This window comes from Plecotus auritus (assembly GCF_963455305.1).
Source record: "Plecotus auritus genome assembly, chromosome: 1".
Taxonomy (NCBI): Eukaryota; Metazoa; Chordata; class Mammalia; order Chiroptera; family Vespertilionidae; genus Plecotus; species Plecotus auritus.
In genome coordinates this window covers 71916485-71987060 of record NC_137770.1, presented here as the reverse complement: position 1 = coordinate 71987060, position 70576 = coordinate 71916485, and the positions used below count along the sequence as shown (strand labels likewise).

The 70576-nt window shown below is 47.1% G+C and overlaps 2 protein-coding genes and 1 pseudogene across 6 annotated transcripts in view; 1 reads left to right on the top strand and 2 right to left on the bottom strand.

Annotated features, from left to right (window-relative positions):
- Positions 1-8326, bottom strand: part of RPAP1 (RNA polymerase II associated protein 1) — a 21776-nt gene extending 13450 nt beyond the window's left edge. For 2 of the 4 annotated variants that reach the window (XM_080666545.1, XM_080666543.1), the window contains exons 1-7: positions 8274-8326; positions 7270-7514; positions 6810-6958; positions 6442-6531; positions 5881-6001; positions 5107-5328; positions 295-474 (exon numbers count right to left, since the gene is read on the bottom strand). In XM_080666545.1, coding sequence (XP_080522671.1) covers positions 295-474; positions 5107-5328; positions 5881-6001; positions 6442-6531; positions 6810-6958; positions 7270-7450 — 943 coding nt within the window. In that variant the 5' untranslated portion in view covers positions 7451-7514; positions 8274-8326. Of the gene's footprint in view, positions 1-294; positions 475-5106; positions 5329-5880; positions 6002-6441; positions 6532-6809; positions 6959-7269; positions 7515-7993 lie in introns of all 4 variants that reach the window. The other 2 variants (XM_080666546.1, XM_080666544.1) reach the window with 2 other exon arrangements.
- Positions 8327-17599: 9273 nt separating this feature from the next.
- On the top strand, positions 17600-34683 carry TYRO3 (TYRO3 protein tyrosine kinase). The gene is made up of 19 exons (XM_080642431.1): positions 17600-17978; positions 19865-20048; positions 20255-20355; positions 21107-21277; positions 22785-22871; positions 23593-23708; positions 25675-25852; positions 26503-26648; positions 27154-27298; positions 27640-27769; positions 27850-27950; positions 28234-28329; positions 28667-28747; positions 29199-29291; positions 29658-29779; positions 30199-30308; positions 30476-30635; positions 30854-30990; positions 33252-34683. Exons 1-19 carry the CDS (start codon positions 17882-17884, stop codon positions 33640-33642), a joined length of 2646 nt encoding a protein of 881 aa, XP_080498557.1. The 5' UTR covers positions 17600-17881; the 3' UTR covers positions 33643-34683.
- A 17932-nt stretch (positions 34684-52615) lies between these two features.
- LOC308247724 (large ribosomal subunit protein eL15-like) lies at positions 52616-53231 on the bottom strand (annotated as a pseudogene). The gene has a single exon. The product of its transcript is annotated as a large ribosomal subunit protein eL15-like (transcript).
- Between the last annotated feature and the right edge of the window lie 17345 nt (positions 53232-70576).

The window sequence follows — 70576 nt, the reverse complement described above, 5'->3', positions numbered from 1 at the left end:
GGGCAGCTATTGCAAAGGCAGGAAGAAGATGCTCTGCTGGGGGAGGGGGCCATTTAGCCATCACACATTGCTGCCTTTTACCAGGGAAGGGGAAAAAGGAGAAGTAACAGGACAGGAAAACAGGAAGCATGTGCAGAAAGAATATACATGTCCATAAATGAAGACAGATTTCAAGGCAATAATGAAGATTCACATTAGAATTTCAAGGACAGAGGCAATTCTCTTTTCTCATCTGACAGAAGGAATTCTTTCCTCTCCTTTTATTCCCCAAAAGATGTCCCCCCTCCTCCAAACCTGGGGTTCCTGGCTCCAGCTCATCTTCCTGCCTAGGCTCACTGGCAGAAGTTGGCATAATGGGCTCCTCTCCAGTGACCTCTACAGAGGGTCCTCCTGCCCTCTGCTCCTTGATGGCCTTTTCTTCCGCTTGCTCATGGGTATGGCTTCGAGATCTCAAGAAAGCAACCAAGCTGGGATCTAGAGGAGAGGAGGTGGAAAGAGGTGATGAAGGCAGATCTTCCCTAACCTCCTCTAGACCTAAAACCTGAATACTGCCTATAGGTGCCAAGACCAAGCCACTTCCCAGCCCTGGACTGAGGGCCCTGGGCTCTGGTGGGGCCTCAATGACCCATAACTATCCCTGGGACCTTCCTGCCCACTTCTGCCTTCACCCTTCACAGTCCACTGGCCCATGTTTATGCCCATCCCTGTGCTTGGCTCCAGGTCATAGGCCCAAAGTGGCTGTGGAATAAATGAATGTCACCAAGGGTGAAAATTAAGGCATTTAGGGAAAAAATTTCTCTCACTTGTAGCTAATTTATTTATGCACAAATATTCACTAAAAACCTAATATACGCTATGCTCTATATAGGTGTTAGATATAGTTTTACTGATGAATTGATTTCAGAGAAAGGGAGAGGGAGAGATAAAACATCAATGATGAGTAAAAACCAAGATGGCGGCATAGGTAAGCACCTAAACTGCTGCCTCGCACAACAATTTCAAAACTACAACTAAAAGACAAAACGGACATCATCCAGAACCACAGGAAAGCTGGCTGAGTGGAAATTCTACAACTAGAAGGAAAGAGAAAAGCTCACGGAGAATCAGAGGAGCTGCAAAGGGCTAAGGTACGGAGATGCGCGCACAGAGAGGAAGGGCGGCTAAGTGCCTGGCTGGCTTTCTCTGGCGGGAGGGGGAAAGATGCCCCCAACTGCACTGAACCCCAGTTCCAGGTGAAACCCTGTGGACCCAGACTCATACAGGGGGAGTCTGGACTGTCAGATAGAGAGAAAGGCACATGAACACTCGGAGACTCCAGGGAGCCGTGGTGAGCAGGGGTTTGGAAGTGTGCGCATGCGAGTGCGCACAGAGAACACTGACTGCGGAGGTTGCCTCAGGCTTTCCCTAGCGGAAGGGAGTTGGAAGCTCCTGACTACAATGAACCCCAGTTCCGACTGCACTGAACCCCAGTTCCGGGCGAGCCCCTGGGGACCCACACTCTTACAAGGGGAATCTGGACTGTGAGGCGGAAACTCAGGGGAGCCGCGGAAGGCAGAGGTCTGGAGGCGCGCGCAGAAGGGCGGGGCTGACGGGAAGCCAAGACTGTCTGCTCCGCCCTGAAACTCCGCCACAACCAAGCTGAGCACAAAGTCTTTTGCAATTTTGCAAGTCTGGTCCTATAAGGCTGTCTCCAGCACCGAACTTCTCCCAGCATAGACACAGCTGATCCTCACATCCAACTGGCCTGGAGGTCAATTCCTCCCAGTGACACCAACAACAATCAAGACTTAACTACAACAAGGCTGTACACACAGTCCACAAAGAGGTGCACCAAGAGTGTCCACCTCAGGTTAACTGGGGAGGCCGACCCACTGGGCCATATAGGACACCTAGCACACAAAGCTACCCTACCAACTCAGGGAAGCAGTGAAAATGCGGCGACAAAGAAACAGATCACAAATGAAAGAAATGGAGGAAAGCAAACGACTGGATATAGAATTCAAAACCACGGTTATAAGGTTTTTCGAGAATTTCCTAGAAAAGGCCAATAAATTTAGCGAGACCCTCGAATATATGAAAAAGGACCAACTAGAAATTAAACATACACTGACTGAAATAAAAAATATTATACAGAGAACCAACAGCAGACTAGAGGAAAGCAAGAATCAAGTCAAAGATTTGAAGTACAAAGAAGCAAACAACACTCAACTGGAAAAGCAAAGAGAAAAAAGAATCCAAAAAGTTGAAGATAGTGTAAGAAGCCTCTGGGACAACTTCAAGTGTACCAACATCAGAATTATGGGGGTGCCAGAGAAGAGAGAGCAAGATACTGAAAACCTATTGGAAGAAATAATGACTGAAAACTTCCCCCACCTGGTGAAAGAAATAGACTTACAAGTCCAGGAAGCGCAGAGAACCCCAAACAAAAGGAATCCAAAGAGGACCACACCAAGACACATCATAATTAAGACAAAGAGAGAATATTAAAAGTAGCAAGAGAGAAACAGTTAATTACCTACAAGGGAGCACCCATATGATTGTCAGCTGATTTCTCAACAGAAACTATGCAGACCAGATGGGAGTGGCAAGAAATATTCAAAGTGATAAATAGCAAGAACCTACAACCAAGATTACTCTACCCAGCAAAGCTATCATTCAGAATTGAAGGTCAGATAAAGAGCTTCACAGATAAGAAAAAGCTAAAGGAGTTCATCAACACCAAACCAGTATTATATGAAATGCTGAAAGTTATTCTTTAAGAAGAGGAAGAATAAAAAGGTAAAGATAAAAATTATGAACAAATACATATCTATCAACAAGTGAATCTAAAAATCAAGTGAATAAAAAAATCTGATTAAAAGAATAAACTGGTGAATATAATAGAATCAGGGGCATCGAAAGGGAGTGGACTGACAATTCTCAGGGGAAAGGGGTATGAGGAGTGCAAGAAGAGACTGGACAAAAATCGTACACCTATGGATGAGGACAGTGGGGTGGGAACCGGGTGGAGGGGAGCTATGGAAAGGAAAAGGAGAAACAATTGTAATAATCTGAACAATAAAGATTTATTAAATAAAAAAAAAAATCAATGATGAGACAGGCCAGTGTGGTTCAGTGGTTGAGTGTCGACCTATGAACCAGGAGGTCATGGTTTGATTCCAGACAGGGCACATGCCCAGGTTGTGGGCTCAATCCCCAGTGGGGGTGGGGGTGGGGTGCAGGAAGCAGCCAATCAATGATTCTCATCATTGGTATTTCCATATCTCCCTCTTCCTTCCTCTCTGAAATCAATAAAAATATATTTTAAAAAAAGAAACATCAAGAGAAACCAAGATGGCGGCATAGGTGAACGCCTAAACTGCTGCCTCGCACAACAATTTCAAAACTACAACGAAAAGACAAAACGGACACATCCAAAACAACAGGAAGGCTGGCTGAGTGGAAATTCTACAATTAGAAGGAAAGAGAAAAGCACACCCAGACTCAGAGGAGCCGCAGGAGGCAGAGGTACTGAGACGTGCGCGCGGAGAGGACTGGCAACTGAGTACGCGGCTGGCTTTCTCAGGCGGAGGGAGACAAAAGCTCCCGACTGCATTGAACTCCAGTTCCCGGCGAGACTCTGGGGATCTAGACTCATTCGGGGAGAAACTGGACTGTCTGGCAGTGGGCGGAACTCGACGGCACCTTTCTCTCAGAGGTTCTTGCAGCGATTACCAGGGGACACTGAGACACAGGGGCCTATTAGGGCAGGGCTGACAGGAAACCAATGCTGTCTGCTCCGCCTTGAGACTCCGCCCCATCCAAACTGAGCACAGAGGCTTTTACAATTCTTGTCTCATAAGGGTGTCTCCAGCACAGAAGTTCTCTCACTGTAGACACAGCTGATCCTCACAGCCAACTGGCCTGGAGGTCAATTCCTCCCAGTGATACCAACAACAATCAAGGCTTAACTACAAGACTGTGCACACAGCCCACAAGGGGTGCACCAAGAGTGTCCACCTCAGGTAACTGGGGAGGCTGAGCCACTGGACCCTATAGGACACCTAGCACACAAAGCCACTCTATCAACTCAGGGAAGCAACCAAAATGTGGAGATAAAGAAACAGATCACAAATGAAAGAAATGGATGAAAGCAAACGACTGGATATAGAGTTCAAAACCCCGGTTATAAGGTTTTTCAAGAATTTTCTAGAAAAGGCCGATAAATTTATTTATTTATTTATTTATTTTAATATATTTTATTGATTTTTTTACAGAGAGGAAGGGAGAGGGAGAGAGAGTTAGAAACATCGATCAGCTGCCTCCTGCACACCTCCTACTGGGGATGTGCCCGCAACCAAGGTACGTGCCCTTAACCGGAATCAAACCTGGGACCCTTCAGTCTGCAGGCCGACGCTCTATCCACTAAGCCAAACCGGTTTCGGCAAGGCCGATAAATTTAGCGAGACCCTAGAGGATATGAAAAAGGACCAACTAGAAATTAAGCATACACTGACTGAAATAAAAAATATTATACAGAGATCTAACAGCAGACTAGAGGATCGCAAGAATCAAGTCAAAGATTTAAAATACAAAGAAGCAAACAACACTCAACCGGAAAAGCAAAAAATAAAAAGAATCCAAAAATATGAAGATAGTGTAAGGAGCCTCTGGGACAACTTCAAGCATACCAACATCCGAATTATGGAGGTGCCGGAAGAAGAGAGAGAGCAAGATACTGAAACCCTATTTGAAGAAATAATGACCAAAAACTTCCCCCATCTGGTGAAAGAAATAGACTTACAAGTCCAGGAAGCGCAGCGAACCCCGAACAAAAGGAATCCAAAGAGGACCACACCACATCATAATTAAAATGCCAAGAGCAAAAGACAAAGAGAGAATATTAAAAGCAGCAAGAGAAAAACAGTTAGTTACCTACAAGGGAGCACCCATACGACTGTCATCTGATTTCTCAACAGAAACTATACCACCTACCTCACAGGAACAGTTTGAGGACAGAATGATGTAAAGTACTCAGCATAATGCCTGGCAATCACAGTAAGCTTTCCTCAATAAGTAGCAGTCCCTTCCTAGTCCAGTCTTGGCAGGAAAGCCAGGTACCCATACCAAGCTGAGCGAGCAACCTCTGCTGTTCCTGCAGGATCTCCTCAGGAGCCATAGCTTGCAGTCTTGCTATGTTCTCTTCATGGATGGTCTGGGCTTCCTGCTCAGCTTCCTGGTCCCTGAGCCCCTTTCCTGTAACCAGATGTGGTCCCTGGAAGTTCTGGCTGCCACATGGAAGCTGGTGATCTTGCTCCCTGGGTGTGAGTGACTCACAGGTCACAGCACCTGGAAGAAGTGTATGGTCAGTTTCATTGCCTCATCATTGCCTCGTACCAATTGCGTTTTTTGGCCCTCTTCTCCAATCCCATTAGGCCTGGAGAGAGATGGAGGCCCCAGAGCTTTCCTAGGCACAGAGCAGAGATCCCTACCTCCACCTCATACTTATTCTTCCCCTTGGACTTATATGAGAAGATTTCCCTTAGAAACATCCTACTTTCTGACCATGTTCTTAGATGTTCAGGCTGCATGTCAAGGGCATGCCCCCAGCTCTTCCACTAGTAATTTGCATTATTAAAGGAATCTTGGCTTCTATCTTCATTTTGTAGTCTTTGCCATTTCTATCCTCTTCCTTGGCCTGCTCTCTCCCTGCACCTAAGTCCCAGATGTGGACCTAAGCCACCCATATTCAATACTCTAAATGAGGATATAGGACAGCTTCCTCTTTAAATGGCTCAAATGCAATTCATATTTGAAGCAGGGAACATGTATATCCAAAGATCACTCTATTATCCTGTGTCACAAAAAAGCCAGGCTCATGCCTCTTCAACCCCAGCTCACCCGCTAGTTGGTCCTGGGTAGACACAACTCCTCTCACTGGTGGGGTGCTGGCTTCAGATCCTCTCCTTGCTGCAATTTCCTGGGCAAAGATGCTTCTCTTACCAGATGTTGCTGGCTTCCTCTATGGGGCAAAAAGAAAACTCAGGTGACTGATATCCCTTACTCCATTCTCTTCTCAACCTCTTTATACTAGTCACTGGGACAAAGAGATAAAAGCAAATTGCTTAATCTCCAACGGTCACATCCCTAGTCCTCAGAAAAAGCAGGCCACTATAGGAGTACAGGTCTTGAAGCCTGACAGACTTGGGTTGGATTTCCGACTCTTCTATCTATTGGATATATGGTGTTGAACACGTCATTTATCTTTTGAAAAAATGGGGATAATGTTACTTACATCGTTATTATGAGGATTAAATAAAGGAATGCATATAAAATACTTAGTATGGTGCCACTTTAACAACAGAATTGCTTATCATTATTAAGTTTCCCAATCTGCAGAAGATGTGCTAGGAAGTTCACTTGACTGTACCCTAAGTACCATCTAAGGTTACCCCTGTCTACCTGTCTCTCCTGTGAGCGATGGAATACAGGGGGGAATGCGACACCACTGGGCACAGGCAGATTCACAGCCACTGAACTTGTATCTCGTTCCTGCGCAACAGAGGACAAAGAAGTGATGACAGAGACTTCCCCAGGCTGGAGCCTATGCTAGTAGCCCCAGTTCTGTATAACTAGAATCTCACTCTATGAAGTGATAAACCCACCTTGCTTTTTAGGGCGCAGTGATCCTAAACCAGACCCCCACCTCACTGCAGGGGAATAAAGTCCCATCTTTCTAAATCACCCTTTACTCATAAGGCTCACCACCCCCATCCAATATCCTCTGTACCCCAGGATGCCTTGTCCCACTCAGTCAGGGTGAGACATACAATAATCTTAGTCAAGACAGCAGTGATGTGCTGATCATGCCTGTTCAGCCTCTCTTCAGGGTCCACATGGTCAGCCAGGGGATGGCCAGGGCTGGGCTTGGCTCTTTTCGGAGGAGCAGGAACCAAAGCTGGGGGCAAATCTGGGAGATCTGAGGGAAAAAAAACCCCAAACAAACAGATATGCGGATACTCATACCTTCCCAGGTAGAGTCTGAAGGCTAGGGGAAAGCCAAAGAAAGAAAGTCAGCTACTGGGGAGCCCTGGCTCAAGCTGTGTCACCTTGGGCAAGATCTCTAACCTCTTTGAGCTTCAGTTTCTTCCTATGGAAAATGGAGTTGCAGCCACAGAGGCTATGCAATGCATGAAATAATAATGGGTAGAATCCAGCCATAACAGGAAGGGGAAGGAGACCCTGATGTTGTAACCTCTCCTCCTCAGCCTCACACACACAGCCACTCACCGTCCAGCATCACCACATCCCGCTGATCCTGCAGCTGAGGCTGGTCCAGGTTAGCATTGGCACCTCTCCTACTTTCATTCTTCACCAACTGTACTGCTGGGGCTGCACCAGCTGCAAGAAACTGACTCTGGAATCGCAGCAGGTCCACCTCCGACTCCCCTGGCTTTGGTCTGGACAGCATCTTGACACTCCAGCTGCCTCCCCAGTGCAACTGCTTCCGTGTGGGGACTCCCTCTCATTCACCCCTAAAAGCAATAAAGATGGGTCCTCTTTAACTGAATCCTGGTTCTCTTTATTGTGCATCAAAGAAGACCTTTTCCTTGGATTCATGTCAACTCATTCCTCCTCATTCGTGCCTTGCCATTCCTTTCCTATTTATCCTTCGTTGATATCATCAGCCTAGCAACAATATTTACTGGTAACAGGTTGTTTACAATCTGTGGATGACAAAAAGTCTCAGTTACAACCTGAGGGGAACTAAGGAAAATGCACCAGGAGCCAGGCAGATAAATGTCATACCAGGGAGTGGGGGAGTGGCGACTCCATCAGATTGGAGCAAACATGCCCGGACTAAACGTACTGAATTAGTAAAACACTTTAAGCTGTAAAACACTTTGATCTGTATTTTCAGATACTAGCAAAGAACGATCAGAAAGTGAAATTAAGAAAACAATTCCACTTACAATAGCATAAAAATAACAAAATACTTAAGAGTAAACATTACCAAGACACTTGTACACTGCGGGGCCCCACAACGCCCCGTAGGGCTGTGCGGTCGCGCGTGCTCTTGGACCACCCGCGTCAGCAAAGAGAAATCACCGAGTCTCAGCCTGGCTGCCGGGGATGTAGGGCCGCGCCCGGGATCGCCACACCCGAAGTGGCCGCGGCCGCTCCTGAGCAGCCCAGACGCACTCGGGCGGGCTCTGACAAAGGAACTAAATACTCTGCACCAGAGCCCTCCGCCGAGATCCCCTGAAGTCCGACTCTCCAGCCCAGCCACCTACTCGTTCCTGGGCTCCCTGGGCGCCGCCATCTTGACCAGCAGGCTTCCGCCGCCGCCAGATTTGAGCTTCCGCTCCCAGCGAGGCCCCGCCTCTCCAGCCTGGCTCCGCCTGCTCAGGGGTTTGGCGGCTCGGAGTTTGGAACCAGTGAGCGGTACGGCACTCCGCTTGCCTTGTATCCACGACGTGAGTTCTATGTTGACAGAACACATCCTTCGGATGTACATCACGCACAGGCCCTTCTCCACATACAACACCCACGACAGAGGCAAGGGGTTTCTCACCAGCGCGGATAACCGCACCCTATATGCCAGCACGCAGCTGCGGTGAGAAGAGAGCAGAAAGCAGCCCCAATGCCTGCAAGGCGATTTCCTCACTGAGCATTCTGCCTTTGTGCATGCCAGTGCCCCTTACTGGAAATCTTGTTTTCCCTTTCACCCTATCCCAAAGTCTTTCTTCTTCTTTTCTTTAAATTGATTTTAAGAGAAAGGAAGGGAGAAAGAGAGAGAGAGAAACATAGATGTGAGAGTGAAACATCCATCGCCTACCTCCTGCACACCCCCACTGGGGATCAAGCCTGCAACCCTGGCATGTGCCCTTACCCAGAATTGAATGGGCAACTTTTAGGTGCACAGGATGATGCTCAACCAACTGAGCTACAATGGCCAGGGCCTTTCTCTTCTTCTTCTTCTTTTTTTTAAAATTAAATCTTTATTGTTGAAAGTATTACATATGTCCCTCCCCCCCCCTTGACCCCTTCTAGCCTGTCCTCACCCCCAGCCCCAGGCCTTCACCACCCTATTGTCTGTGCCCATGGGTTATGCATATATGCATACAAGTTTTTTGGTTGATCTCTTCCCCCCCCACCCACCCACCATCCCCTGCCTTCCCTCTGAGATTCCGCAGTCTGTTCTGTGCTTCTATGTCTCTGGATCTATTTCCTTTCTCTTCTTTTAAGGCCTAGCTGGAGTCAACTCTAAAACCTTGGCCAACCTGGTTAATCACTGAACTTTTCTTGGAACATTCCACCTGTACCACTTCTGTGACATGTTGGGAAGCGCTACTAAATATCAACTATAACTAGCATGTGTCTTGTTCCCTTGAATAGACTGTGAGTTCCTTGGGGGCATCAGGCCTTCTTTTTCTAAAATATATTTTATTGATTTTAGAGAGGAAGGGAGAGGGAGAGAGAGATAGAAACATCAATGATGAGAGAGAATCATTGATTAGCTGCCTCCTGCATGCCCCCTACTGGGGATCGAGCCCACAACCCAGGCATGTGCCCTTGGCCAGAATCGAACCTGGGACCCTTCAGTCCGCAGGCTGACGCTCTATCCATTGAGCCAAACCAGCTAGGGCAGGCCTTCTTTTCCATAATACTCAACACCCAGCATATTGCCATGCACTTAGGACCTTAGTAAGTCATTGTTTGATTGAAGACCATCTTAGGGCAGCCAATAATTTGTCCAGTGGTTTTCAGACTTCAGCAGGCACCAGTCACCTGGAGGGCTTGTTAAAACAGATTGCTGGGCCTCATCCTTAAAAGTTTCTGATTTAGTAGGTCTGGAATAGGATCCAGGAATTTGCATTTCCAACAAGTTTCCAGGTATTCTATAGAACTAGGTTTACCGGTTAATAATGCAGATTGTTTTCAATAGATGGAGTTACACATATGTTGATATATATGTGATTTGATATGTATGCTATTTTGTTGTATTGACAAGAAGCTTCAAAACTTCATATGTCAAATTTTCTGAAGGTGTTATCATAGATATTTTTATGCTTAAAAATGTCAAATTTTGTGCCAAAAAAAGAGCATTTGCGGGAAGTTTTAATTCATTATTTTATTTTGAAATAAAGTGCTGCTAAACGTTATCGTATACTTTGGGAAGCTTTTGGTGAACATGCTCCATCTCAAGATACTTGTGAATGCTGGTTTAAACGCTTTAAAAGTGATGGTTTCTATGTGAAAGACAAAGAACGTCCAGGTCAACCGAAAAAGTTTGAAGACCAACAATTACAAGCATTATTGGATGAAGATGCGTGTCAAACTCAAAAACAACTTGCAGAAAGATTAAATGATGCTCAGCAAACAATTTCCAATTGTTTACAAGCAATGGGAAAGATTTTAAAGGAAGGAAAATGGGCGCCACATCAACTGAACGAAAGACAAATGGAAAACCGAAAAGTCATCAGTAAAATGTTGCTTTAACGGCATGAAAGAAAGTCTTTTTTGCATCGAATTGTGACTGGCGATGAAAAGTGGATTTATTTTGAGAATCCCAAACACACAAAATCGTGGGTTGATCCAGGTCAACCATCAACATCAACTGCAAGGCCAAATTGCTTCGGAAAGAAGACAATGCTCTGCGTTTGGTGGGATCAGGAAGGTGTGGTGTATTATGAGCTTCTAAAACCAGGTGAAACCGTTAATACTGATCACTACCGTCAACAAATAATCAATTTGAACCATGCTTTGATCGTAATACGATCAGAATGGGCCATATGACATGGTAAAGTAATTTTGCTTCATGATGACGCACCATCACACACTTCAGAACCAGTTAAGGAAGTATTAACCCACCCGCCATATTCACCAGACCTTGCTCCTTCAGATTACCACTTGTTCTGATCGATGGCACACGCACTTTCTGAGCATCACTACAAAACATACAAAGAAGTGAAAATTTGGTCTCTGAATGGTTTGCCTCAAAACAAGAAAAGTTCTGCCCTGACTGGTTTGGCTCAGTGGATAGACCGTTGGCCTGTGGACTGAAAGATCCCAGGTTCGATTCTGGTCAAGGGCATGTACTTTGGTTGCGGGCACATCCCCAGTAGGTGTGCAGGAGGTAGCTGATTGATGTTTCTCTCTCATCGATGTTTCTTTTTTTTTTTTTTTAATATTTTATTGATTTTTACAGAGAGGAAGGGAGAGGGATAGAGAGCTAGAAACATCGATGAGAGAGAAACATCAATCAGCTGCCTCCTGCACACCTCCTACTGGGGATGTGCCCGCAACCAAGGTACATGCCCTTGACCGGAATCGAACCTGGGACCCTTCAGTCCGCAGGCCGACGCTCTATCCACTGAGCCAAACCGGTTTTAGCTCTCATCGATGTTTCTGACTCTCTATTCCTCTCCCTTCCTCTCTGTAAAAAAATCAATAAAAATATATTTTAAAAAAACACAAGAAAAGTTCTATTGGGACAGTATCTACAAATTACCTGAAAGATGGGAGAAATGTGTAGCTAGTGATGGACATCATTTTGAATAAAGCACTTTTTTAAAAAAAATATATTTTATTGATATTTTACAGAGAGGAAGGGAGAGGGATAGAGAGCTAGAAACATCGATCAGCTGCCTCCTGCACACCTCCCACTGGGGATGTGCCCGCAACCAAGGTACATGCCCTTGACCGGAATCGAACCCGGGACCCCTCAGTCCGCAGGCCGACGCTCTATCCACTGAGCCAAACCGGTTTTGGCTTGAATAAAGCACTTTTGATGTTTCTCTTGAAATTATCGTGTTTTCTTTGATTACAAAATCCGCACTATTAACCAGCACACCTAGTAGCTTAAATCATCCCACTCAGGAAGATAGATAGCAGAAACCCAATTAATGCCATTTGCCAACCACACTCAAGGACAGATGAACTTAAAGGAATACAAAGCAGCCCAGCTTAAGTTCATTTCTCCACCTGGCCCCTCTCCTGTTACCCTAGGCCAGTGGTCGGCAAACTCATTAGTCAACAGAGCCAAATATCAACAGTACAACGATTGAAATTTCTTTTGAGAGCCAAATTTTTTAAACTTAAACTTCTTCTAACGCCACTTCTTCAAAATAGACTCACCCAGGCCATGGTATTTTGTGGAAGAGCCACACTCAAGGGGCCAAAGAGCTGCATGTGGCTCACGAGCTGCGGTTTGCCGACCACTGCCCTAGGCCCTTCCTTGTATCATTGTTCTCAGTTTTTAAAGTCCTCCTGATGTGATATAATTGGAAGTACAGTACAAAACATTTCCTCAAAAAGCTTCATGCCAAAAAATTGAACCTGGCCCTAGCCAGTTTGGCTCAGTGGATAGAGTGTTGACCCTCGGACTGAATGGTCCTGGGTTCGATTCTGGTCAATGGCATGTACCTCGATTGCAGGCTAGATCCCTGGGCCCTGATTGGGGCACATATGGAAGCAACCAATCGATGTGTCTCACATCCATGTTTCTCTCTCTCTGTCTCTCTCCGTCCCTTCCACTCTGTCTAAAAATCAGTGGAAAAAATATCCTTGGGTGAGGATTAACAACAACAACAACAAAAGAAACCAAGAGTCCTTGGAAAAATGGCTGATTCTAGGATTGGGACAGGAAATAGACAAATTGAGCCTGGAGCATTTTGTAGTTCCAGAAAGTGAGGAAGTGCTCCAACAAGGGCCAGGAATCGTGCCTGCAACCAAGGTATGTGCCCTTGACTGCAATCAAACCCAGGACCCTTCAGTCCTCAGGCCAATGCTCTATTGACTGACCAAACTGGCTAGGCCAGTGGTCGGCAAACTCATTAGTCAACAGAGTCAAATATCAACAGTACAATGATTGAAATTTCTTTTGAGAGCTGGGCCACAAAGTTTCAATCGCACTGTACGTGCGCACCCGCACATGGTATTTTGTGGAAGAGCCACATTCAAGGGGCCAAAGAGCTGCATGTGGCTCGCGAGCCGCAGTTTGCCGACCACTGGGCTAGGGCAACTTTTGGTTCCTTTTATTAGAAAGTCGTATTAGAAACAAAGATTTGGGTATATTCTTATTGCCATGGGAGTGTCTTCCTTTTTGACCCTTCTCAGCTAACAATGGAAATATATGTATATACTGTTATATATACTCATATTTATAAACATTTCTATATATAACCATCTGAATCTATATGTGGAGAGTTTTTTTTAAAGTCTGTTACAGATATGTAGTGTAATATTTACAGCTGAAATTATATAGCTAAGATTTGCTTTTAAAAACTCCAGCCTTGGCTGGTTTGGCTCAGTGGGTAGAGCGTCGGCCTGTGGACTGAAAGGTCCCAGATTCGATTCCAGCCAAGGGCACATGCCTGGGTTGCGGGCTTGATTCCCAGTAGGGGGCATGCAGGAGGCAGCCAATCAATGATTCTCTCTCATCATTGATGTTTCTATCTCTCTATTCCTCTCCCTTCCTCTCTGAAATCAGTAAAAATAAATATATAAAAAAAAACACTTTCATTCTAAAAACATACAAACAAACAAAAAAAACTCCAGCAAGTCCTGGCCATGTAGCTCATTAGGTTGGTGGGTCCTCCTGATATGCTAAGCTTTCAGGTTCGATCTTTGTTAGGACACGTGCAGGAATCAACCTGTGAGTCCATGAATGGGTGGAACAACAAATCGATGTTTCTCTTTCTCTCAAATCAATAAATAAAAACTTTTTAAAATATTCTATAATAACATTTTTTATAAAAAGAGTCAGAAATGCTTCAGTTGCCAGGCTGCAGTTAAAGAGGGTCAAGTCAAAAAGAGAAATACAGATAGCCAGATATAATTTTTTTAAAATCCTTACCCGAGGATATTTTTATTGATTTGAGAGAGAGGAAAGGAGAGAGAGAAAGAAACATCGAATTGCCTCCTGTAGGTGTCCAGACCAGGATCAAACCCAAAATCTGGATGTGTGCTCTGACCAGGAATTAAACTTGCCACCTTTTGGTGTACTGGCAACAGGCCAACCAACTGAGCCACACCGGCCAGGGCCAGATATGGGGCATTTAGACACACAGACACACACTCACACTCACACTCACACATGAAACACTTCCTCTTTAGGTGAAACTCTGCCATCCCTATGTGAAATTTTGAAGAGGACAAATTTTGTTCTTTCACACATTTGGACTCATCTGCTGGTTCAGAAACCCCAAACTTATTGCTCTCTTCCTACTTCCTAAATCTGCTTTTGGGGTGAAATCTGATTATTTGAAAGTCCCCTATGATTATAAATCAAAGTCTGGTTTCTTCTAGGACAGTGGTCGGCAAACTGCGGCTCGCAGTTTGCCGCTCTGTTGACTAATGAGTTTGCCAACCACTGACCTAGACTCTTGATTCCAATAATTACAGGCTGTTGTTGTTCCTTGTGATTAAGCCCCTATCCCAGTGGTCGGCAAACTCATTAGTCAACAGAGTGGCAAACCGCCGCTCATGAGCCGCAGTTTGCCGACCACTGTTCTAGGAAGTTACCTTTCTGCTTCATCTTTGGCAAGGAGTGGCATTGTTTTTGGCTTAGGAACTTCAGGCAAGGTATATTTAGCAGGCGAAGCAACAGTCCCCACCACCCCTGGAATCACACCTGCAGGTCGTTGTCCTCCAAGCCCCACAGGCACAGATTCCCTGTTTCTCTAAGATGATGAGGAACATAGTCTGTGGCCTGCCCCATTCCTTAAGTGAAACTTCCCAACTCTCACCTCTTTAACCAGTAACTGGGAAAGAATAGGTCCTTGATCATAGGGCTGGGGAAACTACCAGGACTCCAGGGCTCACCTTGGTATCCTCTTGGTCTACTGTTCCCGCACCCCCCCCCGGCCCCCCCCACCCCCGCACCGCCGCCCCCGTCCCAAACACTGAAAATGATGAAGCAGCTGCTTCCTGAGAAGGCAGAGAGTGGGCAGATACTTAATTCACCTGAGTAAGGAAATGCCAGGGTTCAACCTAGCTCTATCTATAAGGGACTGTTGGGCCCTTCCTCTCCCTTGCAGCCCCTTCTTACTCCCCAGGGATAGATCATAGCTGGCCCCTGTTCTGAGGACAGGAATTGCTGGGACAGCTGCTCCTGCATTAGGTCAAATACATTTCCTGTTGATTTGATTAGTTTCCTTCCAAGCAATGCGTTTATGAAAGGAAGGGAGATTTTTGCAGGCATAGGCAGCCAACCTCCTCCAGTCTCTCTCTCTCTCTCTCTCTTTCTCTCTCTCTCTCTCTCTCTCTCTCTCTCTCTCTCTCTCACACACACACACACACACACACACACTTTCTCCCATCCACCCACAAAGTGTCAGTCACATTTAGAGTTTGCATAAATGCACACCCTCCCTCATATATCACAATGCACACCCTCTCACCCACCTACACACCTCTCCCACAAAATCACACCTGCTTGCATACTCTTAAAGTATGTTCTATACCAGAGAGAGAGAGAGAGAGAGAGAGAGAGAGAGAGAGAGAGAGAAAAGATAGGTAAGAAGAATGGGTGTGAGGGCTCCGGAAGGCAAGCACCCTATTGGACCTGGGAACTCTGAAGATCAGGGCCCTATAGTCTGCCCTACTCTGCAAGAAATACTAAGTAGAAATACTAAGAATTGAGAGGGATTCTGGGAACTCTGGACCTGGGAACTCTGAAGATCAGGGCCCTATAGTCTGCCCTACTCTGCAAGAAATACTAAGTAGAAATACTAAGAATTGAGAGGGATTCTGAAGTAGGGGTAGAGGAAGCAGGAACTCAGGGCTCCTGGCCCCACATGGAAAGTGTGCTGCTGGAGGGTGACAGTGATGTGCCTCCGGTCTGCAGTTGAGGTAGGAAGTTGGACATGGCTCTGAGTAAAGAATGCAATGGCATCCATGACATGTCCGAGAAGCCCATTTTGTCGGGTAGGAAATGATGGCCCTTGGGCTGGGATTCTTTGTCAGAGTTCAGGAAATGGCGGGGGGGGGGGGGGGGGGGGAGGAATGCAGGGAGTGAAGGAAGTGGAAGGCTGGGTTTGGGCTCTGGGTTTACATTCTCTAGGAAGGGTCTTTCCAACATCAGTCAGAGTCAATAAAAGGAGGCTTCCTTCCACTGCAAATCTGTAGTCCCCAGGAGAGGAGAGGTGGGGGAGAGAGCCTTGAGAAGTGACAAGTAATCAAGTGCAGGACTGCAGCAGCCATATTGCCTATGGCGGCCCTTTGGAATCTGGTTTCAGTCCCAGACTATTGTCTGCCTGCCCTGATACGATTCGGCCCAAGCTCAGAATCTGTAGATTCTGGAACCGAACAAATTTTTTTTTTCTTTAAGAAAGGGTCCTGGAGCCAACCCACAGTGTCCAGGAAAATTGGTAGAGTGCTCAGCTAAACGGAAGACTCGGCCCCTGCAATCCAACAGACAGCGCTTCCGGAGTCTCTCCCTTTGCTGCCGCGTGGGGGCGCCCCCAACTGGGTCTGAGGCTGCCTCCAGCACTACTGTTGTTATCACAGTAATTAATAAACAAGCACTAATGGGGCCAAGTGAGGAAGAGGCAGGCTCCGGCTGCTCAGAAGGAGAGTCCCTGGAAAGATCCAATGAGGCTGCGAAAAACAGGGGACTAAGTGGCTTGTCCCTCCTACCCATCCCAGAGTTCTGGGAAGGGCCCTCTGGAGTAAGCTCCAGGGCCCGAGTGGAGGCAAGGGCAAGGGGAGGGGAACACTCAGTAGCCTGGATTTGGAACCAGCTCTGCATCTGCCCGACAGGATGACCGTGGGCACAGCCACCCCAGTGATTACTGGTTGTGGGACAGGCCAAGCTCTGAGGAAATTATTTAACAGGCATCTGCCTATTTATTTACAGAGTGCCTACTGTGTGCAAGGTGTTCTATTAATAACGAATGCTTTATTGGATATTGTAATAATACAGCCAACTTTCATAACATGCCCTGGGGGTGGGGGGTAGCTAGAAGCTGAGGAAGCAACTAGGAAGAATGACAAGAGGTGGGCTACTGGGCTTTGGCATAGCAGATAAAACCCGAGGATTACCAAGAAGAGCTTTGGAAAACTCCAAGGAGATAAAGCGGTGGGAAGTGGAGCATGAATTTGGGGAATTTGGGTGAAAGGCTCCTGAAAGCAGCACGAAGGGGTTCTAGTAGACCCTGCGGTGGGAGCTCTGAGTCACCTGAGTCACGACAGTGTGGCGGGGAGAGGGCTGGTGGTTGGAAGCGCTAGGCCTAGGGCATTGAGATGCTTTATATCCTGAGAGGCAGGAGCTGGGTTTCGAAATCAGAGTCTGGACAAAAGTTGAGATGTGGTAGAGGCTTCTAGCAAGGTTTAAAGGGGAAGGATCTGGAGTTTTGGGTTTGAAAAGATTCTGGAGTGTATTTTGGGAAAGGAGGGGCGTGGCTGGGGTGCCCATCCAGGCGACCCATCAGATCCTCGGGTTCGGCACTGGGGTAGCTGGGGCAGGGGGTGCTGGCCAGGGCTGGGGAGATGGGTGGGTGAGGATCGCCCGGAGATCGGGATGGCAACCGCCAGGTTGGCGCTGCAAGCAAGCCGCCCGGGGCCCCGCGGGGGGGCGGTACCAGCTCCGGCTGCGGGCGGGAGGACTGGGGAGGAGGCGGCGGCTCCGAGAACATGAATCAGCGGTGGCGGCGACGGCGGCGACGGCCGTGGAAGGAGCGCGGTGGCCCAGGAGCAGCCCCGGCGACCCCGCGCTGCTGACGGAGGCCGCCGCGACTCTTCCCGGGCCCGGGTCTCGGAGCCTCGGGCTCCAGCCCCGCCTCTCCGGCCGGCCCCCGCCCCCGGGACCCTCCTCTCCCATTCCTCCTCCTCTTCCCTCCTCCCCCCTCCCTGGCCGCTCGCGGGCCCGGCCCGGCATGGTGCGGCGTCGCCGCCGATGGCGCTGAGGCGGAGCATGGGGCGGTCGGGGCTCCCGCCGCTGCCGCTGCTGGCGGGTCTGGCCGCTCTGCTGCTCCCCGAGCCCGTGGCCGAAGGTAGGGGCTGGCCCGGGAGGCGGCGGGGGAGCAGGGGCTGCGGGGGGCGCGGCCAGGGTCGGAGCCCGGGCCTGGGCGGGCCAGAGATTTGGGTGGGGGGACCCAGTTGGAAGGCCTAGGCTGGGGGGCTGGGGGTGGGGCGGAGCGGTGTGTTCGCTGTTGGATCTCGGGGCTCTCACCCCCAACTTTCTCTCGTCCGAGGCTCCTCTGGTGGGGTGGAAAGGAGAGGAGTGGGGCTGTGTGGTTAGCGGGGCCGTTTGCAACCGGGTTTTCCCACCTCCATGTTCCCAGTTGTTTGCTCTCCCCTCCCAGTTCTGGGGACCCCATCCTGCCCATCCCACACACCAAGGTCTCTCTCTGAAACTACAGGGGCGGGGGCTGAGCACCCAAGAGGTACCACTAATGTTCAGTGGCTGTGAGGGTGCCGGGTCGCAGAAAATGTCAGGGCGTACTCTAGTTCCTGTGCCCACTGAGCTTCCCGAAGCCTGGAATGTTGGAGGTGATGGCTGGGACAAGGTTGCTAGTCTTTTTGGGTTAGCTTTGTGTTCCCAAATAGCCACGGAGGCATTTGACAGTCACTGGAGTGTTCCTTGCAGCACTCTGGATCCCCAAGTTTACACTACACGCCCCTGGGACTGCTGCGCGTGTGTGGGTGTATGAGGCTGGCCCTTCCTGTCCTGTGACTGATCCTGACAGATTAAGGGTTAAGGAAGAAACACAGGCCAGAGCAGCAGGCACCCAGCTGGCACCTGGTCTTGAGAACGCACTCAGCCTCTGAGGGAAGGGAAGTGAAAGAGTGACAAGTATTTGAAAGGTGTGTGTCTCAGAGAGTTTAGGATTTGTCTAGAGCAGTGGTCGGCAAACTCATTAGTCAACAGAGCCAAATATCAACAGTACAACGATTGAAATTTCTTTTGAGAGCCGAAAACCAACTTCTGTGCATGGGCCACAAAGTTTCAATCGCACTGTACCTGCGCGCTCGCACGTGGTATTTGGTGGAAGAGCCACACTCAAGGGGCCAAAGAGCCGCATGTGGCTCGCGAGCCGCAGTTTGCCGACCACTGGTCTAGAGTCACACAGCAAAGGGCAGGAAGAGGCAGGATTGGATTTCAGATATGTAGATAGTTCACCTGCCTTTCTCTGCTTAAAAACACCAGGAGGTGCGAGTGCACGTGCACGCACACAGGGTAGTGTTCAGAGGGTGGCTTCTGTTGGTTTGACAGTAGTTCGGGGGTCTTGGGCTCCCATTCAGGCCCCCCCCCCCCGCCCCTTCTACCTCCTACCTTCCTAGCACTCGCCCCTGCACACATTCAGGTATTAATAGAGCAGGCGGCTGCCAGGAAGGCTGCCATGTGTTTGATCTGACGTGGTTTTGCAGCCATATGTTCTCCACTTCAGGGAGCACCCCCTCCTTCCCTCCTTCCCTTCTTCAGCCTCCTTTCATTTGCCTGGGTGGGGTACGGGGAGGGGGGTGCCAGCTGCAGTGCAGGTCTGGGCTGACATCTTGGGTGGAGAACTGGTTGCCTGTTATACTGGCTGGGTACAGCAGTCCGTCACAAGGCAGTACCTGCCCCAGGTATGTGGGAACGCCCCACTGTTTCAGCCTGGCTTGACTTCTTTTTGGTTTGGGGAGGTATCACTTGGAGGGGAAGAGATCACTTCCTTAGCGACGGGGGGAACTTGGCAGTGGCAGAAATGGAGAGTCTGTCATGCCCCTTCCCACAGCCCAGGTCTAAGTCCCTTCTACACTGTCCTGCCTCTGCTGCCTTAGCCATTGGCTGAGAATGAGCCCCCTGACACAAGCTAGGTTCTAGAAGAGGATGGAGATATGTCCAGAGACAGGGGACCTCTCGAGTGGGCTGAACATTCTCCTTCCCACCTCTCAGGCCTGAAGCTCATGGGAGCCCCGGTGAAGCTGACAGTGTCTCAGGGGCAGCCGGTGAGTCTCAACTGCAGTGTGGAGGGGATGGAGGATCCTGACATACTGTGGATGAAGGACGGGGCTATGGTCCAGGGCTTGAATCAGATGTACGTCTCAGTCAGCGAGCAGCACTGGATCGGCTTCCTCAGGTGCAGGACTGTGGGGGAAGGTGTGGGATACCAGCCTGGGGACACTGGGAGCTGGGGGCAATGCTGATGCCCAGAGGTCTGTGGTTTCTTTATTTGGCCACCTGTGGAAACATCCAGAAGTAAGGGCAGGCTGAGCCCATTGAGTCTGCCCAGCAGAGCTGCCCCCCTTGACCTTGGGAGGTGAGCCTGGTGTCCTGTTTCCACAGCCTGAAGTCAGTGGAGCGTTCTGATGCAGGCCGGTACTGGTGCGAGGTGGAAGATGGGGGCAAAACCGAGATCTCCCCACCCGTGTGGCTCACGGTAGAAGGTGAGGGGGCACGTGGCTGTCTGCTGGTGGACCACAACTCTGGAGAAGAAAGCTGCCTGATTGTACCAGGCTCCAGGCCCACCCCCTACATACATTACAAGATCATACCCACTGGAATCTGGGTATTTGAGAACCAAAGGGGCAACTAGGACTCACCACTTATGGGATGCAAGTCAGTTTTAATTGCCTGAACAACAGCCTCAAGCACCCATCTGGGGCTGGACCCTGTTTTGCCAAGTGGCCAGGGCAGAAGGGGGAGGGGAGGAAGGATCCGCAGCTGTGGGAGCTCAGAGCTTTTCAGCCCAGGAAAACAAAGTGACTAAGAAAGTAACAAAGGGCTCTGAACTGGATCTGGGTCCTGCCAGCAGAACTCAGCTCAAGCTCCCGCCCACTTCTCCCTTTTTGCCCTTCTCCCAGCTCCCCACCCTCTGCCCCCTTTCTTGCTCAGAGAGAGACTGTCAGAGAAGGTCTGGGAAGGGAGAATCTGCCGTGCCCAAAGGGACAGCATAAACAATACTCCTAAGGGGGGTCAAAGAAGAGCTCTCCTATCAAGCTAGGTTCCTGTTGTACAGTAGACCCAACCATAAGGGCCTGTGGGACCTTATGCAGCGAGGGCTTCAAAGAGCAAAAAATAAATAAATAAATAAAGTACTGATGGAGATATTAAAAAAAAAAAAAAGCAAACTTGTGGTTTGGGCAGTTGGAAGCTGAGAGGTGGCAAGGCTCACTCCCATGCTCCTTTTCTCCCTAGGTGTGCCATTTTTCACCGTGGAGCCGAAAGATCTGGCAGTACCACCCAATGCCTCTTTCCAACTGTCTTGTGAGGCTGTGGGTCCCCCTGAACCTGTTACCATTATCTGGTGGAGAGGAGGCACAAAGGTTGGGGGACCTTTTCCTTCTCCTTCTGTTCTAAACGTAACAGGTGAGCAGCCTCAGGAGGACTTCTGAGTGGGGGTGTTGGGGCTGGCAGAGTTCCAATCTGCTTCAATCACTGTTTGCTATTGTGAGTGTCCAGAGCAAACCCTGGTGCCTGGGTATGTGAGCTGCACCATTGCTAAGCTCATTAATCAGGTGTGCTCGGCCAGCTGGGTGGGCAGATTAGTGGTGATCCTGCTGTGTGTGCTTAAGGAGGATGCTGGAGCATCTTTCCCTGGCTCACCATCATGCAGGCTGTGTACAGCTGGCCCTGGGAGATGAATTGGGAGGGAACAGGGGCACCCATTCTTCCTCCACCCCTCACTCCTCCCAAGAAATGGAGCCAGGAACTAGCCCACGCAGAGCTAGGAGGAGTGTCTGGCAGACGTGCCTAGAAGACTAGTCTCAGGCTGCAAAGTAGGGAATGGCAGGGAGAAGGAAAATGGGGAGGGGAGGCCAGCACAAAAATACAGGGCCTCCTCTCCTAATGGCCCTCGAGTTGTGTTCCTAAACAACTGTATCTGTGCATACCTTCACACAGTTAACCTATGGCAACAACACCTGCACATCCACCGGGACCCCAAGATCCTTGGGCACATACCTCACATGCTTGTGAGGCTCACTTATCTGTGAAAATGTTTCTGGTAGAGGCTTGAACTGGCCAAAAGAGATTGTTGTCTGAGCTTGGTGTCATGTACTGGCAGGAAATGCCCCTGCCTCACCTACCCTCTCTCCTCTGCTGGGGCAGGCTCTGATCTGCTAAGTCCCTTAGCAATATGAATCTTGAGACAAGGTGGACTGCAGGACCTGTTGGAAACAAGGGCAGGTCTTGTTTAGGAGATACTGGGTTGGAGCAGATTAGAAGGGAGGTTGGGTTTCAGTTCTCTCTAGATGTGGGTGGTTGGGACCCTCAGGCAGCCAGCCTGATAATAAGCACTCCCTGAACTCCTACTCCACATGCCACACTGCTAGGCACCACAGGGGATGGAGGGAAAACAAGAGAAATAGAAACCATCTGTCCAGCCCCCAAGGAATTAGAGACAAGACACCTGCATAAGGAGCTGAGAACTATTTCAAGGCAAAGCATCTGCAAATACAGCGGTGACAGGCAGAGCAAACAGAGAGGGGCTCTGGAATGTGCAATAAAGGAGTGACCAGAAAAGGGAGGCAGTTTTGTGCTGTCTTCGGAGCTGGGCTGGAGGTGGGAGGGATGGTATAGCATTTCTCAAGTGCTTACTGTGTGCTATGCACTTTACGTCGTTTGGTTCTCACAGTTCTCCCATTAGGGAGATGAGAAGACAGAGCCCAGCCTTTGGATTTATACCCAGGCTCATAAAACTCCAAAGTCCCTGTTCCTTCTGCCGTACCCCACTATCTAGCCCCTTCCTTTAGCTGGAGGGACTTCTAGTATATTAAGATCCGGAGCCTAAGTACCCACCTTCCCAAATCCCAGACTGAATGGGAGTTGCTGCTTGGCAGGTGGGAGGGAGCTGACTGAGGTTTTCTGGCCCCAGGGGTGACCCAGAGCACTGTGTTCTCCTGTGAAGCTCACAACCGGAAAGGCCTGGCCTCTTCCCGCCCAGCCACGGTTCGTCTTCAAGGTAGGAGGACTGGTGGGAGAGGGGTAGGTGAGGCAGGGGCATTTTCTGCAAGCCGTGGGGGAAGGCAGAATCATTTGGTGTTCCAGCTCTTCTCATTCCTGCTGGGATCTGAGGATGAGGGGTTAATTGGCATAGCTCCATTCCTTGTGGGAGCACCTGAGACCCTGCTGAGGCTGAAATGAGAATAGAAACCTGACGTCATAGCAGATTTCCCATCTTGAAGCAGAGCGCTTGGGAGGAGGGAGAGAGGAAGCCAGCAGGAGATGGTCAAGGCTCATGCCCAACCTTGTTTCTGCCAGCCCCATGTGGCGGGAGTGGGGGAGGGGAAAACAGCCTGGCAGGATGATAGAGGAGACCCAAAGGGCTGGTTTGCACAGAGGGAGGGAATGGGCTGTGGCTGCAGTGACTTGCTATCCCAAGGCCTCCCTCCCCCAACCCCACCCCCCACTTCCACTATCTTATCCTTTTCCTTGATCAGACAGCCCCTAATTCAGGGAAAGGTAGTCTCTCTCCACAACCTATGTACTCTCCTGGGTATGAGCATCTGTCTTCTACTGGTTGCTTGGCTTGTATATTACTGTGGTCCTGGGAGTGCTGAGTTTAAGAGGGGCAGACCCTAGGGAGGGACTCAAGGCTTGACTCCCATACCTTTTGTCCTCTTCTCTCATATCCTTCCTGGGCACCGAACTCCAGGGCACTGACTCTGAGTTCCCATCCACAGCACTGCCTGCAGCCCCCTTCAACATCACCGTGACAAAGCTCTCCAGCAGCAATGCTAGTGTGGCCTGGACGCCAGGTGCTGATGGCAGAGCTGTGCTTCAATCCTGTACAGTCCAGGTAAACTGAGAGGGTGGGACAGGCTCTCCTGGCCATGCCGAGTTCATTCTGGCTGCCTTGGTGGCACTTTGTGGACAGTGGTATCACATTAGATACACTAGACTTGCTCATGGGACTTGGCCTCCAGCTCTAGTCAAGCGTTGTTCCCTTACCTGTTATCATAGGGTGCTCTGGCAACCAGGTGACTCTGCAGGTTGGCTGAAATTCATGCATTCTTCAGGCTGGAAAGCAAATCACTAGAGTAGATTTGGGGTGTCTGGAAGGGTTTTTCTTATGTTGACGAAAACCCAAACCTTTGATTTATCTGATAACTGCACTCGCATGCCTCACCCCCTAAATCATGCCAAAGAGAACAATGGGTCTAGGGGGGATCCTAAGCCCCAGAGAGTGAAAAACCTGGGTAAGGTGATACTGAAAACAAGAGGTGATGCAGCTTTATTTTCAGATGTTTACGCAAAAGGTAATGAGCCCTAGCCAGTTTGGTTCAGTGGATAGAGCCTCTGACCAAAGGGTCCCGGGTTCGATTGTGGTGCTCCTCCCCGGCCCAGGTTCTGGTCGGGGCTCTTGCAGGAGGCAACCAATCAATGTGTTTCTCTCACATCCATGCTTCTCTCTGCCTTTCTCTCTCCTACTCTCCCTAAAAATCAATGGAAAAACATCCTTGGGTGAGGATTAACAAAATAAGTAAATAAATAAAATTATTATTATTTTTTAAAGGTAATGAGCACCTTTGAAACTGTTTTAGGCAGTTCCCCCAGGAAAGACCCTTGCTCTGGGCTCCACCATTTAGAGGACCCCATTCTGGCCCTCCTTTAGCTGCACCCCTTCACCCCTTCCTCCTGGGCAAGTGGGACATGCCTATCCAGATCATGAGGACAACTCCTCCTCCTCTCCCCATATGTAGACACTCAGGATTTCTTGTCTTATGGCAAGTCTGCTCCCGGACCTGTGTGGGCTTCTTCCTTGCTGCATCCTTGGGAGGGTATGGTATGTGCACCTCCATGTCCAAAGGGCAGTCATTTATGGGGGGATGGGTATGCAGGCAGTATTTCCACACCCATGCACATGACACCCCTCACGGTACAGATCTTGTGCCACTACATTCTGGCTTGGGAGTCCAAGGGTTTGGAGGGTTATAAATGCAAACCTTCTAGGGTTGATTTGAAGCTTTGTTTGTCAATATATTAAGAAATATTTTATTTAATAATTTGTTAGCTGATTTATAACATTTATTTTTAAAAAAATATATTTTATTGATTTTTCACAGAGAGGAAGGAAGAGGGATAGAGAGCTAGAAACATCGATGAGAGAGAAACATCCATCAGCTGCCTCCTGCACAACCCCCACTGGGGATGTGCCCGCAACCAAGGTACATGCCCTTGACCGGAATCGAACGTGGGACCCCTCAGTCCGAAGGCCGACGCTCTATCCACTGAGCCAAACCAGTCAGGGCTGATTTATAACATTTAAATATTTAGCCATATGGATCTCCATTTGTACTGTTGCCATGGGCTCCCAAAATGGGAGGTGAAGGCCTGTTTCACGATGTCCCTAGGCTCCCAGCTACTCTGCCCTTGAGAAGCTCTGAGATTGTGAGCTGGCTGGCATACCAATAAGTGATAACTACTCTAACCAAGTTATGCACCGAAAACAAAGGGGTGTGCATTTTCTGGAGTAGTTGGGAAAGGCTTTCACAGAAAAAGTGGTATCTGAGTTGTCTTAAAGGATGAGTTGGACTTTGCTAGGAAGAGCAGGTCATTCTAAACAAAGGGAACAGCATTTGCAAAGGCATGGCGGTGGTGTGGAACCTGGTGTGTTATTAGAGGGGGGCTGGTGGGAAGGGGTGGGTTACAAGTGTTTGCTGACAGACTTAGAGGAGGCATTAGCTCAAGTCTCCCCACCACATATGCATACCTATCCCATCTTTTGTCTCCCTCTACATTATTAGTTTTCTGCTTCTCTATAGGTGACACAGGCCCCAGGAGGCTGGGAGGTCCTGGCTGTCGTGGTCCCTGTGCCACCTTTTACCTGCCTTCTCCGTGACCTGGCACCTGCTACCAACTACAGCCTCAGGGTGCGCTGTGCCAATGCCTTGGGGCCTTCTCCATATGCTGACTGGGTGCCCTTTCGGACAAAGGGTCTAGGTAAGGGACTTCCGGAGCAGAGTGGCTGGTCAGGGCTGGAGTGGGGGAAGGACCTTGTCAGCTCCAGTTCTGGATGGAGTTGCCTGGGAGAGGAGCTACCTGAGAGCGAGCTTTATGCATCAGTTGGCAAACACTGAGTGCCAGCAGCAAACTTATGAACTAGATAAATCTTACCCCCATCCAGTGCAGCTCTAGTTCTAGTGAGTGGAACAGATGAGCAAAGTAGGTAAGATCAGATAAAGAGAGTGCCCAGGGTGGTTTAGGAATTGATAAGGAAGGAGCCATGCTGGGGGAAATATCACTGCAGGAAGAGGGCACAGTGAGGGCAAAGACCCCATGGCGGGAACTTGTTTGGAGCTCTTTAGCAATGCAAGGAGGCTGGCTGGACTGTGACAGGGGAGTAGTGAAGGATCTGGCTGAGGCCTTCACCAAGGCAGTTAAGAGGAACACTCTGCCTAGCAGGGGTGCTGCCCTTGCTAAACCCTCCTCCCCAGGACATGGGTGTAGCAGTCAGAACTGGGAGACAAGCTCTTCCCCCACCTGTTGGTCTCTTAACTGTTTAGTTTGTGGGAGCTGGCTCCATCCGCCTGCATGGGATAGTGATGGTGGGAAGGGCAGGGCTCTTAGCAACCTTCTCTTTTTGGGTACAGCCCCAGCCAGCGCTCCCCAGAACCTCCATGCCATCCGCACAGACTCAGGTCTCATCCTGGAGTGGGAAGAAGTGATCCCTGAGGGCCCTTTCGAAAGCCCTCTGGGACCCTATAAACTGTCCTGGGTTCAAGACAACGGAACCCAGGTAAGGGAAGAAGACCGAAGCCTCCACTCTCTAGGTGCACAGAGTCGCCCCCCGAGGGCTCTGAGGCCTTTGGCTTCAGAATGGCTGCCCTTGGTAGGCCTGGGAGTAGTGGGCAGGGCCTCCCCCCACCCCAGGAAACCTGCTCCTCCCATCTTCCCCTACAGGCTGCACTTCTTATTGGATTATGTTTCCTGTTAGGGTTGCATCCATTGGCTACTTTGTATGTAAAGCAGGAAGCACATTTCTTCACAAACTGGGGGGAGGGCACAGATAAGGCCTTTTTATCCGCAGCCCAGTTCCCTCCCATCCCCCACCTCTGCATTCCAGGGACTGAGCCTTGTTTGTGTTCAGGAGAGGCCTCTGCAGCCTGGAGCAGGAATGTGATAATGCCCAGCAGTGGCCCTAGGCTCCCATGTCCCTAGCGAGACCTTTTTCTGCCCTCCGGCCCCAGCTGGAGGCCTGTTTCTCTGACTCAGTGTGGGATGGGGGCTTTTCTTGGCTGCAGGGTGAACTGATAGTGGAAGGGACCTGGGCCAACTTGACAGTCTGGGATCCTCAGAAGGACCTGATTGTGCGTGTATGCGTCTCCAATGCAATTGGCTGTGGGCCCTGGAGTCAGCCACTGGTGGTCTCTTCTCATGACCATGCAGGTGAGGCCTATAGAGAGAGGGGACAGGATGAGGGCTTTCAAGGGCACCCTAGGAGGCTGGCAGCACCTTACCTCCCAATAGCCCCAAAGACTCAGAGTCAAGCAGTTGAGGCTAGGGTTGACATTTAAACTAGCTCTCATTCTCTGGTTGTGACGTAGGTCCCAATAGCGAGGACCTGTCACTCACAGGGTAGGAACTCTCAGGTCTTCCTTTGGAGCCTTTTTCTACGCAGGTCCTTAATTGACTTAAGGGAATCTCTTGACCAGGCCAGATGGCCATCATCAGAAAGTTTTAAAGGGACTCCTTGGTGTCAGCCTACCACATGCCTCTGTCTCCCACAGGCCAGCAAGGCCCTCCGCATAGCCGTACATCCTGGGTGCCTGTGGTCCTGGGTGTGCTGACAGCCCTGGTGACGGCTGCTGCCCTGGCTCTCATCCTGCTTCGAAAGAGGCGGAAGGAGACACGTTTTGGGTAAGAGGTAGGGACACAGGGAGAGGAAGGTGATGACTGCGGACCTTGGAGCTGACCCCAAGTCCTGGGTTTCCCTTTAGGCAAGCCTTTGACAGTGTCATGGCCGGAGGGGAGCCAGCTGTTCACTTCCGGGCAGCCCGGTCCTTCAATCGGGAAAGGCCTGAACGCATTGAGGCCACATGTGAGTGGTGGGAATCATTCAAGGGAAGAATGGGCTATCGTGTGCCCCTATCTGTATTCCTTTTACTAATTCATTAATTTGACCTATATGTGTGAACCTTGGTGAAAGCCAAGGACACAGTATGGAAAAGACATGCGGACCTTACCCTTGTGGAGACTGTCATTCTAGCTGTGGGAGAGCTCATGTCTGCTCTGTGGGTGGAGTCGGGTGTAGGAGGCACGCTGGGTTTGGGATCAGGAACCAGAGAGGTCCCTCTCCTTTCTCACCATCCCCTCCCCAACAGTGGACAGCTTGGGCATCAGTGATGAACTGAAGGACAAACTGGAGGATGTGCTCATCCCGGAGCAGCAGTTCACCCTGGGCCGCATGTTGGGCAAAGGTATTGGGCTGGGCAGGGGCTGGCGTGAGTGGAGGTTACCATGTCTGGGTGTGCTTGGTTGCTCCCATCACTTTGAGGGTGTGGATTTGGGTTGGCTCCTATAAACAGGATATGCTTATAAACACCTGAGTGTGGGATTCTTGAGGGAATGGTAGCTGGGGACAAGGAGTGCTGATGAGGAGTCACTCCGAGCACACTTTGCTTTGGCTGTGGAGGAGGGAGCCTCTGCCAATGGCCCCAGAGTCTAACGAGTTTGTATCCCTAGGGTCACCTGGGAGGGATGGGGGTGGAGGACAGGAGGGTGAGGGGACTCACCATAATTTGGATTGGTTTGTAGGGGAGTTTGGTTCAGTGCGGGAGGCCCAGTTGAAGCAGGAGGATGGCTCCTTTGTGAAAGTGGCTGTAAAGATGCTGAAAGGTGAGTGGAGAATAGTGCATGGGGAGTGAAGGCATCATGTGGGAGGGGGAAAGGGGTGGCTGATCCTGAAGCAGGCTCTACTGGGCCCTTAGACTTTCCAAGAGGAGTTAGCACTAACTGGGATGCCGCATGAATAATTCACAGGCATGAACCCACACACATTCATGCCTCAGCCTTTGCTCTCTGCTGTCAGCAGTGACTGTACTCTGGGCTCACTCAGAGTGATGAAAGCTGTGGTTGATTGAGCTGCTGGGCTGTCCAATGAAAGGCATTAGCAAGTGGAGAAACTTAGGTAGCACCACTCCTGTAGCAGGGCTTCTCCTGCTCGTGGCCAGACTGTTTCATAGGCCCCTGGGAAGCCCAGGACATCTGAAGGACAAGGCCTAGGAGCCTTGGGTCAGAACTGGGGGCATATCTTCCTCAATCCCTCCCTCCCATCCTTTTCTCCCAGCTGACATCATTGCCTCGAGCGACATTGAAGAGTTCCTCAGGGAAGCTGCTTGCATGAAGGAGTTTGACCACCCACATGTGGCCAAGCTTGTTGGTGAGCTTCTCAGGGGAGGCAGATACACAATTAGGCGGGAGGGCAGCCTGTGGGAGAGAAGTTCAGACTCACCTGGTTAGTGAGCAGATGGCAAAATAGCCAGGAGGTCCTGGCTGAAATTTGATCAGACTCCAGGTCCTGCACCAAAGGTCTGCACATGAAGGAGGAAGACAAAGAAGATGCTCCAGAGATCTGGGGGCAGCCACAGTTCATCCTAGGTGGTCACCAGGCCAGTATGGAACTTGTGGGGAAAGAGGTAGCAGAGTCAGGGCTAGAGATAGGACCCAGCAGGTAAGGGCTCATGCAGACACCTGAGCCATCCTTTGACGATTATGTGCCCCGCTCCCGACTCTCCCTTCTTCCCAGGGGTCAGCCTCCGGAGCAGGGCCAAAGGCCGTCTCCCCATCCCCATGGTCATCCTGCCTTTCATGAAGCACGGGGACCTGCACGCCTTCCTGCTTGCCTCCCGGATTGGGGAGAACCCCTTTGTGAGTGCCTGGGGTGGAAGTGGTCAGGAGTTAGAAAGGGACAAAGACCCTGGGAAAGAGGTTGCCTGGATGGGGAGGGCCAATTGAACTGGTTGAGAGAAGATGGGCTCTGAGTTTGACTCTTTTTTTCTTTTTTTTTTTCTTTTTTTGAGTTTGACTCTTTTTATGCTTGCTGGGAATTTTAGGCTGGGCAAGAACTTTTCTAGGAGAAGAGACCTGTGAAGCCCCAGATCGGGGGAGTCTTGACTCCTGGGCACTCTGGAAGGTTTGCCAAAGCTTCCTAGCTTTGGGAAGCCCCTCTATTCCCTTCCTTTAAGTGATTCCAAGGATAGTCTAGGCTTTCTGGCCACGGATCCCCATTTATCCTGCCCTGGTTGGCTGGACGGATCCAACCTGAGCTTGCTCTGTCTGCCCACCAGAACCTGCCCCTGCAGACCCTGATTCGGTTCATGGTGGACATTGCCTGTGGCATGGAGTACCTGAGCTCCCGGAACTTTATTCACCGAGACCTGGCTGCTCGGAATTGCATGTATGTGAATTCCAGGGCTCGGGGGTGGGAGAGAGTGGCTAGTGCTGGCTAATGGTCAGCTCTTGCCTGGGGCAGTAACTGCTATGCAAGGAGACAGCTTGGGAACAAAGATGCCCTGGCTTTGGTAAGGCTGCCAGCATGATTCCACCCTTCAATCCTCCTCGCAGGCTGGCAGAAGACATGACTGTGTGTGTGGCCGACTTTGGACTCTCTCGGAAGATCTATAGCGGGGATTATTATCGTCAGGGCTGTGCCTCCAAATTGCCTGTCAAGTGGCTGGCCCTGGAGAGCCTGGCCGACAACCTGTATACGGTGCACAGTGACGTGGTGGGTCTGGTGGCACAGTGAGGCGCGGTGGTAACACAAGTGGTACGGACTAGTGTGTGGGTGGACCTTTCGGATCCTCAAGGGCCCAGCCAGGTCAGCGCTCTGGGCCTTGGTTGGCTTTTATGAGACTCCCGAGCCCCAAGGAGTGCTTGCCTCAGGGCTCTGCCTGGCTCAGGAAGCCTAGTGACACCTCTCCTCCTATCCCCATTCTGTCCCAGTGGGCCTTTGGGGTGACCATGTGGGAGATCATGACTCGTGGACAGACGCCATATGCTGGCATCGAGAACGCTGAGATTTACAACTACCTCATCGGCGGGAACCGCCTGAAACAGCCTCCGGACTGTATGGAGGATGTGTAAGTGCCCCGGGAAGGGGAAGGGGATTCTGGAAGAAACAGGAATTTGGGGTTTCAGCTGATGGCTACCATCACAGCTGCTGGGCCAGTGGCAGCTCAGAACCTCAATTAGATCTTTCCTTTCTTTTTTTTTTTTTTTTTAAATGTCCTTGTTGTTCAGGGAAGACTGACCTTTACCCTAAACTTCTTTTTTATCTAGCACCCCCCCCCCCCCCGTTTTCTTTCTTTTCTCCTTTCCCATCTCATCTTCCTTGCTCTAGCCTTTTTCTGTTACTCTGCTTTCTCCAGTTTCCAGGAAGAACCAGGAGCCCTGAAGGCGGAAGTTACAGGATTGAGCAGCAGTCAGTGCAGGTTTCCCAGTCGCTTTCTCCCCCACCCCCTCCTGCGCAGCCCCAGCCAGTCTCAGGAAAGCTCCTGGCTGAGTGAGCCCTCCCTCCGCGAGAGAGGGCTGCACAGGGGCAAGGAAAAACTGCTTAGTCTATCACATTCCTTGCTAGGAGGAAGGTTGGGTTCCTTTCTTGTCTTGGCCTCTTGAGGGAGTGAAGGGACTCCCTCCCACTGGTACTAGTGAAAGGTCCTCTGGGGGCCCAGGAAGACCCTGGCTTACATGGGGTGAGGGGATAACACTAGAGCAGACAAGTCATAGCGTCATGTTTAAGAAGCACATATTCTAAAATGACAGAGGTCTAAGTTCAAGCCTCAATTCATCCACTTAATAGCTGTGTGACTTTGATCATATTACTTAACCTCTTCAACCCCAGTCCCTCATCTACAAAATGGGGTTAAAAATAGTCTTTTCCTCGTAGGAGTAGAGGAGGATTACCTCTGTTTCTTGCTGTGGAATTGGACCTCTAGCAGACCAAGAATGTGGAAAGCTAGAGGAAGACTCAGCCTGTATGGCGAGGTCCTCTTTCTCTAGGGCAGTGGGTTCGAAGTGCCCTGAGCCTGGACTGTGTGTAAGAGAGAAATCTGAGTCATGAACCTGTTCATTCAGCAGAGCTCAGGGCATGGCTGGGGCAGGAAGGTCGGGTCGCGCTTTGGCTGCAGCCTGCCTAGGCCTCTGGAGCTGCAGAGAGTCTGCTGGGCAGTGGGGACTGGAGCTCCTGTTGTCAATAGAGGGTGGGCGGATGCTGGCCTCCCACCAGCAGCCTGGTGGACAGGCGCCAGTTGGCTCCTAGCACAGCTCTGACAGTGTGTCCCAGCCTGGCCATGGACCCATGGCCCTGGACCATTCCCACGGCCTACTCGGTGTCTGGCATCATTCCCCCCATCATTGGGGGCCCTGTCAGGAAGGCTGGTGTGTGGGGAGTGTTTGGAACTTTTATTGTGGAAACAGCCAGAGAGTCAGGCATTTGTTGTCTCTGACTAATCTGGTCTCAGCCCCTTCCCATTAGTTTTTTTGTTTTTTTCTCCTCAGCCTGAGGCATGCCCTAGGAACAGGGTAAGACCTCAGGGAATCTGTAAGGTTCCTGAAATTGTGTGTGTTAAAAGTGTTCCTGCCAGGGGAAGAGGGCTGGAAGCTTTTCTCAGATTCTCAAAGGTATTCATGAACAAAGAGATTTAAGACTGCCTGAATGGGTGAGGATTTAGGACAAAACGTGGCTGCCCAATCTACATTCCTGGCTGTGTTCTACAAGACAAAAACACTCCTAGTACTTCCTCCCAAGACTGAATAGGAGGGACTCTGGGGCCAACCCACCTGGCTTCCAGTTGCAGCTTCATTACTTTCTACCTGTGGGACCTTAGTCAAGGTTCTTAACCTCTCTGTGCCCCAATTTCCACATTGGTAAAGTAGGATCACTTATTTCATAGGGTTGTTGTGATAAATAATAAATATAAACTACTTAGAAGAGTTCCTGACACATGGTAAGCCCTATACATGAAGGTGTTTTTATTTGTTTGTTTTTAATCCTCACCCAAGGATATTTTTCCATTGATTTTTAGTGGGAGTGGGAGAGAGGGGGAAAGACAGAGAGAAATATCAATGTGAGAGAAACACATCGATTGGTTGCCTCTTGCATGAGCCCCGACCAGGGCCCGGGTCGGGGAGGAGCCTGCAACCAAGTTACATGCCCCTGACCGGAATCGAACCCTGGACCCTTCAGTCTGCAGGCCGATGCTCTATTGACTGAGCCAAACCAGCTAGGGCTATATGAAGATGTTAAATAAAATTTTTTAAGATCCTGCTTTTGAGGGAAGGTCCACCGTTTCCCTTTCTTCTGGCTCCTCACCACCTCCCCTCACCCTTCTGTCTGCCCCAGGTATGAGCTCATGTATCAGTGCTGGAGTGCCGACCCCAAGCAGCGCCCAAGCTTCACCTGCCTACGAATGGAGCTGGAAAACATTCTGGGCCACCTGTCTGTGCTATCCACCAGCCGGGACCCCTTGTACATCAACCTTGAGGGAGCCAAGGAGCCTGCTGAGGAAGGGAGCCTGGAGTTTCCTGGTGGGGACCAGGCCAGTAGCGGGGCTGAGAATGGCAGTGGCATAGGGGCAGTGGGGGGCACCCCCAGTGACTATCGGTACATCCTCAGCCCTGGAGGGCTAGCTGAGCAGCCCAGGCAGGAGGAGCAGCAGCCAGAAAGCCCCCTCAACGAGTCCCAGAGGCTTCTGCTGCTGCAGCAAGGGCTACTGCCCCACAGTAGCTGTTAGCCCCAGGCAGAGGGCATCCGGGGCCATGCGGCTGGCTCTGCTGGCTAACCTAGCCCCATCTGACCCCAGCCCAGGCAGCAAAGGGTGGAGGCTCCTGTGGTAGTCTTCCCAAGCTGTGCTGGAAGTCTGGACTGACCAAATCACCCAATCCCAGTTCTTCCTGCAGCCACTCTGTGGCCAGTCTGGTCTCCTCAGTTTAGGCCTTGGCTGGGTGGAGGTGGGCCAGGCCTGGTTGTCTAAACCCCGGCAGCTGGCAGGAGGGGGTGGTTATGTTTCCATGGTTACCATGGGTGTGGAAAGCAGTTGGAAGAGAGTATATCTCGCCCTGTGGGCCCCTACTAGTACTCTCCTGACTGAGCTGCCCCTCCTGCTTAAGTGCATGCATTGAGGTGTTTCTGGCCTGGAGGCCCAGGTTTGCCCCTCCTCACAAAGAGATACCATTGTATTGTTCCCCTCTAGGTGAGAGTACAGGGTTGGTACAGTCAGGACCTAAGCCCTATGGTAGGAGGCAGTGAGACACTCTCAGGTCACCTTCCTGCTTACCAACTCTGCTTAGGCCAAAAGTAAAGTGCAGCTGACCAGGTTACAGCAAGGCATACTGGATAACCACAGGCTACAGTTTGCCCAATTTCTACAGGCAGTGCCCTGAGCCTAGCAAGAAGGGGTGCTGTAGGGCTTGCCCAGGAATGAATGAGGCCAGAGAGGAGACCAGGAGCCCCTCTCCATGCCCTCTTATAGTGTGTCTGAGCATGCTACCAGATCCCCGAATATCCTAAGGCTAACAAAGGCAGCTGTGTCTGAGCCCAATCCTCACAGCATCCCTTAGTCCCAATGTTTCCTCTAATTGGAGACCCTCTTCTGTCCCAGGTCTCCAGAGATGGAGAGAAAACGCCTAATAGCTGATGTGGGTGAGGGGGAGTTACTGGAGCCTGGACCCCAGTCCTGGCTGGGGGAGTGCATGGGTGGCCCCTGCTGTTAGGAACATTTCCACACTGTTAGATGCTCTTTAAAAACAGAAATAAAGTTGAAGACTAAAGACCCAAGGCTTTGTCTCTTAAATGTTTACTTTTTCCCCAGATCACAAAAATGAAGCATTGCTACATAGGAAAAAGTCTGGAAAGACATATGCCAAAATGTTAACAGCTGTTATCTTCACATGATGTGATTAAGGAGGCTTCCCAAGTTTTTTGCATTGAGCACAAACTGCTTTTGAAATTAGAGAAGACCCCAAAGAATCATATATGAAAGATAATAGTCATTGTAGACAATTGGGAAAATGCAGAAAATCATTTAAAAAATGCTAAATACCTATATCCTACTACCTGGAAATAACCACCTTTTGAACATGCAAATGTTTTGCCCTGGCTGGTTAGCTCAGTGGGTTAGAGCGTCATCCTGCTACGCCAAGGTTAGAGGTTCGATCCCTGGTCAGGGCACACACAAGAATCAACCAATGTAGGCATAAATAAGTGGAACAACAAATCAATGTTTCTCTCTTTCAAAAAAAGTGTTACAGTGCTGCTGGTCCTGGGGCCAGGCCTAGAAAAAAGAAAACTCAAATGCTTTGAAAAAGTTCTTCACCTTGGAACAAGGATAAACAGACTGCATTGGCTGTCTCCTACCCCTCTGTCAGACTTTGCCTTCTATCCTTGGGGTGGAGACTTTGTTCTCACCTTTATTCTGTTGCCTAGAGCCAAGGGAATCTGGGAAGAAGTGGGCAAAGAGAATATTGAGCCTCTTGAGGATTAGAAATAAGAAAATGGAGTTTGCTTGCAAGTATTTCCACCTGAAATGTTTAGTTTAGAAGCTTTTAGAGCCAGCTCCTGGGAAAGTGCAGCAGGAGGCGTGAGAAACAGGCCCAGCCCTGTACTGAGCTGTGGGGAAAGTGGGCGGACACAGGCATTACTGCTGGCTAAAGGTAATGGAATGAGACAGCTGCTTCTGAAAGCAAATATCATGAAAAACCTGTTGCTGATACTCCAGATTCTGGTTCTCACCTCGATCATGACACCTGAATTGAGTTCAGGAAAGTGGCTTTCGGAATGTTTTCTGTGATTTTTCTGAACTGCAAGTAATGATTATCTGTGAAGTAGTGTTTGGGAGTTATTGATTGAGAAGACCTGCACTCAAATAATTGTCCACTAATGGTCTATTTAATAGACTCTATTACATGCCAGGCACTGTACCTAGCATTTCATATATATTACCCCATTTAATACATAGAGCATTCCTATAAAGTGAGACTATAATTGTCACCCTCCCATAGGACAGAAATGCCAAGTAACTTGCCTAAGTTTATATAGGAGCTGGTGAAAGTAGGATTACAGTTGTAATACAATAAAAATAATACACGAATAAACTTTTGTGTACTCAAAACTGTAAACCTACTTTTGCCCACCCCTGTATAGCTAATGAGTGGTAGATCCAGGCTCCAAACCCACTAAGTCAGAGAGCAGAGCCTGTGCTTTCCTCCCACTGCTCCAGAGAGTACCTGAAGCTCTATTGTACTCATGTCATCTTTTGGGTGAAAGCAGTCAGTAGTAGGCACCTTTTAAAATGTACAGGAGTTCTGAAATGAGTGTGTGGGAGTTATCTATCAGTAATTAAATCAGTGCAGATAATTTTATCAACTTAGTATCTTTTCATCAAGCACCTTGTCCCTGACCCCACCCCCCATCCCCAAACCAGGTATGGTCAAGGGTTTTGAGGTAGGTGATAATAGTGGAATTAAAAAAGAAAACCTTTTTATTGAAATACTAGAGGCCCGGTGCATGAAAATTCATGCACTGGAGGGGGGTCCCTCAGCATGGCCTGCCCCCTCTCACAGTCCGGGAGCCCTCAGGGGTGGGAGGCAACCTGGCGATCAGGAGAAGGCGATGCTCCCATCACACCTCTGCTGCTGCCACTGCTGGCAGTGTAAGCCTCGGCCAGCCCTGGTTACCTGACTCTCGGGCGGCCCTGGGAGGCTGTGGGGACTGGGGGACTCCAGAGGCAGGCACGCAGAGTGGCCAGACCCGCCTGGGGGCGGGCCCAGCCATGCCACATGCCTGCTGCCATGGTGGGGCTGAGAGGACTGGGCACCGCCATCTTATGGCTGTGGGCACCACCATCTTTGAGGGTGTGACAGTCAATTAGCATATTCTCTCCTTATTGGCTGTGGGTGCCATCTTTGTGAGGGTGTGATGGTCAATTAGAATATTCCTTCTTTATTAGATAGGATAAGATACAAAAAGCACACCAATCAGAGGTGTATGGTCCTTAAGAATATTATAAACATAAATAACCAATAACATTACTAGCCCTCCAAAAGCAACCCTTGGACCCTGCTGCAATGTCTATCTCCTCCCTCTTCCCCAAAGATAACTTCTATCTGGACCCATGATTAGTGTAGCTCTTTTGGAAGATTATATAAATGGAGTCGTACAGGTTGTATTATTTTGCTTGCCTTCTTTTACTCAGTAATTTGTGTTCCAGAATCATCTAACTGAAAGATTAAAGTCAGCGGTGCATGGGAAGGGTAAATAGCCATCTCAGGCCCTGACTGGTTTGGCTCAGTGGATAGAGCGTCGGCCTGCAGACTCAAGGGTCCCAGGTTCGATTCCCAACAAGGGGCATGTACCTTGGCACATACCCAGTGGGGAGTGTGCAGGAGGCAGCTGATCATGTTTCTAATTCTCTATCCCTCTCCCTTCCTCTCTGTAAAAAATCAATAAAAATATATTTTTTAAAAAATAGCCATCTCAGAGGGTGAATAAAGAAAAACTGAATTTATTTAAGGAAAAGGGATTGGGGAATAGAGATACCCAAAGGGAAGGGCTACACAGCACTGAGCCAAAGGGTATTGGGCCCATGATGGCAGCAAAAATACACTTAGGACAGTAAAACAAGGAAGGGCGTAGAAGAAGCAACAGGAGAGCCTAGACTGGGTTGCTTTGGCTCACTAGGAAGTCAGAGGAAAGGAGGCCTTGGAGATAGATTCAGGGGGTTAGTCCGGGATGAGCTGCCTCTGCCCATTGCTCCCCTGGTTGCAAGGGCATGTACCTTGATTGTGGGACTGAGGCAGCTCAGTCCCTTAGAGGTTAGGGGATATGTGCCTGGAGAAAGGAGAGGGGGAAGGGAATATACAGGTATGATCCTTAGAGGGAGAGCATGCACTGGGTCCTTTGTCCTGAGTGTATTTATCTCTTTTTTTAAAATATTTTTTTTTTATTGATTTCAGAGAGGAAAGGAGAAGGAGAAAGAGATAGAAACATCAATGATGAGAAAGAATCATTGATCGGCTGCCTTCTGCACACCCCTTATGGGGGCTCGAGCCCACAACACAGGTATGTGCCCTTGACCGGAATGGAACCTGGGACCCTTTAGTCCACAGGCCGGCGCTCTATCCATTGAACCAAACTGGCTAGGGCCATTTATCACTTTCTTGCAGGTGGAAATCTTAGGGCAGATCTCAGGAGAGGGTCTTAATAGAATATTCATCAGCTTTCCAGGTGTGCTCTTTCAGGGTTGTGGTCTCTGTTAGGATGAACTATCCTAAATCTCTCCTGCTTGGACATGTTTTCTGAAATATATATTGTTATAAGTCTTTTCCCATAGCTTGGAGTAGATGGCTTGTGCCTGCAGAAGCAAGATAAGATGAATCCCCCTTTGCTTGACAGCCCTCTGCACTCTCCTCCCTTGACTCCCTTGACCAACTCATGCCCTCCCCTCTGCTTGTGCACTCACACCCTCACGCTATATTGCATACTTCCATCCTACGTTTGAGAACCTAACCACCCCCTCAGGGCTGACACCGACATACCGGCCTCAGCCCGCTGTGAGAAAATGTAATAAAATTTCTTAAACTCTCACAAGGTCTTTTAGCCTGGCTCCTTTCAGCGTGGACCTCACAGGCTCCATTGATTGGTCAGTGCCAGGGCAGGGGGTCATTAGTCAATGGAGCTGGTCCTGAGGTAGCCAGGGCTTCACTTGTCTGGTTTTACTGCTTTTCTGGGCCTGGAGCTGAAATACTACCGAGGCCGAGATGTTATCTTTAGGGAGGAAAAGGTCAAATTCACCTGATCAGCAATATGAAAGATCAGGGGTCCAAATCACATGACCAGTGAAATACTAAAGGAGGGTAGGTTACCCTGGGGCCAGGTTCTTGTTTTCCCAGTTTTGCCCCTTGCATCTGGGGCTTTCTACCCTGGTGATTCTGTACCGGGCTCATTGTCCTTGCTCTGCTCATGTCTGTCTAACACTAAGCAGCAATTTTGAGAGGCAGGGGGTCAAAGATTAGAGACGAGTAAAACATTTGGTTTTTTAATTATTATTATATCTTTTAGCTCAGTGTTTCTCATATCTCAAATAAGACAAACCACCTGAGATTCTTATTAACATGTAGACTCTGATTCAGTAGTTCTGGGGTGGGGCCTGAGATTCTGCATTTCTAACAAGTTCCTAGGTAATACTAAGGCCGCTGGTCTGAGGACCACACTTTGAGGTAGAAGCACTATGCTCCATCAATAATTTGAAAGTGTGCACCAAGTGTTTGAAAAATCATTCAGTGACTACAATATGTAATCATTTTAACAAAATAACACTAATGGAAAAGATTGTAATATGATTTCTACATCTCATAAAATTTAATTACTTTTTCTTAATGTGTTTCTGATAGATACTTTTCTATTTAAAAAATTAATTAATAAAATTAGTTTATCTTTTCACAGATGTCAAACACGCATGGTAAAAAATTAAAAAGGTATAGAAAGGTATACAGTGAAAATAAGTTGCCTTGCTCTGGCCCCTCTGTTACTCTCTCCAGAAGCAACCATTGTTATTGATTTACTAGAGGCCTGGTGCACAAAATTCGTACACTGGTGGGGGAGGGGGTGTCCCTCAGCCTGGCTTGTGCCCTCACAGAGCCCAGCTTCTGCCTGAGCGGCACTTCGCCTGTGGGAGCACACTGACCACCAGGGGGCAGCTCCTGTGTTGAGCGTCTGCCCCCTGGGGTCAGTGCACGTTATAGTGACCGGTCGTTCTGTAGTTCGGTCGATTTGCATATTAGCCTTTTATTAATTAGGATGGTGACATTTTTAAGGGATATTTTACCCATATACTTATTTTTCTTTTATAAAAATTATTGTAGCCCTGACTGGTTTGGCTCAGTGGATAGAGTGTCGGCCTGTGGACTGAAGGGTCCCAGGTTTAATACCGGTCAAGGGCATGTACTTTGGTTGCAGGCACATCCCCAGTAGGAGATGTGCAGGAGGCAGCTGATCGATGTTTCTCTCTGATCAATGTTTCTAACACTCTATCCCTCTCCCTTCCTCTCTGTAGAAAATTAATAAAATATATTTTAAAAAACAAAAAACAAGCAAACAAACAAATTATTGTAGACCAGCCAGCGTGGCTCAGTGGTTGAGCGTCGACCTATGAACCAGGAGGCCAGGGTTCGATTTCTGGGGCACATGCCCGGATTGTGGGCTCCATCCCCAGTAGGGGGCGTGCAGGAGGCAGCTGATCCATGATTCTCTCTCATCGTTGATGTTTCTATCTCTCTCCCTTCCTCTCTCTGAAATCAATAAAAATATATTTTAAAAAATTATTGTACATGCTCTTTTGCCCCTTGTTCTTTTTATTAACAATACGTATAAGTAAATGGCTAATGCTCTATATTCTGGATATTGTTCTAAGTACTTTCACTCATTTAATCTTCACAACAATCCTGTGCATTAGGTACCATTACTGTTTTCATTTTATGTATGCAATTCAAGTCTAGTATACCCTACAGAGCCTCTACAATATGAAGATTTCCCCCTAGCTGTACATATGCATCTCCACTCCTTTGTATAATATCAGTTTATTTAACAAGTTCCCTATTAATAGACATTAAATGAATGGTGTGAGCAAAGGGAAAGGAAGAGTCCAGTAAGGTTTGTAACTGGAGGATTTGGTGAACAAAGAAGTTATTAACCAGAGCCTAGGGCTCAGAGGGGAAAAATTCTAACCTCAGTTTTCTAAGAATGGAAAGACAGAATGGGAAAATAATATTTATTTCACAGTCCTGGCGTGTAGGCAAGTTATGTAAATGTTAGGCCCGCCTCTTCTTCCCCAAAGAGAAGATGACAGGATTATATGCACTCTTACTCTTGAGGGCGGTTTGCTTGAGGGGGCCTGATAAAGAGGCATTTCAAAAGTGTGTTAACCTAAACCTAAACCTAAACAAAAACAAAAACGACCTGGGGGAAGCGAAGGGAGAAGCTTGTGGGCCCTCCCTAAAACGCGGAGAGGTGAAGGAAGCCCCTGGATCATGAACAGGGTGAAAGGAATGTTACATTCCCACCCAGATGGCTGTGCCTGAACTTTGCTCAAATCCGCTAAAAAATTCTGGGAGGGACACGCGGTTGCCGCTGGGGACGTTCTACCCACAGGATCGCCCAGGGGAGACGCCCACAGGGGTCGCGGGAGGCTGGAGCCTGGGGAGACTTCAGCCCACTGGCGAACCCGCCACAGGCGGAGGCCGCATGCAGGGTCACATGTGGGTGCGCTCCGCCCCAGCCTCGGTAGAGGCCTCTTGGCGGCCGGCAGGACACAAGCCCCTTTGTCCCCGCGGTGTGGAGGGGCCCAGCTGCAAGGTCCGAGAGTGGAGCGCTGGCCGCTGGCCGAGGGCACCCGCTGCGGCGGCGGCGGCGGCGGCGGGAGGGAACGCTTCCCCGCCTGGGTGGGGTGAGTGACCTCCAGAGGTCTGCGGGCTCCCAGTGGGCCCTCCTATTGCCCAGAAAACATTACACTGTCACCGAACACGGGCGCTGCTTTTGTTAAAGCTACGTTTGTGTCTTTGGAAGTAAAATTTAATTCACCAAGGAAGGACTGACTTGGCCAAAAGGAAGAGAAAAAGAACGTGAGCTCCAGTTTTTACGCCCAGGGAGCTCACGCTTATGGAAACAAAGGACCCCCAGTTTTTCCAAAAGAGCGAAGGAGCAGTATAAACAGTAGTTGCCAGGAGGACAGGGAGGGAGAGAGCTAGGTGGGCGGCAGCCATCTATGCAGATTGGAGGCCTCAAGATGTCCCACCCAGATGGCTGGAGCTGTGGGAATGCCACGTGGAAAAGAAGTCTGCAAATGCTTGCTGGGCAAAAACGTGAATGAAGAGTAGGAGGAAATTGCTTAAGCCAAAGACCACATCCAGTTCAACAAACAATTTTTCAATGTATTTTTACAGGCTGTGTAAGCAGTAGTCTTCATTAAAATGAAATATTATATTTGTATAATGTCAATATGCAAAATGGGTGGACATAATAAATGAGGCCCTCAAAACATTTAAATAATCGTTGTTAGGATATACTTTTGTCTATGCAAGAAAGGTCCAAATTTACCGAGAATTTTTTTGAGTTTGAGCCAAACTGATGACAGTGCCAGAAAGCAAGATCTCAAATGCTCGTTTCTTTTACACATTTTTATTGTTTTTAATCTTTACCCAAGGATATTTTTTCCATTGGTTTTTAGAGAGAATGGAAGGGAGAGAGTGGGGGAGAGAGAGAGAGAAACCATCAATGTGAGAGACACATCGAGTGGTTGCCTCTTGCACTTACCCCAACATGATGGGGGATCAACCTGCAACCCAGGTATATGCCCTTCACCAGGAATTGAACCTGAGATGTTTCCATCTGAGGGCTGGTGCTCCAAGCACTAAACATTTTAATTTTAAAATTTATTTATTTAAAAATGTTTTTATTGATTTCAGAGAGGAAGGGAGAGGGAGAGAGGTAGAAACATCAATGATGAGAGAGAATCATTGATTGGCTGCCTCCTGTACACCCCCTACTGGGGATGGAGCCCATAACCTGGGCATTGCCCTTGACTGGAATCGAACCTGAGACCCTTCAGTCCACAGCCCCACACTCTATCTAGTGAGCCACACCGGCTAGGGGCCCATACAAGTTTTGTAGCTGCTGGGTTTGTTATCTCCTGCTGGAATTGGGGGGTTCAGAGGAACGCCTTGCCACCCAGGTACGTGGAGATGTCGTCAATAGGTCTTCGGTTTGCTATCCCAGTTGCACTTTGTTGCCATTGTAGTCTTTACCCTCTCCACTAATTTTGCCCTATATTACTTTCATTGTCATCCAACCCTAAATCTCTTGTTATTTATACAAAACTTTTCTTTTTTAAAATATGTTTTTATTGATTTTTTTATACGAAGCTTTTCTTTATAATCCAAGTAAGATACATCTCTGGCAGCTGGCAGCAGCTATGTTTGTTGGTCTCTTTTCCTTAGTGGAGAAACTGCCCCAAGCTTTTGTCCCCTAAGTGCTTGGCTGCCTCCCCTGCATCTCTACTAGGATCCTTGAAGCCTTGAGACTTCAGTCCTGCTCATAACTTTGTGTTTCTAATTAGTTCAGGGTCACAGAGATGATAACATTGTTTTTCTGAGCTCAATACTACCATTTTGGTGTTTTCTTTTTATGTTTTATCTATTCCTGCTATGTATTTAGGGCAGAGGGAGCGCCTACAGAGTAAACTCACAGAGCCATCTTGCCTCAAAGATCTCAAAAACCAGTTTTGAATGCATAATGCACAGTGAACTGACAAGGTACTGTGAGAATACAAAAATGAATAAGGAAGGCCTCCCACTCTGAGAGAGATTAGAATCTAATGAAAGCAGATAACCTTTAACACACCACCATAAGACAGATTGAAAACTACTCTATTGGAAGTGATTAGCAGAGTTCTGTGAGCCCACAAGAAGAAGCAAGGATTTCTGAGTGAGGGGACCAGGAAGGCTTCTCAGTAGCAGTGGCTTTGAAATGGATCCTTTGGAGATGTTATGGTGGGAGTGTGCATGGTGGTTTGGGAACACGGTCTTTGGAGTTGGCACACAGGCTGCTTTGGTGGAGTGTGAAGGATGTACAGAACTGAGGGAAGGGGCTGGAGGTTAGCGCATAGGCTGTGGAGTTCACAGCGATTTAGTTCCAATCCCGCTTCTGCTGCTAACTAGAGGTGTGAGCCTCGACAATTCACTTCATCTCTCTGGGACTTAGTTTCATCTAAGCATGCCCATGCCTGCCCTTCCCTCTCAGGCATGCATCTTAACTTTACTCTCCTAAACTCTAAGGGTCCCCATGAAACTTGCAGCTAGGGGGGCAATGGGCTTACCCCTTGAACCTGTCTCTAAGGCTTCTTTTTCTCTGACTTTTCAGTAAGCTAAGGGCAGTGCTGTGGTGGCTCACTTGTGTCATTGTGACTTAAAATTAAAAAAAAAATTTATATATATATATATATATATATATATATATATATATGAATAAGGTATATGAATAAGGTATATGAATAAGGTATATGAATAAGGAATATGAACAGGCCTGGTGCACGAAATTCATGCACGGGGGTGGTCGTCCCCTCAGCCCAGCCTGCACCCTCTCACAATCCTGGACCACTGTCTCCTAATCGCTCACCTGCCTGCCTGCCTGGTGGCCCCTAACTGCCTCCCCCCCCCCCCCCCCGCTGGCCTTGTTGCCCCTCACTGCCCCCCTTCCAACCTAATCGCCCTCAACTCTCCCCCCTGCTGGCCTAGTCACCCCCAACTGCACCCCCCCCTGCCAACCTGGTCACCCCTTACTGCCCCCCACACTGGCCTAGTTGCCCCTCACTGCCCCCCTGCCAGCCTAATCGCCCCCAACTGCCCCCCTGCCAGCCTAATCGCCCCCAATTGGCCCCTCCCTGCCGGCCTGGTTGCCCCCAACTGCCCCCCACCCCCGCTGGCCTAGTTGTCCCTCACTGCCCCCCTGCCAGCCTTATCGCCCCCAACTGCCCCCCTGCCGGCCTGGTCACCCCTTACTGCTCCCCCTGCCAGCTTGGTCACCCCTAACTGTCCCCCCTGCCGGCCTGGTCACCTCCAACTGCACCCCCCCGCCGGCCTGGTCATCCCTAGCTGTCCCCCCCGCCCCCGCTGGCCTGGTCGCCTCTTACTGCCCCCCTGCCAACCTGGTTGCCCCCAACTGCCCCCCCTGCCAGCCTGGTCGCCCCTCACGACCCCCCTGCTGGCCTGGTTGTCCCACGCAGCCTGCTTGTTCAGTCGTTTGGTTGTCCCTCACTAATCCCCTGCCGGCCTGGTCATAGGCAGCCATCTTGTGAGGGCATGAGGGTTAATTTGCATATTATCTCTTTATTATATAGGATATAATATTTTATATATATATATATATATATATATATATATATATATATCTTTATTGATTTCAGAGAGGAAGGGGGAGGGAGAGAGAGATAGAAATATCAATGATGAATTGATTGGCTGCCTCCTGCACACCCCCTACTCAGGATCGAGCTCACAACCCAGGCATGTGTCCTGGCCAGGAATGGAACTGTGACCTCCTGGTTCATAGGTCAATGCTCAACCACTGACCTACATTGGTTGGGCAAAGATGTACACTTTTTTTGTTGTTAATCCTCACCCAAGTATATTTTTCCATTGATTTTCACAGAGAGTGAAAGAGAGAAGGGAAGATAGAAATATTGATATGAGAGAGACACATTGATTAGTTGCTTCCCACACATGCCCTGATTGGGGCTGGGGATCGAGCCTGCAACTGAGGTATGTGCCCTTGACCAGAATCGAACCTGGGACCCTTCAGTCCGCAGGCTGATGCTATCCACTGAGCCAAACCGGCTAGGGCAGATGTCCACTTTTTAATGCCAGGAACCTGTATCTATGTTAGGTTGCATGGCAAAGGGGAATTAAAGTTGCAGATGGAATTAAGATTGCTAATCAATTAAACTGGATGGGGGAACATATCCTAGGTTGCCTGGTAGACCCAGTATAATCAAGAGTCCTTCTGAGTGAACAGGAAGGCAGAAGAGGAAAAACCAGAGATAATGTGAGAAGGACTCCTTGGCATTGCTGGACATGGCTTTGAAGATGGAGGGGCCATGAGCCAAGAGAGGTGAGCAGCTTCTAGAAAGTGGAAAATGATGGGAATTGGATTCTCCGAGGAGCCTCCAGGAAAACAACCTTGCCAACCCCTTTAGTTTAGCCCACTGAGACCCACTTTGGACTTCCTTTCTCTAGTGCTGTATAATAATAAAACTGTGTTGTTTTAAACTATTAAATTTATGGTAATTTGTTACAGCAGAGATAGAGAATTACAGTCTTGAATAAATGCTTGTTGACTAATTGAATTAATGATTCAAGGATCACCTTGTTCATAAAATAATCTTTTTAATTTCAGAGAAACAAGATTTAGTTTGGATTATACTATCTCCCTGTAAGATACTCACTTAGCATGGAGTTCCTGGGTGTGATGCTAAGGTCATTTTGAGATTGACTGAAGAATGCTACAGACAATGCTTGTATCCCTCCAAATTCATATGTTGAAACCTTATCCCAAGTGTGATAGTATTTGGAGATGAAGCCTTTGGGAAGTGATTTGGTCATGGGGGTTGAATCCTTATGAATGAGATTAGTTCCCTTATACAAGAGACTCCACAGCCTGTTTCCAAGGATTGTCTCTGAATCAGGAAGTGAGCCCTCACCAGACACCAAATCTGTTGGCACATTGATCTTGGATCTCAGCCTCCAGAACTATGATAAAAAAGTTTTTGTTGTTTATAAGCTACACAGTCTAAAATATTCTTTTATAATAGCCTGAGTGAATAAAGACAAAGAGTTTGGGATAATTCCAGATTGGACCTGACTGGGGATCAATCCCACAACCTTGGAGTATCAGGACAAGGTTGTATCAGTGCTCTAACCAACTGAGCTACCCAGCTAGAGCCTAGGTAGCTTCTTGAGCAGTGGTTCTCAAAGAGGCAGCGGAGGGACATATCAGAGTCATCTGGGCAATCTTACAAACTATAAAGGCCCACTACCCCCTTCTTTCTTGCCTACCCAGGGAATCTGTTATGCCTTTTCCCCACCTTCCACACCTTTGAGAATCACTTGTTTTAAAAGAAATGCTGTATGAGCAGAAGGGAGGAGTACACACATAGAGACACACAAAGGAAATTCTGAATTAAAAGAGATATTCTTATTTAGAGCTTGTTCTAACTCTTATCCCATTACTATGTCCATGCTGTTGACCTTTTTTTCTGTGGACAGAGCTTTCCCAGAGCATGCAAATCTCCCAGGAAGACTGAGCCCAGCTGTGAGTTTATTCTCTTCTGTTCCATTTTATGTCACCTCTAGTCCTGGGAAGAACAGGTCTGTTAGCCACTTTTCCTCCTGTCCTGCTTGGGATCCAGCCATTCCTATTTTGCTTTGGGCAGGGTTCTGTGTCCCAGAGTTAGGGACTATGCTTGCTCGGTCTTATCTGGGACTTCAGTAAGTGAATTCCTTTGGCTTCAGGATTCTGGTCCTGCAGAAGTCAGAAGCCTCCTTTGTCCTTTGCTAGGGTTGTCAGGATCAGAACTTCCTTTACTGGACCCTATCTGTTACCGCTCTAGCTTGAAATACCCTGTTTGCAGCCCCTCTAACCCAGTAGATCCCAGTCCGGGAAAAAAAAAATACTCTAGATGATCTCTAGGTTCCTTCTTAGCTCTGTAATTTTGGGCTGGTTCTTCCTTCTTTATGATCTCCAGACAAATTCTCAGAGTAATTTGGATGAAGAAGTCATTTTTCTCTACTGGCTTGTTCTAACCCTCAGTGCTTATTTTCTCTAGAAGTTCCTGCTGTCAAGATGGTTGCCATTTTGCCCATGTGTGCCATGCCAGCACAACTAAGGGTTCTGCGAGCCTGAGGGAGGGCCGGTGAAGGATGAAGAAAAGACAGACAAAGAGAATAAGCTGGGTCTAGGTGGATCTTCTGTGCCTGGCTGAGACCACAGAACAGATCCAGACTGCAAGCTGATGCTTTATTTTATAGTCAGAGGTAAACTAGGTAGTGGTCACCATAGTTACAATGTTCTTGTGAGTTTCACTTGTTTTGGCAGCACTTGCTGCACCTCCCACAGCCCATTAGCTACCCAGGAAGGATCTAGGGAGTGTCATAAGGTCAAGCTTAATTATGCTAAAAGGGCTGTGCCCTCTAAGCTGGGACCTGTTTGCGGCTTTGCCAGCAGGTCAGTTCGAGGCTTAACCCTATAACCGTTCCCTACATCTTGCCCTTCTTTTATTTTTAAGCTACTAATAATGGAAGTAAAACTTAAACATTAAGGACAAAGCTCTGACTATTAAAATATTAACAAAACAATGCCAATGCAAAACCCAAACTACAGACATGTTAACATTTTAAAACTTAAACATCAAGAGCAAAACTCTGGCTATTAATAATAACAAAACAAAGCCAATGCAATACAGCAATAAGAGAAAAACCAAACTTCAGACATGTTAACATTTTCAGAATATCTTACTCAGAGTCCTTAGATTTAGCTGCACAAGACTTTACAGAAGACTGGCAGCTAACCAATGCTAACATAGCCATAAAAATGGCTGAAGGAGTAGCTTCCACTCCTTGCTTTTCTGCCATTTGCTGGGCCTCAGTTGTTAGCTTCTTCAGATGACTCCATGTTGGCATCTTGGTCCCTTGCATGTGGTCTTCGTTATCTTCTTCTGCGCCGCAACTCTCAGTCTTTTTTTTTTTTTAATTTAATAAATCTTTACTGTTCAGATTATTACAATTGTTCCTCTTTTTTCCCCCCATAGCTCCCCTCCACCAGGGTCCCACCCCAACCTCTGCCCTTACGCTCCCCAACTGTCCTCATCCATAGGTGTACGATTTTTGTCCAGTCTCTTCCCACACCCCCCACATCCCTTTCCCCCTGAGAATTGTCAGTCCACTCCCTTTCTATGCCCCTGATTCTATTATATTCACCAGTTTATTCTGTTCATCAGGTTTTTTTATTCACTTGATTTTTAGATTCACCTGTTAATAGATATGTATTTGTTGTTCATAATTTTTATCTTTACCTTTTTCTTCTTCTTCCTCTTCTTAAAGAATACCTTTCAGCATTTCATATAATACTAGTTTGGTGGTGATGAACTCCTTTAGCTTTTTCTTATCTGTGAAGCTCTTTATCTGCCCTTCAATTCTGAATGATAACTTTGCTGGGTAGAGTAATCTTGGTTGTAGGTTCTTGCTATTCATCACTTTGAATATTTCTTGCCACTCCCATCTGGCCTGCATAGTTTCTGTTGAGAAATCAGCTGACAGTCATATGGGTGCTCCCTTGTAGGTAACTAACTGTTTTTTTCTTGCTGCTTTTAATATTCTCTCTTTGTCTTTTTGCTCTTGGCATTTTAATTATGATGTGTCTTGGTGTGGTCCTCTTTGGATTCCTTTTGTTTGGGGTTCTCTGCACTTCTTGGCATTGTAAGTCTATTTCTTTCACCAGGTGGGGGAAGTTTTCAGTCATTATTTCTTCAAATAGGTTTTCAGTATCTTGCTCTCTCTCTTCTCTGGCACCTCCATTATTTTGATGTTGGTACGCTTGTCCCAGAGGCTCCTTACACTATCTTCATATTTTTGGAATCTTTTTTCTTTTTGCTTTTCCAGTTGAGTGTTTTTTACTTCTTTGTATTTCAAATCTTTGACTTGATTCTTGCGATCCTCTAATCTGCTGTTAGATCTCTGTATAATATTTTTTATTTCAGTCAGTGTATGCTTAATTTCTAGTTGTCCTTTTTCATATCCTCGAGGGTCTCACTAAATTTATCGGCCTTTTCTAGAAAATTCTTGAAAAAACTTATAACCGTGGTTTTGAACTCTATATCCAGTCGTTTGCTTTCCTCGATTTCTTTCATTTGTGATCTGTTTCTTTGTCTCCACATTTTGGCTGCTTCCCTGAGTTGATAGATTGGCTTTGTGTGCTAGGTGTCCTATAGGGCCCAGTGGCTCAGCCTCCCCAGTTACCTGAGGTGGACACTCTTGGTGCACCCCTTTGTGGGCTGTGTGCACAGTCTTGTTGTAGTTAAGCCTTGATTGTTGTTGGTATCACTGGGAGGAATTGACCTCCAGGCCAATTGGCTGGGAGGATCAGCTGTGTCTACAATGGGAGAACTTCTGTGCTGGAGACACCCTTATGAGACAAGACTTGCAAAAGGCTCTGTGCTCAGCTTGGATGGGGTGGAGTCTCAGGGCGGAGCAGACAGCATTGGTTTCCTGTCAGCCCTGCCCTATTAGGCCCCTGTGTCTCAGTGTCCCTTGGTAATCGCTGCAAGCACCTCTGAGAGAAAGTTGCCCTCGAGTTCCGTCCACTGCCAGACAGTCCAGTTTCTCCCCGAATGCGTCTGGGTCCCCAGAGTCTTTCCCAGAACTGGAGTTCAGTGCAGTCGGGAGCTTGTGTTTCCCTCCCACTTGAGAAAGCCAGCTGCGCATTCAGTTGCCAGTCCTCTCCCCGCGCGTCTCAGTACCTCTGCCTCCTGCAGCTCCTCTAAGTCTCAGTGTGCTTTTCTCTTTCCTTCTAGTTGTAGAATTTCCACTCAGCCAGCCTTCCTGTTGTTCTGGATGTGTCCGTTTTGTCTTTTAGTTGTAGTTTTGAAATTGTTGTGTGAGGCAGCAGTTTAGGTGTTTACCTATGCCACCATCTTGGTTTCTCTTGCAACTCTCAGTCTTTTGAATGGAGGGACAAGGAGCCTTTCTGGGTTGCCTGTGGTGATGCACATCCTGCTCTGGCACCCAAATCAGCTGCGCTGCTTCCTCTGGATTCTGAGGATCAAGCTGCTTGGACGACTGAGTTGGCTGGAAAGGCTGTGGTAGGGTTGAGAATACAGTCCACTCTACCTGGTGGGACTGGGGCTGGCCCTGCTTGAAGTTTCCCTGCCTAGGGGGTATTGGATTATCATTAATATCAGTCCTGGAGCGGCATTCATTTACCCAATGCTTTCCTCTCCTGAATCTTGTGCACAGTCCAGGCTGCTTGTTTCCACTCTCCTTGGCCTTTTGACTTCCTTTTTTTGCTTTAACAAAATGTCCTGGCTTGGCTTTAAGCGTCCCAGTGACCAGGATTTCCACCCTTTGTTTTTACAGTTCCCTACTATCTCTTATTTTATATCTCCTATTTTCTACTTTATTTTATTTTCTACCTATTTCTGGCTCCTATTTCTACCGCTTACTTTCTACCGCTTATTTCTCTATTTCTACCACTTATTTCTACTTATTGTCTACCTCTATCTGTGAACTATAGGTAGGCTTGGCTGGCCCTGCCCAAACCTCCCTGGGTTGCAACCCTCATAAATTCCACACCTTAACTGAACCTGCAAAACCCCACGAGGTCCAGTGCCTATGAGCAAACAAATTACCAAAATTTTACCTCTACTATCTTCTACTTCTAGTTTTCCACTTAACCTGTATCTATCTTATTTTCTATATTCTATTTTCTCCTTAAGAAATTTAAAAATGCTTCTATTTATTTTCTCCTTAAGAAATTTAAAAATGCTTCTACTTATTTTTTCCCTAAGAAATTTAAAAATGCTTCTACTTATTTTCTCAAGAAAATTAAAAATGCTTCAATAAGCATTGTTTTTAGGGATCCCTTCCTAGGATCCTGAATTTCTCAAGTTTTACACCTGAGCTATTACCACACCCCTACCTTACTTTCTGCGCACACACACCTTGGAGCCTCCTTTCACCTGACAATTGCAGTTCCCTCACACTTAGGCCCGCATTGAGTGCCACTTGGGCCGAACTCAGACTCGCGTTGGGCGCCACTTGGGCCGCGCCAGCACAGCCAAGGGTTCAGCAAGCCTGAGGGAGGGCCGGAAAAGGATGAAGAAAAGACAGACAAAGAGAATAAGCTGGGTCTAGGTCAGTGGTCGGCAAACTCATTAGTCAACAGAGCCAAATATCAACAGTACAACGATTGAAATTTCTTTCGAGAGCCAAATTTTTTAAACTTAAACTTCTTCTAACGCCACTTCTTCAAAATAGACTCGCCCAGGCCATGGTATTTTGTGGAAGAGCCACACTCAAGGGGCCAAAGAGCCGCATGTGGCTCATGAGTTGCAGTTTGCCGACCACGGATCTAGGGAGTGTCATAAAGTCAAGCTTAATTATGCTAAGAGGGCTGTGCCCTCTAAGATGGGACTTGTTTGCGGCTTTGCCAGCAGGTCAGTCTGAGACTTAACCCTATAACCGATCCCTACACCCATGGCCTTACCATGTTTGCCTCTAGGGATCCCAGGTACTTATAATCTCATTATCAGTTGAGTGAGAAAGCTGTTCTCACTGTTTGTCTTTTTTTTTTTTTTAATAGACTTTGTTATTTTTATTTTATTTATTTATTTATTTATTTATTTATTTATTTAAATATATTTTATTGATTTTTTACAGAGAGGAAAGGAGAGGGAGAGATAGTTAGAAACATTGATGAGAGAGAAACATCAATCAGCTGCCTTCTGCATACCCCCTACTGGGATGTGCCTGCAACCAAGGTACATGCCCTTGACTGGAATCGAACCTGGGACCCTTCAGTCCGCAGGCCGACTCTCTATCCACTGAGCCAAACCAGTCAGGGCATTATTTTTATTTTAATATTTTAAAAATCCTCACCCAAGGATATGTACATTGGTATATTGATATTAGGTAGAGGAAGGGGAGAAAGAGCGAGAGCAAGAGCGAGAGAGCGAGAGACATCAATAAACATCAATTAGGGTGGGTAAGAGATCAACCAAAGGACTTGTATCCATGCATATGGGCATGACCAATGGACACAGACAATAGGGGGGTGGAGGCATGTGCTGGGGGCCAGCAGTGGGCAGGGAGAGGTCAATGGGGGAAAAAAGAGACATATGTAAAACTTTAAACAATAAAGAATTTAAAAAAACACATGTCAATGTGAGAGAGAAACATTGATTGGCTGCCTCCTGTATACACTCCAACTGGTGATCAAACCCACAACCTGGGTATGTGCCCTGACTGGGAATCCAACCCATGACCTTTCAGTTTATGGGATGACGCTCCAACCAACTGAGCCACACCAGCTAGGGCACTGTTTGTCTTGTTTTTTTTTTTTGACTGTCCTAAATTGTTTGTTAGGTAAGAATTTTACAAACTTTACTTATATTAACGGTAACGGTGGAGCTGGAGAGTATTGCACCTTCTCCAAGCGGCGTGGTGAGAACCACCAATAGTGTGGTGGAACTTGTGGCCCTTCCCAAGGCCACGGCTCTAGCGCCCACAGAGGTCAGCCTTCGCATCTCCCTGTGCTTGTACTGATAGCCTTATGGAATGGATCAATGAGGTTAACCTCAAAGAATTTGTACGTGGAATTTTTACCAACCCAGTAAGAATTCAGGACTCTCAGAGCCTCAGTGGTGTCCAGCTCGCTCCCCAGCAACAGACTGAAGACTTCGGGCAAACTTTAGCTGGTTAACACCGTGAAGGACAGGCTTGCCATATGTGGCACCCTTAGGAACAAACAGGGCGTTTGCGGCCACCATGGTGCACACGAATCCGATATATGACATAACCTTGCTTGGCCTTGTAGCCCAGCCTGCGCTTTGTAGGGCGGGGGGGGGGGGGGGGGGGGGGAACGGGACTGAGAGGTGGGAGGGGGAGAGGAGGGGCCCGTGGAGCGCACAGAGCTGGCGATACTGCCAGCAGCGCACCCTGAGAAGGAAGCGCACTACACGGACTGCTTCTTCCTCCATAGCTCCTGGATGTACTTGTAAGCGCCCATCTTGGTTTAGCTGATGGCTGCAGCCAGACGGAAAGGAAAGCACTATTTATCTTTTAAATTCTCTTCTTCTTAGCTGCTCAGGCAGTTCCTCTGCTCCAACCCAAGTCTGGCTCAACAACTCAGGTCTGACTCATGGCCCCGATCCTGCCCGTTCACTGCTACAACCCCCTTTCTTAGCTGCAAATGTCCACTCAGATCAGGATGAGGAAGGGGAACATGGACTCCATAAGGCTACAGTACTGTCACCTTTTATAATATTTAAAACATTGCCCTAGCCAGTTTGGCTCAGTGGATAGAGCGTTGGCCCGGGGACTGAAAGGTCCCAAGTTCTATTCCAGTCAAGGGCACATACCTTGGTTACAGGTTCCCTGGCCCTGGTTGGGGTGCGGCATGCAGGAAGCAACCAATCGATGTCTCTCTCTCACATCGGTGTTTGTCTCTTTCTCCCCCTTCCACTCTCTCTAAAAATCAATGGAAAAACAAAATATCCTCGGGTGAGGATTAACAACAACAAACATATATATATGTACTAAAACAAATGTGAAACCAGAATATAATCAGCTCCCAACACCAGAAGGGGCATCTTTCTTCACAAGGAGGAGATGTGTGCTTGTGCTCACCTCTGTGATGCTGAACTCGGGACAGCATGTTGGCATCATGCAGAAGTAGAAATGTGTGGATGATGTGCTGAACCCAGCATTGTTCCCTCCTCAAGTCCTGGGGAGTGGAAGAGCTCCCCCTGAACCATATTCCTTTGGGGTGGAAGTTTCTAAGCTGTCCTCTTCCCAGCTCCAAGGAGTGGCATATGTCGTTCCCACTCTTCAGTCTCAGCACTGATGTTTCTCCCACCAGCACTATCTCCGGGAGTACCTGACTATGTTCAAGGTTTAATGACCCTTGGATGAGGCCACATTGTACTCCCTCTAGGTTTAGGTCACATTCCAGCTATCAGGGTTCCTAGATTCAACCCCATTCCACAGTCCATAAACAGTAATTTAATATTTGTAGGGTCTTAAAATCAACTCTGCCTTTATATCCTTGGGCCAGGGATTTTTTTCAAGGACCATCTGGACTCCCTAGAGTTGCTGCCAATAGAACAGAAGGGAAACTCCAGCCTGGCCCAGGTTGACCGGCCCTAGGATATCAGTGTGGTTTCCTGTGCTGTCTTCCACACACCAGGTCAGTCAACAACAGCCTGTTCCTGTGTTTCACAGACTCCTTACAGTGGAGCTGTTCCGTTCCTCCAGGAGCTTAGAGGAAAACAGTGAGGAGGAGGACTGGGGAGAGAAAGACTCATGCAAAAAATGGAGAGGAAGTGAGTGATGCTGAGGCAGGAGAAATTGGTGAACAGCAGGAGGAGCAGAAAAAATTAGGAATGTGGCCCTGGCCGGTTTTTTTTTTCAGTGGTTAGAACATTGGCCTGTACACTGAAGAGTCTTGAGTTCAATTCCTAGTCAGGGGCACCTAGTCCATATCTGGGTTGCAGGTTTGATCCCCGGCCCCAGTTCAGGGTGTGTGGGAGGCAAACAGTCAATGTGTTCCTCTCACATTGATGTTTCTTTTTCTTTCTCCCGCTCCTGCCTCCCTTCCACTCTCTCTAAAAAAATTAATGGAAAAAATATCCTAGAGTGAGGGTTAAAAAACCAAATCAGGAGTGTGAGGATGTGAGGGAAAGGCAGAAAGGCAGGGTTCTACGTATGCAGTATTAACTCCAGTTCCGTTTTTTATAGTCACTGGCAAATATGCATAAGAAAGGAAGAAAGCTGGACGTTTGAACTAATGATAAAGCCCCCTTTGCGTAGATCTGTGGGCCAACCCCCCAGGTTTCCTCTGCAACTGGGTCTCAGCGTTCAGAGTTGGGGAGACTAGTAGAGCTGAGTTGCACTCCCCTGTCCCTAAATTGACAGAGGGTCCCCTACATCGAGGTATTAAGATGCCAACAGTTCTCTGAAAATAATTCACTTATCTCTTTCTTTCTTGGAATTTTCCTTTTTTTTATTCTGCTTTGTGTTCACTTTCGGCCTGCTTGATTCTGGATTAGTCACTAAACCTTTCTGAATGTTCTGCATCTATAAAATGGAAATAAGGACACTTTTGGGAGGCTTTATTACTAGAATGCTGAAGAGATCAAATCAGCTTACATTTATAAAAGTGCTGTGCATATTGCAAATTACAACACAAGTATTAATTGTGATGGCTATAACTTACAATGAAATAAGTTGCTTTCCCCAACACACAAGCTTCACATTTCTCAGTGTGATTGTCAGAGAGGATACCATTAGTATGTTTTCAGAACTTCCCTATCTCCTAGGCAGCAGGAAATGTTTGTGAGAACTTAGAAAACAGCTGTTGGGTCACCGGGATTAACACGGAGTCTGTATTCTCAGTGTTTTCTGTTCTGTGGTGAGTGATCCACCTTGCACTTTCACCACTCAGCTTTGCTCTCCCTTCATTCAGTTTAGCAGGTACTTTAGGGTCAAACTACCCAAGAGCTATGGATTCAGGCTCTGTATATCTATTTAGAAGGAGTCTACTTGGGCCCAGGGCATCTGGACCCCATGTAAATACTGAGTGTGTACATGTGTGTGTGTAGGGGGATGACCTTGAAAATGCTATAGAAATAAATAAGGGAGTAGCAAGGACAGCCTTCTGTATCATTGTGGTGAGATAACTCTAAACCAATAGGAGAGAAGAACAGGAGAAGTAACAGGAGAAAAGAAGGGCTGATCTCTAGTAGAAATACAAGGACCAAAATCTACATAGCTAAGCAGTGACAAAAAGAGAATGAAATATGATGTAAAGACTCAAGAAGAGGGTTTGAGCCTGTTCAAGAAGCAAAAGGAATGGGGAAAACAGATTTTTAGAATCTGTAGGTATCTTTTTGTTCTGTTCGGAGAGACAGAGGCTTGGTGGGACTTTGGGACTATATAGAACTTTCTTGAAAAGACATGCAGATAGCATAAGGTCAAATGGCATGAGATGACCCTCAATCTGTTATTTACTTACACATGTAGATGCATAACATTTAGCTCTGATTAGAAAAGGTAATTAGAGCGTTGGCCGGTGGCTCAGTTGGATGGATTGTCCTCCTGTACACCAAAAGGCTGAGGATTCGATTCCTGGTCATGGCACATGTCTAGGTTGCGGGGGCATATGCGGGAAGCAGTGATCAATGTTTCTCTGTCACACCCATGTTTCTCTCTCTCTCAAATATAAAAATAAAAAAGAAATAAAAAGAAATAGTTATTAGATGACCTGCCTCTGTTATAAGAGACTACTTGCTCATATGTGGAGCCCCCAGGACTGTGGCTGGATATCCTATATAATAAAAGGCTAATATGCAAATTGTCCCCTAGACCCAGAGTTCAACCACGGGGCGGGGCCAGCCCACCAACCACCCATGGCCCCTCTCCCAGGCCAGCCCCATGTCCGATTGGCCCCCCCTACCCCATTCGGGGCAGGCTGGCAGACCCCATCCGTGCACGAATTTGTGCACCGGGCCTCTAGTCAAGGTAAGCTGTTAATGTAATGGCTTTGACAGTTTAAACTGAGTCTGCTTTAGTGTCAGGCACAGCTGCTCTTTCCCTGAGCCTTCACACAGAGCAGTTAGAAAAACTGTAGGCTTCTCTTCCCAGTAAAAGACTAGATGTTTGCCATTTATCACTCCTCCTATGTCTGTCCACAAAGAATGAAGAAATAGGTCAAAGCTTACCCATCACTACTGTGTTTCTGCACTAACCTTCATTGGAGGTCTTTCTATTGCTCACAATTTAGCTTTCCACTTCACTACAAGGAATTAGTCTTCCCTCCACAACCACTAGGAGGAGTCAGAGAGCAGGCCAGCCTGAGTGATGCCAGGGCCCCCCTCCCCCCCAGCTCCACAGGGGTTTTATAACACCCCCCCCACCCATCTCCCCACCCCACTTCCTCCCCTGACCGCAAATGCAGCGGTTACTGAGGTGAACATCAAGTTTGTTTCTCAGAGTGGGGAGGAAGGATATGAGGGAAGGGAGACAGCATATCAAAATGCACTTCCAACACGAAAATGATTTCTGTGGCACATGGTGCTACCAAGGGAGAGGTGACGACAGCCTCCTCCCATTTCAGGAACAGTTCCCAGAGCTGTCTGTAGGCGGATTCACATGACACATTCTTAAACCCATTTCCATTCTATGATGTGTTTGCTCCTTGTTCACATTTCAGTAACAACGGATCTCTACATCTTTGTATCTGAGTTTGACTCCCAATTGGTTGTCTAGCTGCCCTGCATCTAATGCATTTGTGGAGGTATTTATCCTTTGAGTCATAAAATTGAATCAACCCAGTTCTACATGCACATGTGAACTGTAATATTGAATTGTATGAATGTTCATACCTTCAGAAAATTATTATTAAAATGTTGGGTGTTCTTCACAATGTTTTTTAAATATATATATATTTATTTCAGAGAGGAAGGGAGAGGGAGAGAGAGATAGAAACATCAATGATGAGAGAGAATCATTGATTGGTTGCCTCCTGCATGCCTCCTACTGGGGATCAAGCCCGCAACCCAGGCATGTGCCCTTGACCGGAATCAAACCTGGGACCCTTCAGTCTGCAGGCCGATGCTCTATCCACTGAGCCAAACCAGCTAGGGCCTTCACAATGTTTTGATGTGAAAATAATACTAATGCATATTGCTGGCGAAAGTGATATTAATGATGCAAATTTGCCTGAAATGTATCCTAAATCCAGTTTGCCTTTCTGTGAAATAAAATTTGGGTTGTGACATTTTTTGATTGATGTTTCTATATAAGGAGGTTTTTGCCTTTTTAGTGTTGTTACTTTTCTGTTCTTACTCCTCTAAGAATCTTTGCCAACATACTGCTGACATTTGAAGAAGAGAATAGAGACAATTTGGCTTCTTGTAAAATGTTCTGTTTCCTTGGTGATATAAATAATTATGAAACATATAAAAAGTTTCTAGCAAATTCAAATTTGGTTTTGAAAAAGCAGGTGTGTTACCTGTGTTAAGGGCTACAGGAATAATCTCAGCAAGAAATTGTCTGTTCCTCTTTAAGTCACTTTAAATTAGAGAATCTCCCCTGAAACACAAGGCCTACTGAGACCCCAATTCTAAAAGAAAGAGAGAGAGAGAGAGAGAGAGAGAGAGAGAGAGAGAGAAACATCGATATGAGAGAGACACAGGAATTGGTTGCCTCTTGAACTTGCCTGGACCAGGGTCAGGGAGCCAACTGAAACCCAGGTATATGCCTTTGACTGGGAATAGAACCCTTGATCTGGAATCAAACTCTCCACCCTTGGTGCAGGGGCCAATTATCTAACCACTAGCAGCACCAGCCAGGGCTCAAACACTCACTTTATAAGGTTTAGCAAAGCTGCCCAGGTGTGTGGATGACTTCAGGCCTCATTTCTGGGAGCAAAAATAATTCTCTGTCATCTTTAACTTTACTAGGAGAATCCTGTCCAATGGGGAGACCAGAGCTCAGGAACTCAAAAGGAAGAGTTGAATCATCTAAAACTGAGTGAGGGCCTGGCTGGCATGGCCCAGTGGTTGAGCATCAGCCTATGAACCAGGAGGTCACAGTTCGATTCCTGGTCTGGCCATATGCCCAGGTTGTGGGTTTAATCCCAGGTGTGGGGCATGCAGGAGGCAGCCAATCAATTGATGTTTCTCTCTCCCATCATTGATGTTTCTATCTCTCTCTCCCTCTCCCTTCCTCTCTGAAATGAATAAAAATATATTTTTAAAAAGAAAGAAAAATCAATAAGAACACCTCCTCGGGTGAGGATTAAAACAAACAGTTAATATATACATAAAGTGTTTAGGCCAGTACCATGGTGAATGCTTAGTAAATTTATTATCTCTTAATTTTATGGAGAAGACAGAGGCTGATGACATAAACTACATTATCCAAACTCCTTTCCACCTAAAAATAATCTATATCACTGTCCATTTCTCTCTCTCTCTCTCTCTCTCTCTCTCTCTCTCTCTCTCTCTACCTTAGAGTAAAAGGCTGTCTCATTTCTAAGTCTGTGCTTTCCACCTGTCTTGATCCCATCCTCTCCTGTCTCTTCAAGGGAATTTATTTCATGAATTGTTTTCTCCACATTTTAAAACAATTCATTTTTCCTGGCTTCCTTTTTTCATTCTCAGACACTCAGGTCTCACTTATTTTGAGAAAGGCCTCTATATGACCCCACCTTCTTTAAGCTACTGTCCCATTTTTCCTCCTCCTTTCACTGCCAAATATTGTGTGCCTCCATGTCTTCATGACTCATTCTCTCATTATTCCTCTGCCATCTGGCTTTCTCCCCCAGGGCCCACTCTCACATGGCTGTGTCTATAGTCATCTATGTCCCAATTCAAAGACTTTTAAAAAATGTGTTTTTATTGATTTCAGAGAGAGGAAGGGAGAGGGAGCGATAGAAACATCAATGATGATAGCGAATCATCAATCAGCTGCCTCCTGCATGTCCCCTATTGGGGATTGAGCCCAAAATCTAGGCATGTGCCCTGACCGGGAATTGAACCCATGGCCTTACATAAGTCAACGCTCCAACACTGGCCGGGCTCAAAGACTTTTCTTGATTTCTGTCCTCTTAAGCCTCTTTGCAATGTCAGTAATGCTGACCATCATCTGCTCTGAGGAACCCTTCTCCTGCCCTGTGGCCTTTTTGTCTAATGTCCTTGCAGGTTCCATTTCTTTCTTTCTACTCCTCACCTGTGGCTTGGAGAGAGGTTCACTGTGCAACCTCTTTTTTTTAAAAAAAACAAAACACACTTTTTTAAATATTTTTTTTAATTGATTTTTTACAGAGAGGAAGGGAGAGGGAGAGAGAGTTAGAAACATCGATGAGAGAGAAACATCGATCAGCTGCCTCCTGCACACCTCCTACTGGGGATGTGCCTGCAACCAAGGTACATGCCCTTGACCGGAATCGAACCTGGGACCCTTGAGTCCGCAGGCTGACACTCTATCCACTGAGCCAAACCGGTTAGGGCCACTGTGCAACCTCTTGATCTGTCTTTGCATTCTGACCCTTTGATCTCCTTTTTTAAAAAAAGTCCTCACCTGAGGATATGTTTTTGATGTTTTAGAGAGAGAGAGAAAGGGAAAGAGAGCAACATCAATGTGAGAGAGAAACATCAATTGTTTGCCTCCTGTACGCACCCGACTAGAACCCCAAGCCTTTTGGTGTATTGGTCAATGACACTCCAACCAACTGTATCATCCAGCCAGAGCCCTTTGATCTCCTTGTTGTCTCATATGAGCCTTACCTTATGTATGGCCCCTTCATCATTTTGTGTACTTACCTCTTTAAAAAATTAATTTATTTAAAATATATTTTATTTTATTTTTTTGTTAATCCTCACCCGAGGATATTTTTCCATTGATTTTTAGAGAGAGTGGAAGGGAGGAGGAGAGACACAGAGAGAAACATTGATGTGAGAGAGACACATCGACTGGTTGCCTCCTACACACACTCCCGGGGCTGGGAATTGAGCCTGCAACCCTTGACCGGAATCAAACCCAGGACCCTTCAGTCTGAGGGCCGAGGCTCTATCCACTGAGCCAAACTGGCTAGGGCTTAAATATATATTATTGATTTCAGAGAGGAAGGGAGAGGGAGAGAGAGCTAGAAATGTCAGTGATGAGAGAAAAATCATTGATTGGCTGCCTCCTGTACACCCCCTACTGTGGACCAAGCCCGAAACCCCAGCATATGCACTGACCAGGAATCAAACTGTGGCCTCCTGGTTCATAGGTCGATACTCAGCCACTGAGCCACGCCTGCCGGCCCGTGTACTACCTCTTCGGCCTCCTCATGCATCGTGCTCGCTGTCACTCTGAGTTTTGTCCATGCTGGCTTCTAGTTTCTTGAAGGTGCTATGACCTGTATAACATTTCTTGTTATTGGTGTTGTTGAACTGGCATTCATCTTTATCTTTATTTTAATTTTTTTCTATTAAAAAAATTGAGATATATTGTCTGGCTGGTGTGGCTCAGTAGTTGAGTATCGACCTATGAATGAACCAGGAGGTCACGGTTCAATTCTCAGTCAGGTAACATGCCTGGGTTGCCGGCTTAATACCCAGTGTGGGGCGTGCAGGAGGTAGCCGATCGATTATTTTTTCTCATCATTGATTTTTCTATCTCCCTCTCCCCTCTTCTCTGAAATCAATAAAAATATATTTTCAAAAATTGAGATAAAATGCACATACCACAAAATTTATCTCTTTAAAGTACACAATTCAGAGGATTTCAGTATATTCATAAAGTTGTGCAGCCATTACCACTATCTCATTCCAGAATATTTTCATCACTTCAAAAAGAAACTCTATACTCATTAGCAGGCCCTTCCTTTCTCCCTAGCCCTCCTTTAGCCCCTGGCAATGACTAATCTACTCTCTTTCTCTTTGCTGTAGGCTTTTGCTCGAGCTGTTCTTTTTGCCTAGGACCTTTCCCCTCCCATCCCCTAGTCAACTTCTACTCTTCCTTCAATAATTAGAGCCAACCTACTTGAGCAGGTCAATTTCTCTTATTATATGCTTTCACAGGAATATGTACATCTTTGAGGCATTTATTATAAATTTTATGGGATTCTTTGATTTGTCAAATATATATACACATATATTTTTTGGGCAGGGGAGGCACTCACAAATGAGCAAAATTCTGCATTTCTATTTATAACACATTTTCACTTGTATGTAATAGTATGACACCCAACATGGCTAAGACAAAATTCAATTTTTCTTTGTTTATTTGAGAGAGATAAACATTGATTTGTTGTTCCACTTATTTATGAATTCATCGGTTGATTCTTTTTTGTTGTTGTTGTTGTTGTTAATCCTCACCCAAGGATATTTTCCCACTGGTTTTTGGAGAGAGTGGGAGAGGGAGAGACACACAGAGAGAAACATTGATGTGAGAGAGACAATCTATTGGTTGCCTCTGCAACCAAGGTATGTGCCTTGACCAGAATGGAATCCGGGATCCTTCAGTTCTCGGGCTGACGTTCTACCCACTGAGCCAAATTGGCTAGGGCTCACTGGTTGAGTCTCACATGTGTCCTGACCGGGAATCGAACTCACAACCTTAGCGTAACAGGATGATGCTCTAATCAACTGAGCTACTAGTCCAGGGCCTCATTATTTTTCTACAAAACTAATTCCTCCTTCATACTTCCCCATTTGATGATGCTTCCTTATTCTCTCTCCCTCTCTCTCTCTCCCTCTCTTTTTTTTTTTCTTTTACAATTTTTATGTAAGTTTATTTGAGCCAAACTGATGATATATGCCAGGGAGCAAAATCTCAAATGCTCTCTAGGGCACACAGACTCAGAATTAAATCAGATATATGATTCCTTTCTTTCTCTTGTTTTCAGTATTCAGTTCTCTTCAAATTCTCAAGTCCTGTGGATTCTTTTGTAAGTTCTTGTATTCAAGTTATCAGTATAATGTCCTTAATGCTCAGTAAACATTTGCTGAGAATGAATGACTTTTGAAGAAGTAGTTGCAGCCATGATGTTGGGTGAAATTTTAGAGACTGCCAAAGGAGAGAGAGAGAGAGAGAGAAAGAGAGAGAGAGAGAGAGAGAGAGAAAGAGAGAGAGAGAGAGAGAGAGAGAGAGAGAGAGAGAGAGAGAGAGAGAGAGAGAGATGGCAGTGGATGGAGACTCAAGAGACACCTGTACCATAGAGTGCTGGAGAAGAACCGTAAAGTAATGAGCAAAGCAAAAGGAGACTCCGGCTAATATACTATAATTCATTCACCACTTACTGAGTACTATCTATTAGCTGCCAGGTACTTAGATTATGGTGATACAAAGATGATTCAGAAGTTGTATCTTCCCTGAAGGAAGTCAGGGTGTAGTGAAGGAGAGAAACATGTAAACAAAATCTTACAACAAAACGTGACAATATTATAATAAAAGTATTCACAAAGTGTTCTGCAAGCAAGAGGAGGGTGTGACTAAGACCATCTCAGCACAGGGATGAGAAGAGGTGGGTGTTACAGGATGATTGGGACTTCAGCAGCCTGAGATCAGAAGGAGTGATATACCAGGAAGACAGAACAACAAGCCTGGGTAAATGTGAAGCTGCAAATCATTTTATTTAGATTTAATATAAAGAGTGGGAATGGAATATCTTGGAAATTCAGACTGGTGCTACATTGTGAAGAGTCTACCAGCAAGCCAAGGAATTTAATCTTTATTTTCTAGTTAATAGAGAGTCAACAATAAAAAAGCTATGGTACATTTATACCATGGAATACTATGCAGCAGTAAAAAAGAAGAATCTCTTACCATTTGAGACAGCATGGGAGGGCCTGGAAAGTATCATGCTAAGTGAAATAAGTCAGTTAGAGAAAGACAAGTCCCACATGATCTCACTCACATGTGGAATCTAATTAACAAAATAAATTGATGAACTGAGTGGATCCAGAGACATGGAAGCACGGAACAGAGTGCGAAATCTTGGAGGAAAGGTGAGGGAGGGTGGATGGGAGGTAATCAACCAAGAACCTTGTATGTATAACCCATGGGCACAGATAGTAGGGTGGTAAAGGCCTAGGGTGGGCGAGTGGGAGCAGGCTGGAGGGGATCAATGCAGGGAAAAGGGGACATATGTAATACTTTCAACAATAAAGATTTTTTAAAAAGAGTCAGCAAAGTTATTATTTTTAAATCAACTTCATTAGGTATAATTTATACACATTATAATATTTAGATTTTAAGTCTATGGTTCAAAGAATTTTGATAAATTCTTATAACTACTACTCCAATCGAGATATAGAACATTTCCATCACTCCTGAAAATCCCCTTGTGCCCTTTGCAAATGATTTCCTCCTTCCCCAAGGCAACTACTGATATGATTTTTATTGCCATATGTTTTGGTTATCTATTGACATGTAAAACCATTCCCAAAACTAGTAGCTTAAAACAACAAAAATTATTTATTTACTCATGATATAGCCACTTATTCAGGTTTAGTGAAATAAATTTGTTTTTGCTCTCTGTGGCATCAACTGGGATAGCTTGACTGAGGCTGGAGAATTCACTTCTGAAATGACTCACTCACATGGCTGGGAATTTGGAATTGGCTCTTGGATGGGAGCTCAGCTACTACTGCTAGTTCGGGACCTAATTTTTCCTCTACATAGCTATTTGGGCTTCCTCCTAACATGGGTTCCAAGAAGGACAAAGTGGAAGATTTTATCTATCCATCTATTTAAGTTGCTCCCATATAAGCTACTATCGAGCAGTCTGTATTTGCTGTGATTACTTAAAAAAAAAAAAAAAAAAATATATATATATATATATATATATATATATATATATATATATATATATACATTTTTTTAAATTGATATCAGAGAGGAAGGGAGAGGGGAGAAAGAGATAGAAAGATCAATGATGAGAGAGAATCATTGATTGGCTGCCTCCTGCACACCCCCTACTGGGGATCGAGCCTGCAACCCAGGCATGTGCCCTGACCACCTGATCAGGAATTTAACGGTGACCTGTTGGTTCATAGATTGACACTCAATCACTGAACCACACCGGCTTGGCATTCTTACTGAATTTTATCTGCCTATTCTCCCATCTCTTTTCTTTCTTCCTTCCTTCCTTTCTTTCTTTCTTTCTTTCTTTCTTTCTTTCTTCCTTCCTTCCTTCCTTCCTTCCTTCCTTCCTTCCTTCCTTCCTTTCTTTCTTTCTTTCTTTCTTTCTTCCTTTCTTCCTTTCTTCCTTTCTTCCTTTCTTCCTTTCTTCCTTTCTTCCTTTCTTCCTTTCTTTCTTTCTTTCTTTCTTTCTTTCTTTCTTTCTTTCTTTCTTTCTTTCTTTTAAAATATATTTTATTGACTTTTTACAGAGAGGAAGGGAGAGGGATAGAGAGTTAGAAACATCGATGAGATGAGAGAGAAACATCGATCAGCTGCCTCCTGCACACTCCCCACTGGGGATGTGCCCGCAACCAAGGTACACGCCCTTGACCGGAATCGAACCTGGGACCCTTCAGTCTGCAGGCCGACGCTCTATCCACTGAGCCAAACCGCCAGGGCTCTCCCATCTCTTTTCCCCTTTGTCCAGTAGTGTGCCATGGTATAGACCAAGAATAAATAAAACTAGTCAAGTAGGAAAGCCAGGCAGAAAGTGGAATCTTTTAGTCCCTTAAAGACTAGACCAGCCTGGAGTCGACATATGAATCTGGAGGTCACGGTTCCATTCCTGGTCAGGGCATGTTGCCCAGGTTGCGGGCTTAGTCCCCAGTAGGGGGCATGCAGGAGGCAGCTGATTAATGATTCTCTCTCATCATTGATGTTTCTATCTCTCTCTCCCTCTCCCATACTCTCTGAAATCAAGAAAATTATATTTGGGGGGGGGGGGGGAAGACTAGACCACAAACTGGTACAGCATCACTTCTGCTATATTCTGTAGGTCAGAGCAGTCACAACTCCAGCCTAAATTAAAAGGGGTGGTGAAATAAACCCCACCTTTAGTGAGGATAGTGATAAAAATTTGGGCCATCTTTATTCCACCACATGATAGATTAATTCTGTTGGTTCTAGAATGTCATATAAGTGGAATCATATAGGGTGTATTATTATATATCTGGCTCCTTTTGCTCAACATGTGTTTAGAGATTTATCCATGTTGCTACATCTATTAGTGGTTCACTCCTTTTTATTGTTAAGTAATAGTCCATTGATAATCAATATGTTTATCTGTTTCTCTGTTGATGGACATTTGGGTTGTTTCTAGTTATTATGAATAAAGCTGTTTTAAAAATTCTTATGTGATACTTTTTTGCAGATGTATGTTCTCATTTTTTTGAGTAAATACCTAGAAATTGTATTTCTGGGTCATAGGATAGGGATATGTTAAAATTTGTGAAAATTGTCAAACTGCTATCCATTTTACACTCACAGCAGCAATCAATATATGAGAGTTATAGTTGCTTCAAATCTAGCCAACACTTGATATTGTCAGTTTAAAAAAAAAATGTTTTGTTGATTTTAGAGAGAGTGGGAGAGGGAGAGAGAGAAACGTGGGTCCACCGCCTGCAACACGCACCCTACCAGGGATTGAGTCCGAAACCTGGGCCTGTGCCCTGACCAGGAATTGAACCAGTGGCCTCTCAGTGCATGGGACGCCGCTCAACCAACTGAGCCACAGTGGCCCGGGCATCAGTCTGTTTAATTTTAGACATTCTGGATGATATGAAGTGGTATCTCATTGTGGCTTTAATTTGCATTTTCCTAATAATTAATAGTATTGTACATCTTTTCATATGCTTATTAGATATTTATAGAGTTTTTTATTGTGTCAGTTCAAGAATTGCCTACTTAAAAAATATTAGGTTGCTCTTTTATTATTTTGTTATAGGGGTTCTTTATATATTTTGGATATTTATCTTTTGTCAGATATATGTATTGTGACTATATGTTAATGGATTAGAAGACAATATTATTAAGATATTAGTTATTGAGAAATTGATTTGTAAATTCAATGCAATGCCAATTAAAATACCAGTGGGTTTTTCATACAAATTGACAAGCTGATTTTTTTTTTTAAATATATTTTATTGATTTTTCACAGAGAGGAAGGGAAAGGGACAGAGAGCTAGAAACATCGATGAGAGAGAAACATCGATCAGCTGCCTCCTGCACACTCCCCACTGGGGACGTGCCCGCAACCAAGGCACACGCCCTCGACCGGAATCGAACCCGGGACCCTTCAGTCCGCAGGCCGACGCTCTATCCACTGAGCCAAACCAGCCAGGGCGACAAGCTGATTTTTTAAAAAATATATTTTTATTGATTTCAGAGAGGAAGGGGAAGGGAGAGATAGAAACATCAATGATGAGAGAGAATCATTGATCTCCTGCCACCTGCACTCCCCCTACTGGGGATTGAGCCCCCAACCTGGGCATGTGTCTTTGATGGGAATTGAACCGGGGACCCTTCAGTCCACAGGCCGACCCTCTATCCACTGAGCCAAACTGGCTTAGGGCGACAAGCTGATTCTAAAATGTATATGGAAATACAAAGAACTTATAGTAGTCTAAATAATTTTGAAAAAACTAAAGTTGAAGGACTTATACTACCTGACCATAAGACAACTTTATATAAAGCTACAGAAATCAAGGAGCATGGCATTAATATATGGACAAATAAACAGGTCAGTGAAACAAACAGACCCTAGAAATATACAAAACATATATAGTCAATTGGTTTTTGAAAAAGGATGTTGTTGAAAGCAGCCATTAAGATGGCCCCCAATATCTTCTACCTCCTGGTAATTACATCCTTATGTAATCTCCTCCCCTTGAGTGTGGGCTGACAGAAATGATAGATGTTACTTCTGGAGTTAGGTTAAAAAAAAACTATGGCCCTGGCTGATGTGACTCAGTTGGTTGAGCATTGTCTGGTGCACTGAAAGGTTGCTAGCTTGATTCCCAGTCAGTGCACGTGCCCAGGTTGTGGGCTCCATCCACTGTCAGGTTGCATGTGGGAGGAAGCTGATAAATGTTCCTTTCTCACATCCATGTTTCTTTCTCTCTCTCCCACTCTCCCTTCCTCTTTCTCTAAAATCAATGAAAACATGTTAAAAAATTAAAGAAAAACCGATGGCTTATATTTTGGGGGCACTCTTTCTCTCTTGGATGGTCTGCTATTGTTTAAAGCACTAGCTGCCATATTGTAAGGCAGCCCCATGGAGAGGCCCATGTGGCAAAGGACCAAGGCCTGCCAAGAACCACATGAATGAGCTTGGAAATGAACTTCTATCCCCTTGAATCAAGCCTTCGGTTGAGACTACAGCCCTGATCAACAGCTTGACTCAACCTCATGATAAACCTTTTTCCAGAGCACCCAGTTAAACTGTACCCAGATCCCTTAACCACAGGAACTATGAGGTAATAAATATTTGCTGTTTTCAGCTTCTAAGTTTTGGGGTAATTTGTTTCAGAGTGATAGATAATTAATACAGGTACCAAGGTAATTCATAGGGGGGAAATATAGTCTTCCACAAATAGTGTTGGATCAACTTGATACCCTTATGGAAAAAAAAATTGACCTCAACCATTACCTTGCACTATACACTGAGGAATATATTAGACCTAAACATAAAGCTAAAACTATAAAACTTCTTCAAAAGCACAGAAGACCCCCACCTGGTTTGGCTCAATGGATAGAGAGTTGGCCTGTGGACTGGTAGATCCCGGGTTCAATTCTGGTCAGGGGCACATGCCCAGGTTTCAGGCTTGATCCCCAGTGTGGGGCGTGCAGGAGACAGCGATAAATGATTCCCTCTCATCATTGATGTTTCATTTTTCTTTTTTAAATAATTGTTTTTATTTAAAACTTATTTTTATTGATTTCAGAGAGGAAGGAAGAGGGAGAGATAAAAACATCAATGATGAGAGAGAATCATTGATTGCCTTCCTCCTGCACTCCCCTTACTGGGGATCAAGCCCGAAACCCAGGCATGTGCCCTTGACCGGAATCGAACCCAGGAACCTTCAGTCCGCAGGCTGATGCTTTATCCACTGAGCCAAATTGGCTAGGGCTCATCATTGTTGTTTCTATCTCTCCTTCTCTCCCTCTCTGAAATCAATAAAAATAGATTTTTTTAAAAATACAGAAGAAAATCTTTACAACTTTAAGATGGGCAAAGATTTCTTAGATAAGATAAAATAATCACAAATCATAAGGAAAAGGTCAATACCTTTGACTTTCTCAATGGTTTTATATAGAGGCATTAGATAAAGTGATCTGTGTTTCAGAAATATAAGATAGCCCTGCCAGTGTGCATCAACCCATGAACAGGAGGTTATAGTTCAAGTCCCAGTCAGGCACATGTTCGGGTTTCAGGCTCCATCCCCAGTAGAGGGCTTGCAGGAGGCAGGCAATCAATGATTCTCTCTCATCATTGATGCTTCTATTTCTCCCTCTCCCTTTTTCTCTGAAATCAATAAAAACATATTAAAAAAAGAAATGTAAGATAAATCTGGGAGCAGTGTGGAGGATAGATTGGATAGGGAGAGAGACTGGAGACAGAGGCAGTTAGCAGTCTATTGTAAGAATTGAGTAAAATGCTGCATCAAAGAAGAAAATACGAGACAGAGATGGAGGGACACACACAGACCCACACAGAGACAGAGAGAAACAGGGACAGGGAGAGTCTGACTTCTTAAGGCAAATACCATAGCTAAGATATAGTATAACACTTTTTAAAATTAAAAATAAAAATTTCACCTGGCCACTGTGGCTCGGTGGTTGTTCGATTCCTGGTCAGGGCACAGCCTGGTTGCAGGCTCAATCCCCAGTGTGGGGCATGCAGGAGGCAGCCGATCAGTGAGTCCTTCTCATTATACATGTTTATATATCTCTCCCTCTCTGAAATCAATAAAAATATATTTTAAAAATAGTGATTTTCAGGGCCCACAGCTTGGATGAGGACCCACAGAGGGAGGAAGAGGAAGATAAGATGTTGGAAGCCATGATTAAGAAGAAAGAGTTCCAGAAGGGGCCTGAATCCGAGGGCAGGAAGAAGGGGAAGTTCAAGACCGTGAAGGTGCTGAAGCTGCTGGGAAATAAGCGTGACACCAAGAGCAAGTCTCCCCAAGAGCTAACAGCGAGGGGACTCCCCTCTCTTCCCCCCTCCGCTGGCTCAGCCCTGTCCAGTCTGGTTCTGATGACTCAGATGCTGTGACAGACCCCAGGAGCAAGCAGGGTCCAGGGTCCTGGGTCCAGGAAGCAGTAGCGGCTGCGCACACTTGCCCCTCGTCCCGCCCAGGCCTGCTGTGATGGGCAGCTCCCTGGTCCTTCCCTCTGGGTCACATCCAGACGGGATTCTTAGCCGTTCAAGTTCGGACCGGAAAGTCCTTCCTCGACGAGGTGTGCAAGGTATGCGCACGGCCTCCTGCCTCTAGGGTCTTGCTCCCCGGCAGGCAGAGAGCAGGCAGGGAGCAGGCAGGGAGCAGGCAGAGAGCAGGCAGGGAGCAGGCAGGGAGCAGGCAGGGAGCAGGCAGGGAGCAGGGCTTGGCTGCGCCGGCTGCTTCCTGCCCGGCCCCGCCCGGCTCAGTTCCTGTCTTCCTCGCCAGGGCAGGTGGCCCGAGCCTGCTTCTTCTCCCTCGGGAGCTCTCCACTGTGTCCTCAGCCATGAGTGGGGCTGATGGACGAAACCCTCCCTCTGTCTAAGTTCCAGCAGGTGCTTCCCTCGTTCCTTGCTCTGTAGGAACCTCGCAGGACAGGGGCTGTGCTGGCCGCACTGGGGAGCTGGGGGCTCTAAGCTGAGTCTCCCAACAAGGGCCTCTGGAGGCAGGCTCCGTGGCA

Bases quoted from the DNA above. Each gene is read 5' to 3' on its own strand.
- TYRO3 (XM_080642431.1), top strand. From the start codon at position 17,882: ATGGCGCTGAGGCGGAGCATGGGGCGGTCGGGGCTCCCGCCGCTGCCG. The intron at 22,872-23,592 runs GTAGGAGGACTG...TCCCATCCACAG, and splicing joins AGCCACGGTTCGTCTTCAAG to CACTGCCTGCAGCCCCCTTC. The intron at 28,330-28,666 runs GTATTGGGCTGG...ATTGGTTTGTAG, and splicing joins GGGCCGCATGTTGGGCAAAG to GGGAGTTTGGTTCAGTGCGG.